The sequence below is a fragment of the Pristis pectinata genome, chromosome 5 (genome assembly GCF_009764475.1).
Source record: "Pristis pectinata isolate sPriPec2 chromosome 5, sPriPec2.1.pri, whole genome shotgun sequence".
NCBI lineage: Eukaryota > Metazoa > Chordata > Chondrichthyes > Rhinopristiformes > Pristidae > Pristis > Pristis pectinata.
The window spans coordinates 65,949,812-66,021,900 of NC_067409.1; the positions used below are offsets into that span (position 1 = coordinate 65,949,812).

A 72,089-nucleotide genomic window follows, 5' to 3' on the forward strand; every position below is an offset into this window, starting at 1 on the left:
TCCAGTCCTTGTTAGAAGAATGAGCAATAGCTGCCTCATAATACCCACCCAACACCAATTCTAATTTAGTGCTAAGTATCAGCCAAACCAAACAGTTCCCAGCGCTGAATCAGTACAATGCCACGTCGCTAAGTACCTTTGCAGCACAACTATGTCAAACACAGCAAATTTAACCACAGGCAAAGTTCAAAAGCACCAAAGCATTTCCTTGTTGAAATAATTATTCCAACATAATCAAACAGCACAAGGTCTGTGAAAGATCCAAGGCACAAATGTTGGAACACCCAGAAGCAACTGCATTTTTACATTCCTCCACAAACAGCAATTTAGTAAGTTTGGCTGGAAGATATTTCTTTTAAACCATATGATTCTTCTAAGTAAATAAGGCAATTTTTTTCTATAAATATATAATTGGAAACATAATATTCATGTAGTTAAGACAACAAAAGTCATTTTTTACTGCCAATTGGTCAGCAAACTTGTGGTGGACAGCACACTCAGTGAATGCCAGCAGACCCACAGTGGCCCACAAAAACTATCTCTGTGGAGCAATGTTCTATGGATCCCAGAAATTTTGGAACATTGCCTGCACAAGCTCCTCTCCTCTCACCTACATAAGCCCTCCAGAATGTTCCAGCCATTTGATTATGGACTTAAAGCAGATAAGCTGCTCCTGGACATTAGCTCTAGGTGGGCGACAGATTGGCATGATGATAACAAGATGGAGCCATTAAAATATACTGCTGGTCCTGGGCTGGTAACCCAAGCTTTCTTTCTGACTTCCCACTCACGAATTGGGTTTCACAAAATTTCTCAGGAGACATCACACCCGTTAACCACTGGGGTTGGCAGCCATCAAGATCTACAAAACCGACAAATCCTTTCTACTAAAGAGAAAACAACGTTTCATTATTTTCAAGTGATGACCTAGTTCCTTTTGAGGAAATGACCCTGATGGAAAATGAATGAGGCATTACTTTTTATATAAATCTTCAAAAAACATAAATAAATAACATTTATATTTTTACAGCTAGGAAGGGTTTATTTCACTGTTGGTTATATTTATAAAAAGGGTAAGTTGTTTAATTATTACTTGGATTTTTCAATGTAAATAACTTTTATAGTTTCACAGTCTGAGAGAACGATTATCCAAGGTGACATTTATGGGCTGCCCAAGGAATCCTGCTTGACTTGCTTTCATTAAATGGAGGAACTAGAAAATAAGGCATCCATAAACAGTACCTTCTCAAGTCCAACAGAAAAATCTTACACACAATAAAACGTTCTGGGGAAGCAATCAGAGCTGGCAGATTTCATGCAACTTTAATCCAGTATCCGACAAAACAACTAATCTGCAAAATGGCAAATGAGCACAAGAATAGGTGCTGTAAAATGGACAATTGTGAGTTTACACCCCTTTTTGCACTTGGGTTGATTAGGAGGATTGTAAAACAGGCTGCCAATTCTCTGTAACCTGCTTTACACTCCCATACCAATAACAATTACAATTTGCATTTGTAGAATCATACAGCACAGAAACAGACCCTTCAGCCTACTATGTCTATGCTGACAAGCATCTAGAGTAATGTCATTTAGTAGCACTCGATCCATAGCCCTCTATGCCTTGGCGATCCAAATATCCATTCATATACTTCTTAAATGTGTAGGGAGTACCTGCCTCCACCTTCCCCTCAGGCCCTCACCATCCCTTCTGGGTGAAAAAAATTCCTCCTCAGATCCCACATAAACCTCGTATTGCTCTACTGTGTCTCTAAGGTAGTATTGGAATTGGAACTGGAATTGGAATTGGTTTATTATTGTCACGTGTACCGAGGTACAGTGGAAAGCTTGTCTTGCATACTGTTTATACAGATCAATTCATTACACAGAGCATTGAGGTAGTACAAGGTAGAACAATACAGAATGCACAGTAAAGTGTCACAGCAACAGAGAAAGTGCAGTGCAGGTTGACAGAAAGGTGCAAGGTCATAAAGAGGTAGATTTTGAGGTTGGGAGTCCATCTTATCATACTAGGGGACCAATTAATAGTCTTATAACAGTGGGATAGTACCCACAATCTAGCTCAGAAAGCCCAAAAAGATGTCAATTTTAAGAAAGCTATTTCTGGATTCCAGTATGGAACTCAATGCACAGTACTGAAAAACAAAAATAAAATGCAGATAGTAAAAATCTGAAATAACAACATAAAATGTTGGAAATAATTGGGAGGTTGAGAAACATTTCTGGCAAAGGAAATCTGTGTTTCAGGTTGATGGTCTTTCTTCAGAATGAGGAAGTGTTAGAAGTCAAATGTGTTTTAAGTTGCAGAGAAGGAGAAGGGGTGAATGAACAAAGAACGTGAATGGGATTGGATGGAGACCAAGAGAGATTGTGATACAAATTGTGATGATGCTGGCTGAAGTAAGCTGCTGAAGGCTCTTTAGTAGCAAATGATCTATCTGAAGGAGAGGGAAATAGAAAGAGATGAATAAGGACAGTCCAGAAAATGCTAGAACTGTGAGATTTAAAAAAACCTGCAGTTGCTAGAAGTCTGAAATTAAAAAAGAATCCCAGAGAACCTGATTTTCCCAGTTCTCATGAAAGGTCATCAACCTGCAATGTTTAACTCCTTTTCTCTCTATCAATAATGCCTGACGAGTAATTCAAGTATGTTCCATTTTTATTACAATGCAGAGCATGGTTGGTGAATATTTCTTATTATGCCATAAATAAGCCTTGAATTTTTATTTTATTTTTATTTTTGGTTCAGTGCAGAGTTTATTATCATTCGCAAAATTGAGTATTTTCAGATATTAGAAATATTTTGGGAAAATGCATCAATTTTCAAGTTACATAATACTTTGCAATGAGCTTTTCAACAAATAATACCTGTGGGTTCAAAGTCATTCATTTTCACTAATCTGAGTTTATTCCCCTGAGTTACCCAGTCACATTCTGTTATATATCTTCAAGTATTTGATAGTAGTCTGTGCTCAATTTCTGTATTTGGAGAGCAAAATACAACATTAACATCCTAAAATATATTAGCTAGAGATTTATAGATTTTAAAAAAATAAAAACTTTTTTTGTCACTCTTTCCAGGGTGGTTTTGTAGCATGCTGCGATCAGATGTCAGACCCAAATTTCATATTGAACTAAATCACCATCAATTTTAATTTGCAAAATTCTCTGGACTCTGGGCAGGTCCCAGCAGATTGGAGGACAGTGAATGTCACACTACTGTTTAAAAAAGGATGCAGGCAAAAGGCAGGTAACCATAAGCCAGTTAGCTTAACATCTGTAGTTGGGAAGATGTATGAAACTATCATTAAGGAAGAAATAATGAGACATCTGGATAGAAATGGTTCCATCAGGCAGACATAGCATGGATTCAGGAAGGGCAGGTCCTGTTTGACAAACTTACTAGAGTTCTGTGAGGATATAATGAGTGCAGTAGATAGAGGGGAACAAGTGGATGTTGTATATTTGGATTTCCAGAAGGCGTTCCATAAGGTGCCGCATCAAAGACTTATCTATGAGGTAAAGATGCATGGAGCTGGGGGTAATATGTTAGCATGGATAGAAGATTGGTTAACCAATAGAAAACATAAATGGGTGTTGGGATAATGAATGAGAGTTGAGATAAATGTGGGTGTTTCTCTGGCTGGCAATCAGTGGTAAGCGGAGTGTTGCAGGGGTCATTGCTGAGCCCGCAACTGTTCATGATATACAATAACGATTTGGAAGAGGGGACTGAGTGTAGCTGATGACACTAAATTGAGTAGAGTGCAAATTATGCAGAGGATGCGGAGAGTCTGCACAGAGATATAGATAGGTTAAGTGAGTGGGCAAGGGTTTGGCAGATATGGTACAATGTTGGTAAATTCAAAGTCATCCACTTTGGAAGGAAAAAAATAAAATCAGATTATTATTTAAATGGTGAAAGATTGCACCATGCTGTTGTGCAGAGGGACTTGGGAGTGCTCATGCATGAATCACAAAAGGTTGCTTTGCAGGTGCAACAAGTTATCAAGAAGGCAAATGGAATGTTGGCCTTCATTGCTCGAAGGATTGAACTTAAGAGCAGGAAGGCTATGCTGCAAATGTACAGAGTACTGGTGAGGCTGCACCTGGAGTACTATGTGCAGTTCTGGTCTCCTTACTTGAGAAAAGATATACTGGGTTTGGAGGCAGTGCAGAGGAGGGTGTTAGCCTATGGGGAGCGATTGAGTCGCCTGGGACTATACTTGCTGGAATTCAGAAGAATGAGAGGGGATCTTATAGAAACATATAAAATTATGAAAGGGATTGCTAAGATAGAAGCAGAAAGGTTGTTTCCATTGGTATTTGAGAAGAGAACTAGGCGACATGGCCTCAAGGTTTGGGGGAGTAGATTTAGGACAGAGATAAGGAGGAACTTCTTTTCCCAGAGAGTAGTGAATCTGTGGAATTCTCTGCCCAGGGAAGCAGTAGAGGCTACCTCATTAAACATAAGACACAGTTACATGGATGTTTGCATAGTAGGGGAATTAAGGGTTATGGAGAAAAGGCAGGTAGGTGGAGCTGAGACCACGGTCAGATCTTATTGAACGGGCCAGATGGCCTACTCCTGCTCCTATTTCTTATGTTATTATGCTCTTAACATAAAATTCTATAAAATTGTGATCATTGTTTCCTAAGGCCTCTTAACTACTAAATCAGCAATTACACATACTGTGCCTAATATAGCCTGTTGTTTTTTTTCCCCTTTCATATAGTTTAACATCTCATCCAAAGGATGTTACCCACATAAGCACCTCACTCTGTTTGATTTGCACTGGCGTATCAACCTGGTTTTTGCACTCAAATCCTTGTATTGGAACTTTACCCGACAACCTGTAACCTTGGTGGCAAGAGTTCTAAACTGAGAGATGGCTGACATATCAGGGCTTATGCCAAACAAATAATAAAACCCAAAATAAAACCCTTTTACAGGATCAGCCCTGGAGACGTTGGAGTAGCAGGTCCCTCTCAGGTATGGTGAGTGTCTGAAAGGCTTGTGTGTTACTGCAGGCTTTTCTTTTACAGAATCGGCCCGGGAGACGTTGGAGCAGTGGGTCCCTCTCAGGTACGGTGAGAGTGTTTGAAAGGCTTGTGTGTTTCCTGGGCTTTTCTTTTACAGAATTGGCCCGGGAGACGTTGGAGCAGCGGGTCCTTCTCAGGTACGGTTAGAGTACTTAAAAAGCTCGTGTGTTTCGTGTGTTTTCACGGGCTTTTTTTCTCTAGCAGAATTTAGAAGGGCCAATAAAAAGGAGGTATTGTCAAGCGGAGTGGCCATTTTGGAGCGGCCATTGTCGGAGTGGACAGAGTCAGGGTGACTGACTTTGGCACAACAGGCTACGGCATCAAGAGGTGGGGGCCATCTGCAACAACACTGGAGAGTAGCTGGTAAGTGAGGGTAAGGTTTACTGTTATTGTTATAACTTTTTAGTAGACTACAGCTAGGTAGGAAAAAAAAATTCAGATGGAGGGCAGCAATGTGCTGCAGCTGCATGATGTGGGAGCTAGTGGACCCTGCTGTGGTGCACGGTGACCACATCTGCAGTAAGTGCTTGAGGCTGGAGGAATTTCGGCTCAAAATTGATGAGCTGGAGTCACAGCTTCAGACACTGTGAAGCATCAGGGAAGGAGAGAGTTAAGTAGATGCTGTGCATCGGGAGGCAGTCACCCCCCTTAAGAGCAGGTACTTCTAGGGTCCAGGAGGCAGATAGATGGGTGACTGTCTGGGGATAGAGAGAGAAAGGGAACAGGCGGACAGTGCAGAGGACCCCGGGGGCTATTCCCCTCAAAAACAGGTCTTCAGCTTTGGATGCTGTTGAGGGGGATGACCTACAGGGATCAAGCGGCAGTAGCCAGGTCTCTGGCACTGGGACTGGTCCTGCTGCTCAGAAGGGAAGGGAGGAGAAGAGGAGGGCAATAGGGACTCGATGATCAGGGGAACAGACCGGAGGTTCTGTCGGCATGAGTGAGAATCTCGGATGGTTTGTTGCCTCCCAAGTGCCAGGGTCCAGGATGTCTCTGATTGGGTCCACAGCTTTCTTGAGCGGGAGGGAAAGCAGCCAGAAGTCATGGTACATGTTGGTGCCAACGACATAGGTAGAAAGAGGGATGAGGTCCTGAAAAGTGAGTTTAGGGAGTTAGGCAGAAGACTGAAGAACAGGACCACAAAGGTAGTAAACTCTGGATTACTACCTGTGCCACACGACAGTGAGTATAGGAGTAGAATGAGGTAGAGGATAAATGTGTGGCTGAGGGATTGGAGCAGGGGGCAGGAATTCAGATTTCTGGATCATTGGGACCTCTTTTGGAACAGATGTACCTGTACAAAAAGGACGGGTTGCACTTGAATCCCAGGGGGACCTATATCCTGGTGGGGAGATTTGCTAAGGCTACTGAGGAGAATTTAAACTAGAATTGTTGGGGGGTGGGAACCGAACTGAAGGGACTGGGGAAGAGGTGGTTGGTTCTCAAATAGAGAAAGCTTATAGACAGTGCAAGAGGGAGGATAGGCAGGTGATAAAGAAGGGATGCTTCAGACCGATGGTTTGAGATGTGTCTATTTTAACGCAAGGAGTATTGTGAACAAAGTGGATGAGCTTAGAGCTTAGATCAGTACTTGGAGCTATGATGTGGTGGCCATTACAGAGACTTGGATGGCTCAGGGACTGGAATGGTTACTTCAAGTGCTGGGTTTTAGATGTTTCAGAAAGGACAGGGAGGGAGGCAGAAGAGGTGGGGGCATGGCGCTGTTGATCAGAGATAGTGTCATGGCTGCAGAAAAGTTGGACGTCATGGAGGGACTGTCTACGGAGTCTCTGTGGGTGGAGGTTAGGAACAGGAAGGAGTCAATAACTTTTCTGGGTGTTTTTTATAGGCCGCCCAATAGTAACAGGGATATCGAGGAGCAGATAGGGAAACAGATCCTGGAAAGGTGTGATAATAACAGAGTTGTCCTGATGGGAGATTTTAATTTTCCAAGTATCGATTGGCATCTCCTAGAGCAAGGGGTTTAGATGGGGTGGAGTTTGTTAGTTATGTTCAGGGAGGTTTTTTGACACAATATGTAGATAAGCCTACAAGGGGAGAGACTGTACTTGATTTGGTATTGTAAAATGAATCTGGTCAGGTGTTAGATCTCTCAGTGGGAGAGCATTTTGGAGATAGTGATCATAATTCTATCTCCTTTACAATAGCATTAGAGAGAGACAGGAATAGACAAGTTAGAAAAGTGTTTAATTGTCAGGGGAATTATGAGGCTCTCAGGCAGGAAATTGGAAACTTAAATTAGGAACAGACTTTCTCAAGGAAAAGTACGGAAGAAATGTAGCAAATATTCAGGGGATACTTGTGCGGAGTTCTGCGTAGATATGTTCCAATGAGACAGAGTTATGGTAGGGTACAGGAACCGTGGTGTACAAAGGCTGTAATAAATCTAGTCAAGAAGAAAAGAAAAGCTTACAAAAGGTTCAGAGAGCTAGGTAATGTTAGAGATCTGGAAGATTATAAGGCTAACAGGAAGCAGCTTAAGAAGGAAATTAGGAGAGCCAGAAAGGGCCATGAGAAGGCCTTGGTGGGCAGGATTAAGGAAAACCCCAAGGCATTCTACAGGTATGTGAAGAGCAAGAGGATGAGACATGAAAGAATAGGACCCATCAAGTGTAACAGTGGGAAAGTGTATGTGGATCAGGAGGAAATGGCAGAGGTACTTAATGAATACTTTAACTTCAGTATTCACTATGGAAAAGGATCTTGGTGATTGTAGCAGACTGAAAAGCTTGAGCATGTAGATATTTAAAAAAAGGATGTGCTGGAGCTTTTGGAAATCATTAAATTGGATAAGTCGCCGGGACCAGATGGGATGTACCCCAGGCTACTGTGGGAGGCAAGGGAGGAAATTGCTGAGCTTCTGGCAATGATATTGGCATCATCAATGGGTACAGGAGGGGTTCCGGAGGATTGGAGGGTTGCAGATGTTTTTCCTTTATTCAAGAAAGGGAGTAGAGATAGCCCAGGAAATTATAGACCAGTGAGTTTTAATTCAGTGGTTGGTAAGTTGATGGAGAAGATCCTGAGAGGCAGGATTTATGAACATTTGGAGTGGTATAATATGATTAGAAATAGTCAGCATGGCTTTGCCAAGGGCAGGTCCTGCCTTACGAGCCTGATTGAATTTTTTGAGGATGCGACTAAACACATTGATGAAGGAAGAGCAGTAGATGTAGTGTATATGGATTTCAGCAAGGCATTTGATAAGGTACCCCATGCAAGGCTTATTGAGAAAGTAAGGAGGCATGGCATCCAAGGGGACATTGCTTTGTGGATCCAGAAATGGCTTGCCCACAGAAGGCAAAGAGTTGTTGTTGACGGGTTGTATTCTGCATGGAGGTCAGTGACCAGTGGTGTACCTCAGGGATCTGTTCTGGGACCCTTACTCTTTGTGATTTTTATAAATGACCTGGATGAGGAAGTGGAGGATGGGTTAGTAAGTTTGTGGCTGACACAAAGGTTGGAGGTGTTGTGGATAGTGTGGAGGGCTGTCAGAGGTTACAGAGGGACATAGATAGGATGCAAAGGTGGGCTGAGATGTGGCAGATGCAGTTCAACCCAGATAAGTGTGAAGTGGTTCATTTTGGTAGGTCAAATATGATGGCAGAATATTGTATTAATGGTAAGACTCTTGGCAGTGTGGAGGATCAGAGGGATCTTGGGGTCTGAGTCCACAGGACAGTCAAAGCAACTGCACAGGTTGAATCTTTGGTGAAGAAGGCATACGGTGTATTGTCCTTCATCAATTGTGAAATTGAATTTAGGAGCCGAGAGGTAATGTTGCAGCTATATAGGACCCTGGTCTGACCCCACTTGGAGTACTGTGCTCAGTTCTGGTCACCTCACTACAGGAAGGATGTGGAAGCCATAGAAAGGGTGCAGAAGAGATTTACAAGAATATTGCCTGGATTGGGGAGCATGCCTTATGAAAACAGGTTGAGTGAACTCGGCCTTTTCTCGTTAGAGCGATGGAGGATGAGAGGTGACCTAATAGAGGTGTATAAGATGATAAGAGGCATTGATCATGTGGATAGTCAAAGGCTTTTTCCCAGGGCTGAAATGGTTGCCACAAGAGGACACAGGTTTAAGGTGCTGGGGAGTAGATACAGAGGAGATGTCAGTAGTAAGTTTTTTACTCAGAGAGCGGTGAGTGCATGGAATGTGCTGCCGGCAACGGTGGTGGAGGCGGATAGGATAGGGTCTTTTCAGAGACTTTTGGAAAGGTACATGGAGCTTAGAAAAGTAGAGGGCTATGGGTAAGCCTAGTAATTTCTAAGGTAGGGACATGTTTGGCACAACTTTGTGGGCCGAAGGGCCTGTATTGTGCTGTAGGTTTTCTATGTTTCTATGTTTCTAAAACCATCTACCTTTCTACCAACAGAAATCTACCTTCCCTTGTTGGTAAAGCCCCACCTTAATCCAGCTTCCTGAGCCAGGATCCTATTGTGATAATTTATGACCTTTTGAATTTAGTAAGCTGTTTTCCACAGAGAGAACTATTTGGCCAATAAATTGGCTGTTCCTGAATGTAGGCATAATGCTTTCTAAACTAACTTGATTTCTTTTCCATTTCTGAAAGAGTGATCCATGAAATATGATTTTAGTCGTTCTTTTCTATCCATTTCCAGCAGCATAATTCAGACTGTCAAATTCCCAAAGGCTGAATAGATCAATTCTGTTGTTAAGCTATTTAATTTGTGTGAATTTATTCAATATTCAGTTGGATTCTTTGGTCCATTGTGTCATGAAACAGGTTTATTTTTCAGGGTGCATTCTTCTATGGACCATTAACAAGATTTCCTTTTTCATGGAATGGTTACAGCACAGAAGAAGGTCATTCAACCCATCATCTCTGCAACAGCTCTCTACCAGAGCAATTATCTAGTTGCACCCAATGCCCTTTCAAAGCCTTGCAAATTTTCCTCCACCATATGTTTATTCAGTTCCCTGTTGCAGGCCACAATGAAACCTGCCTCCACCACATCTGAAGACAGTACATTCCAAATTTTAACCACATGCTGCATAAAAAGTATTTTTCTTTGTGTCACTCTTCATTGTCTTGCCCTTTTTTTAAAACCTATGACCTCTAGTCCACATCCCATCCACCAAAGGGAACAACCTCCCACTGTCCAGGCACCTCACCATTTTATGCATTTCTACCAAATCTCCTCTCAGCCTTCAGTTCTGCAAAGAAAACAGTCCCAGCCTCTCTAATCTATGCTTGTCCTAATATCAGGTCCTCTATAATCAATTCTATTGCCAGCAGATGATCATGTCAATCACCCAGCTTTATCAAATACCACTCACCTGTGTTTTCATTATCAGTTTTCATAAGCCTATCAAAACCCACTTATTAAAACCTTCTTATGTATGAGAAAAGTAGAGAGAGAGAAGAAAACATGTTTGCTTTTTAATAGACAGTATGAAGAAAGGATTAAGGTAATATAAAACAAAATAAAAGGAAAAAACTAAAATTAGGAGGGAGAAAGAGAAAAAAATCAATAACAGGAGAATTTTAATTAAATTTTAATTAATGGTGCTCATGTATTTTTTGTGGTTTATGTGTATTATTGAAATAATAAATCAAATTTTGGCATCTAAATTATTTTTATGGCTATAATGGATTTATTTCAGTGCCACACATGTTTCAGCTGAAATATATTGAACCAGACAGTTCATGAGACAGGAATTTACTGAACTTGATGGTAAATCATGCGTTCATGATTAGTTGATAAATATCTATATTTATTTCACATTTATTACTCAGATAACCAGCTGATTACTTGCAAGATAACTCCATACATTATTTTTTAACTTTTGTTTCTATAGAAGAAGCTAACTTCAAAAAAGTTTTTCTTATCAAGAGATGCCAGTGCACCCATTAGGCCTGATCCATGGGTGCAATAGGCTGGTGTTGCATATTTTCTTAACTGAAGGACAGGCTTGGGAGATGTTGGCCAAAAGGCCGATAAGGCCTTTAGTTGTGGAGATGGAACAATGTTACAGAACATTTTAGGAGAGGGGATTAGGATCAAGAAGACAGACAGTTAGTTGATGTTTGGAGTAAGGGGTTCAACACATTAACCTGCATAACTAATAGTTTGATTATTGTGGACAACACATATTTAAATTTCCAACAGGCATTGCCATCAGAAAGAGTTCTGTGTCAGCAACATAGACTTGTTAAATTGATCCTGGAAATTACAGTGGGCTCATTCACATGGACAACACCATATAAGGATTAGGAGCAGGCATTGCCTACTCAACCTCTTGAGTCTGCTCCACCATTTAATGAGATCATGGTTGATCTGATTGTAACCTCAACTCTGCATTCCTGTGTATCCATAGTACCTTTTACCAACGAGCTTCAAACGCCTGGAACGTTTTACTGCCATTTCTTGTAGAGTCTTGCAGACAACCATTTAGGGACAATAGATAGTTTAGATGTACATCCGCATAGGGACTTGATAGCTGAGTAATTGGGGAGGGGATTGGGATTGGTATTGGTTTATTATTGTCACTTGTACCGAGGTACAGTAAAAAACTTGTCTTGCATACTGTTCATACAGATCAATTCATTACATAGTGCAGATACATTGAGTTAGTACAGAGTGCATTGAGGTAGTACAGGGTAAAGTGAATACAGAGTAAAGTGTCACAGCTACAGGAAATGCATTGCAGGTAGACAATAAGGTGCAAGGTCATAACAAGGTAGATTGTAAGGTCAAGAGTTCATCTCATCGTATAAGGGAACCGTTCAATAGTCTTATCACAGTGGGATAAAAGCTGTCCTTGAGCCTGGTAGTATGCGCCTTCAGGCTCCTGTATCTTCTGCCTGATGGGAGAGGAGAGGAGAGAGAATGATCCGGTTGGGTGGGGTCTTTGATTATGCTGGCTGCTTTATCGAGGCAGTGAGAGTCCACGGAGGGGAGGCTAGTTTATGTGATGCGCTGGGCTGTGTCCGCAACTCTCTGCAATTTCTTGCAGTCCTGGACAGAGCAGTTGCTGTACCAAGCTGTGATACATCCATATAAGATGCCTTCTATGATGCATCAATAAAAGTTGGTGAGTGTCAAAGGGGTCATGCCAAATATCAAGCTTATCAAGGATCCAACTAACTCTGTCTTAAAAACATTCAAAAACTCTGCTTCAAATTCTCTGTTGAGGAAGAAAGCTGCAAGGACTCACAACCCTCTGTGGAAAACGATCCTTTACCCCTTCTCTGTCTTAAATAGGCGACCTCTTAGTTTTGAACACTGACCTCTTTTTCTACATTCTTCCAAAAGAGAAAATATCCTCCCCGCATCCACTCTGTCAAGGCCCACAAGATCCTTGATGTTTCCATCGTCCCCTCTCACTCTACTAAACTCCAGCAGATACAAGCCTAGCTTGTCCAACTCATCCTCATGAGACAACCTAACAATTCCATGTATCAGTCCAGTAAATAATCTCCAAAGCTGCTTTAAAGACACTTACATCCTTTCATAAATACAGAAATCAATACCCGATGCAGTAATATAGATGCAGTCTTATCAATTCCCTGTTTGACTGAAGAATAACCTCCCTGCTTTTTTATTCACTTTCCATTACAATAAACAATAACATTCTGTTAGCTTCTCTAAATACTTGCTCTACCTGCATACCTACTGTAATATAAAGGACATCCAGATCTCTACATCTCAGAACTCTACAGTTTCTCATCTTTTCCAGAATACGCTTCTGTTTTACTTTTCCTGCCAAAATGGACAATTTCATAGTTTCCTACATGGTACTCCATTCACCAAACCTTTGGGTGCTCACTTAACCCATCAGTGTCCTCTTGTAACCCCTTCACCGTTTATTTTCTTACCTATATTTGTATCAGCAGCAAATTTAGTATAACACAATATGTCAGTTCCTACATTCAAGCCACTTATATACATTCATACTGCAACCCTCGTTCTTCTGGCTTCTTCCCAGAGTAATCAAAGTGGGTACAGAGCAGAGGCATAGCCCTCAACCTTCAGTTAGGGTGTTTAGAACAGCACCTGTGAGCATCTCTGCACAGAGCATAAGGTGGAATTCTGGAACACTGTCCTCCAGAAAACAGTTCAAGTTTTTGTCAATCAACAACTTCAAACCTGAGAGAGATATTTTTTGTTAGACACTTTTATTAAGGAATAATGAACCAAATAATGTAAATAGAGTTAAGATACAGGTCAGTCACAATGCAATTGAGTGCCCGAACAGGCTCTAGTGGCTGGCTGGCCGCTTTCGGTTCTATGTTCCAAATAGTTTCCTGTTAAAAGTGCAGCTAAGCTTATCTTTCCCACCATTTTTATGTGGGTTCTTCATGTACCTGTCAATCCTCCTAGATTCATGCTCACTAATACAACCACCTTAATATTTCTCGTCTCAATTTATTGTTCCAACAGCACGCTCCAGCGCCGGCCCACCCCCACCTCCCCCGCCCATAAACTTCCCACTCTTGCTTACATGGAACATAGAACAGTACAGCACAGGAACAGGCCCTTTGTGCTTCTTGCTGTCCAGCTGGCCGTGCATCTGGCCTTACCGCTAGTGTTAGCAGAACAGTCCCCTATGAGCCCCGCACCAGAATAAATTTGGCAAGTTAGGTTTAAGGAATTTGATCTCAGGGTCAAATTTGGGTTTGACATTGGAGTAGAATTCTATTGAAGTTCAAAAGAATTCATTAGGACTGACTTTATGTTATTAAATTGCAGTTTATTTTAGAGAGAGACTCTACTAGGAATTTCCTTAGTCTGTTGCTGGGATCAATAAATTACATATTATATGTTAATAGGGAGACATCTTTTCCTGGACAAATGTTTGTGAAAGGGACGTACATAAACTTGACATATTTTTGAAAAGAATAATGCATTGATTCTACATTATGGTGTGGTATTGAACAAGTATTTGCAGTACTTTAAAGGTTGTGGGTGTGGAAGAAGTTGTTGGAAGAGTGGAATTAAAAGTTATATAATCAAGTTACAGATGTGAGGACTTCCAAATGCCAAACCCAACTTACAGCTAACCAAAAGGGTTAAGCCCCAGTCTTTGTTCTGTATTTCTCAGGATTTATTAAGTACCGGTATCTGTTTCAGATCAAGACTTTATTGCAGTGATATGCCAACAGCATTCATATATGAGGTTGTACATGAGCCTCTGTTATAGCAGATTTATGTCAGCAGCTCCCACACCATAACAGTCATTTTGTGAGTGAGTACTCAGCCATCTGAGAGAGCTCTTCAATAAAAATGTTGAACTGTCTACAATCACTCTGGTGGCGAGTTTCCATCTGGTGGAATAAAAGTGCAAAGTAATTTCACATAGAATATTTTTCCAGCATTAGTACTTGGATTTATTGAGCAATTAAGAACGGTCATTTACTTGGTTATTGTCAATCAACACGTTATGCTGGTTAGGATTCCTGCTCATTTGTTGGAGTCATTCTGCACTCTAAGCTAAATAAACACAGCTCCATCAGTCTGGACTGCTAATAGAAAGGACAATTTTGAAGGTTTTTAGTCATATTGACTGCACCCAGACAAGGTAAACTGTGCACAGGCTGCAGTTTGCAGTGAATCTTATTTGATGTCAGACAACTGGATAACTGGATAAGGTCAGGTGCATTGTCTTGGACAGCTGGAAGTAAATCTTTAAGCAGTGAAGTCTTGAGGGATTTGTATAGCCTTTCTCAATAAAATCATCTTCAGAATTTATTTTTCTAAACTCTTACTGGAAAAAAACCTCTAGAGATGCAGAAAATTTAAAATGATATACAAAATGCTCAACAGATGCTGTGAGTAGAGCAGCATCTGACATAGAAAAAAAGCTTACAGATCCATAGTGCCAAACATACCATATTAGTGGAAGCACATTGAATTCTATCACTAAAAATCAGTTCAATTGAAGTCAATGAAATGAATTTCAGAGACTGTTTAAAATATTGCTGTCTCTATACAGCACGTTTAGACCAATTGACTGAGGATGAATTTCCATGAATACAAAGAAACATTTGTCCAAAGTGTTTTTCAAGTGTTTAGTTCTTTTAATGTCCACTAGCTGTTAGCCTTCTGATCTGCTTCTGGCCACAGCATTTCCCTATTCTCTCATGACTATCCCTTATAGCCTCTTCAATGAGTATGATCTCAGCTTCCACTGGTGAAATCCCATTGTGGCAAATTGAGAAGTTAAATTCAAGTAATTGCAAAGAAAACCAAGGAATAAAAAAACTAGAATTAATAATGATGACCATGAAGCAAATAAATTGTCCTTGCAAACTGATCTGGGTCACCAAAATGCCAAACTTACTGGTCTTGCCTGTATGTGACTTCAGATTCAAATGTGGTTGATTCTTAAATGCCTCCTCAAATCGGACGTAATTAAGCCTTGCCAGGGACATTCATATCCCATGAATGAATTTAAAAATATTGTCCAGGCTTCTGGATTGCAGTCCGGTAACCTGATTACTCTGCTACTGTACCAAGAATAGTAAACTTTTTAATCAGCCAGTCTAGGACCACTTGATCCCCTGGTAATACAGGAAGTTTGCATGTGAAAAATCTGTAAACTAGAAAATTTGTTGCTCTTTAAGTACAATTCCCAGTAACCTTGTACTATCTTCTAGTGTTTGCTGTGTTAAGGTTAACTTATATTGGCCCAATCTGCAATTTAAATGATACCGTTAGCTGAACAAAAGGCCTCTGTTTCTTCCAAACAGGGCACGAGAAAACAGACATTCAGCAAAAGTAATTGAAAATGAGACAGTAAAGTTTTTTTTAAAAATAAAAGAGTTGGATAAGTATCTAGTTGGAAATAGGAATTTTGGCAAAGGGATATGTATAGACTGAGATGATCACAATAGCCTCTGTGTTAAAGAGGGGAGCCACTTGCTCAGTAGGAGAGGGAAAATAATCATTAGGTGAATTGTTCTCATCCTCTTCCAACCTTACTATGAATGACAGAATGAAAGACATACAAAGAAATAATATACAGTTGTGCATTTATATAGCAACTTTTCATAGCCTCAAGATGACCTCAGATTTTAAGATTAAAGTATGGGACATTCATGAGCATTAGGTATGTTGTACAAATGGATAACAGAATAATTTTACCAGATGAATGTGCGCTGTGCTCATTCTGTGGTCAAGTGCATTGCAATAGTTATTGCAACAGCTCATTGCCACTGAACAAATGTATCATTTATCCAGTTGTGTGTGTATAGAGCAGGGGTGGCATTCAGGATGGTGGAAGAATGACAGCAACTTTGCTCTGCACCTTTAAGACAGAAAATTGTATTATAAATGTCTTTCATAGGATAGAAAACAATCATGTGCCAGTCAGGGAACGAGAAGTGACTGAATGCTAATAGTGGCTCATGAGAAGTATTCAAAGAAGACTGAAGAATGTTTGTGGGACTGGAGCCAAGGTGGCTGAAGATTCTGCCACCAGTTCCATGGGACTCTGAAAAGGCCAATGTCAGAGTGTCAGAATGCAAGAATAAAGGAGACTGCAGAGATAGAGAAGGGCAAGGCCACAAAGAAGGTTGAAGAGGAGGATTTTAAATTCTAGTGCAAGGTTAGTGCAAGACATAGCACTGAAGTTTATGGCAGCAGCTGAAAATGGCACCTTTTGTTTTCCAGATGTTTGGTTGTAAGGTGATTTATTTCATCTTTGAGTTGATGTCGGACAGGCAACCTGACAGAACCTTGACTGTTACAAGTTATAGGAGATGGTGAAGGAGGAGGAGTTGCAACATGCTCATGGGAGTTGATCCTGTGCTTTAAGAACATGCCACAAGTCCCAACATAAAAGATGAGAATTGTAGGTGTTTGAGAGCTGCAGATATGTAGAAGTGTCAGAGCAGCGTAGGAAGAGAAAATGAATATTTCACAGGGCTGGATTAGTTCAATGAAATATGTAGTTCTTATTTGTAAACAGCCATCTCAAGTGGAACATATTGATGTATCAAAAACAGTCCACTGTCAATGATTCCACAGTTCTTCACATATTATGATTCTGATCCAAACTAGTCACTCTAAATGAGATATGAAACAAAGGAGTGCTGCTTCTTCAATTGTATTGAATTTCTGGGTCAAACGTGAGTGACTCATGAAAGAGCAATGAGGAAGTCCTTGCAGCTTTATAGCTCCTTTCATAACCTCAGGATGTCTCAGAGTATTCTACAGCTCCTGTGATATAGTCATTGCTGCAATGAAGGTAGCGTTATCATGCAGCAGCCAGGATCCATATAGCAAACAAACAGCAAAATGATAATGACCACACAATCTGAAAGATGAAAGATGGTATATACAACAGTGCAGTATTCTTCAGTATGTACAGAAAGATATGGCAAAATTTGTAAATCAAATTTATGGAAGAAGCTGGAACCCACAAACTTCTTACTCAGAGATGAGTATGCTACCAACTGAGTCATATATGATGTTATAAAGTCTATTCCCTGCAATAAAAACTCAAAAGAGTGAATTGTATGTACAGATATGCTCCAAGCATGACTCAGGCACCCTTTCTAAGGCCAGATGATGTTCAGAAGGATCTACCTTACTTGAAGCCTATTAGTCATAGAGTCATAAAGCACTGACTCAGTTGGTCCATGCTGACCAAGATTCCCATCTAAGCTAGTTCCATTTGCCTGCATTTGGCCCATATCCCTCTAAACTTATTGCTTTAATTCAGTGAGGAACCATTCAAATATCGTAATTGAAGCCCTTTGCTTTAGTTCAGTGAGGAACCATTCATATAGCCCATTTCACAAGAGGAAGATCTAGTGTAAATTTTCTATGTTCGCACATATGGCAAAGGATCTTCTCCCTCCAAGGACTCTGTCTATACTTCTCACTGCCTCAGTAAAGCAGCCAGCATAATCAAAGACCCCACCCACTCTGGACATTGTCTCTTCTCCCCGCTCCCATCAGGCAGAAGATACAAAAGCCTGAAAGCATGTACCACTAGGCTCAAAGACAGCTTCTATCCCACTGTTATAGACTATTAAATGGTTCCCTAGTACAATAAAATGGAATCTTGACCTCACAATCTACCTCGTTATGACCTTGCACCTTATTGTCTACCTGCACTGAATTTTCTCTGCAGCTGTGACACTTTATTCTGCATTCTGTATTGTTTTACCTTGTACTACCTCAATGCTCTGTGTACTGAATTGATCTGTATGAACAGTATGCAAGACAAGTTTTTCACTGTATCTCAGTATAAATGACAATAATGAACCAATTCCACCATTTCCAATTCCACATTATGAGCACATATCAGAAAATCTGCAGGCTGAGGATATTCTCTCCATTGCGTTCAACAGGCAGTATGGGATGGATGTGCATTTTCCCAAGGCACTCTCTTTCAACTTTGCCATTTGTGAGCACTCAGAAACCCAGACCTCAGAACTTGAAAGATGATAAACCACATGCATCAAATTTCAAACTTAAACTTCTCACTGCAGTATTAGCTGTAAAGTGGTGGTGATGGTGGGGGGAGGGGTGGGGGAATACATCCTTGTTGCCTCCAGTGCCTATCTGGCAAGTTATTCAAAACATTTTTCATTCTCAGATTGCAAATCTTTAGGTCCTACTTGCCTGATGCACTTTAAAGTAATAACCTGGGGGTATACATTATTACTAATAATGTTTTATGAACCTTGAAGTACATTAACCATCCCCTTTCTGAGTGAAGGACTTTCTAGTCTCCATTTATAGCTCATCCCTTTTATGATTGGAATTATTTTAATATATTTCTCTGTATCCTTTTTCAGACATTAATACTGAACATGGTATCCAAGGGGAATTTGTTCACCTGGTGCACTGTCTGTTAGACTCTATTCAATACAATCACATTAAATTCTTGTTTTCACCATTTTAAAATAATTATTAATCGATTTATTTTAAACAGGTTAGCAACTGTATTAAAATTATGAAGATGGAAGTTTAATACAAATATTTAACCAATGTGCTAAAATTAATACACAGAGAAAATTAAACCCTTGTGTGTAGTATAGCTCATGCATAGTAAACCTGTAATATAACTGTTGTGTAATATAACTGTTGTATAACCTGTAATATAACTATATGAGGGCAGATTTTCAAGAAATGACCCATATGCATGGTCTCAGCTATTGAGTGCATATATCAATGAATCTTAAACATGCGCCTCAGAATTTTCTATCCACATTGAACAGGGAGTATGCCAATGACCTCTTGGTGTGCAAAGGTTGATTTTAAAAACCACCCCCAGCCCCCCACCTCCCTCCATATCCTCAGTTTGCAAATATAAAATACAGATGGAATACAGCAGAATTTCCCTGCTCCATTTCTGTTAAGATCTAGGGACTGCAATTTTCCAAACTCTCTGAACTCTCCAAAGTTCCAATAATGTCACTGAAGCTTTACCATGGTTTTATCTTAGACCTCTGTAGTTGTCACTTTCCTCTCAGGTCAAAGCTGTGGAGATTCAGATAGATATATGTGTGTGTGTGTGTGTGTGTGTGTGTGTGTGTGTGTCTGTGTGTGTGTGTGTGTGTGTGTGTGTGTGTGTGTGTGCATTTTTTTTAAATCAGGTCCCTTGGAGATATGACGAGGTTACCCCATATGTTTTCCCTCACCCCACATGTTCCCCCTGGCCCCATATGATTCCTCTCTCAAACCTTTCAATGCACTTTCAAGCCACTGATCATACCTTGGAGCTGTCCCAAGTTGACTCAGTCTCTTAGAAATTCCCAAAAGATAAAAAAAAGTCTTGTGCAATTCAAAGTGGAGTTAGCACAGAATATTGTACAGTCACAGAATGGTTACAGCACAGAAAAAGGCCTTTTGATGCATCATCTGTATGAGCAATCCTGCATGTCCCCGCCCCCACCCTCCCTCTATCATCCTTTCCCTTTAGATACTTATCCACTTCCCCCTTGAACATCACAATTGAATCTGCCTCCACTACTAATCTGACAAAGCATTGTAGACCCTATCCACTTACTATTTTCTGCCATTTACTTACATTCTATGTCCATTAGTCCTTGACCTGTTCCACAAAAGGGAATAGTTTCTCTCTATCTCCTCAGTCTATACTCTTCATGATATAAAATATCTCTAATAGATGCCCTCACAACCTCCTTTGTTTCAAGAAGAAAGAGACCAGCTTCTCCAGTCTATTCCTCATCCCTGACATCAATTTAGTAAATCTCTTCTGCAGTCTTGCCAAAGCCATCTCATCTTTCTTAAAGTGTAGTGGCCAGAACTTGAGGCAATATGCAATTTGTGGCCAACCCATGTCTTAAAATGGTTTATCGTGACTTCGTCAGGCTTCCACTGGATGCCTCTGCTTATAAAGCCCAGGTTTCCATATGCTTTACTCGCTACTTTCTCAACTTTCAAGAAGCTATGCACTTATTACTCAGATCTCTCTGTTCTTGTACCCCTTTTAGAATTGTGCCACTTGTTTATATTGTGTCTTCTCATTCTCCTGGTCAAAATATAACACTTCACATTGCTCTATAACGAATTTTATCTGTCATCTCTCGGCCCATTCCACCAGCCTGTCTATATCCTCCTTGAAGTTTATTACTCTCTTCCTCACAGTTAACAATTTACCTCAAGGAAGACAATAATACATTTCAAGGTGGTTATAGACACCTCAAAGGTTTGCATCATCTGCAAAATTGGAAATTATGCCCCATATACCCAAGTCAAAATCATTAATATATACGACGAAAAGCAATTGTTCTGATACTGGCCCCTGAGGAACTCCACTCTGCATTTTCCTACAGTCCGGAAAACTGTCTTTTACAGTGGAGCAGCACAGTGGCACACTAGTAGAACTGCTGCCTCACATCTCCAGAAACATGAGTTCACACCAAGGTCCTGGCTGGGTTACTTGAAATTGGAAAATTCGATATTCATACCGTTGTGTTGCAGACTACCCAGGTGGAAAATGAGGTGTTGTTCTTCTAGTTTGCTTTTGGCTTCATCCTGGCAGTGAAGAAGGCTGACGATAGACGAAAGAGGAGTTGAAATGGCATGCAGACAAGAGGTCAGGATGGCCACTGTTTTCAGAGTGCAGGTGTTCCACAAAACAGTTGCCTAATATACACTTGGTCTCACTGATGTATCGGAGGCCACATCAAGAACATTGAATGCAGTAGACAAGGTTGGAGGATATGCACCGGTGCTATTGGTGTGGAGGTTGCACATTCTCCTGTGACCACCTGAGTTTCCTCCACATCCCAAGAATGAGTGGGTTAGTCGGTAAACTGGCCACAGTTAAGTGCCCTTAGTGTGTAGGTGAGTGGTAGAATCTTGGGAGAGTTGTTGGTATATGGGGAGAATAAAATGGGATTAGTGTAAATGTATGCTTGATGGTTGGTGCAGAACCATTGTGAGCCAAACCATGCCGTGTAACTTGATGCCCCTATGGCTATTCCTTTACTTAGCCAATTTTTTATCCATGTGCTACAACCCTTTTTATTTCATGGTCTTTTAGTCTTGACTACAAGCCCTTTAACAAATGCCCTTTGAAAGGTCATGGATATCGATAATATCAACTCCATTTACCTTGCTAACACTCTCTGTTACTTTATCAAAAAACTCTAACAAGCTAGGTGAAGGCAATTCCTAGAGACCTTCTTAAACTCGCAATCTTTCCAGGTTGTTCCAACTGATTGCTGACACATCTCACGGTTTACTTTTCATTGCTACATTTGAGAAATTACCCAAGCTCTATATTCAGGCAGAGATGACTTAATCTACTTTTCCTTTAGCCCACAGAAACAGAGAGAGAAAGGGTAAGGATATTTGCCAGCATTACAGAATTCTCCAAAGTGCAGAAATTCACAGACAGCACCCGTGCATTAGTAACCTTTATAAATATATTAGCAATCCATTTGCCAGGAACACTGGAGTCCTAGATGGTCTCCATAGTTCTTTTGAACAAATAACATGTCTTGTTTGAATGTTGTTCTTCACCAACCTCTGCAGGTCCCTGGGAGTACACTTCTGCATTCCATTATTGCAACAGCCATTCTGGTAGCAGCAACACTTAACAGTAGTTGGAAGAGTGCAGTTAAAATATGTATATTTTCCTTGAAGGACTGGCTGCCAAATCACAGCAGTGAAGCTAAATGCTGGCAGCTGCAGGATACTGTGATAGTTCAATATGTACTGAAACTGACACAGTGTGATATTATACAGGGAAATCTAACAATGCTGTTCTAATAACCTCATAATTGAAGATCTCCAGCTTTATGAGACTTTTGAAAACAGCATTAGGGTGACTCACAATGCTGTTTCAACACCTTTACAAAGCAGTAAAACAACTTCTAGATGAGTATCCCCAGTAAATTACATATATTATCAGAGTACTCCCACCTGCACTCTGAGTCCAGAATACCCTCGTGTCTGCCGCTTTTATTTGGCTTTTTATCTCCAAAAGGGAAATGGGCCCCTCCTGGCTGCGTTTAAAAGCCTAATTTTCAGGCAACACACCAGCTATCACTTAAGGTTTCCAGATGTTTGATATTTCTATGCTTATTTAAGCCTCTGCATAATCTGCGATCAATAATACAAAAAGTGTTAAAAGGTACAATAATTTTGTCATCCAGTCTAACCTGATCCAATTTTGATTGTCAGCTGCCTCGACAAATCACCAGCCCTCCTGGGTGCCATGACCCTGCACAATGGAATGTCAGTTCTACCTTCTCATCATCTAGCATTGACCATTCATGCAGAGGCTGGGCTGGATGTGCATCTATGGTTATTCACAGTTTCAGTCACAGGCCTTGACTCCACATGTCAGCTTGTGTGTTCTACACTCCTCTAATAGATGGGGAGGGAATTAATAATAATAGACAAGGTGGTTCTTTAACTGGCGACTGACAGCCAACCATACAGAATACTCTATTGTGGATAAGTGATTGATATTTAAATACATTACATCATTTAACTCTAAATATTCAATGCAGTAAGTGGTACACCTCATCAAACCTGAACAAGAAAGCAAGGACACAAGATTAATCGATATAATTAATATTTTCTGGAAAATAAACAGTTAAACAATTTGTGACAGTGAGTGGTATCAAGTAGTATAGCAGGACTGTGACGATGCAGCCATGGATAAACATTATGTCATAGTCACATATATATAAAAATATAGACTTCAGTGGTCATATTGTTAAATATTTGAAATATATGTTCTTTTAATTACAATAATTTTAAGATTCCAATATGTTAATTTTATATTTCAAATCTTAAAAACTAGTGAGGCTCCCAAACGTATCGGAAGGAGGGAAAGGGATCTCCTACATGTTGCTTCCAAATCTTGATTATGAAGCAAAAATTTTGTCTTTAATTATTTTTGTTGAATGTTTCACATATTTCCTTATGTTTCAATTATACTTAACCAGTTAAACTATACACTTAAAGTATAATGACATTAATTAATGCTGAACATACAATATAAGTCTTATTTTTAACATGGAAACTGCACTGGTGTGTGGAACCAAATGTGCTGAGGTGAGTACAAATTGATGTTGATGTTGTTGGCTGCTTTTAGCTTTGGTGACCAGGGACAAGTTCCTCCTCCCTTCTCTTGGCTGTAAAAGTTTCCAATGTGTTCCTTGATTTGTCATGAGGTAATTCTGAAATTAACTTCCGTGAGTGGACTGAAATGATAACTTCACTTTTATTTTAAGTGGTGGTGATCCATGTTGGATTTGTTTATGAACTATACCTGGGAGATTCCTGGACTTGAGTGAGTTGTTAATGGCATTATAGAAATGGAGAGAGTTGTTATTGTAGTTGGTTATGGCTATATGCAGGAGGACTACATTTTCCTCCTATATCTTTTAGGTTTCTTCAATTTAACCCATTTTAGTCTCCAGACACTCACTTTCCACTGACTTCCCAGGCAGCTTTAGCTAGGAATCCTACAAGCAGCATGAGGCCTGATGGCTAAACTCACCCCAAAACTCAAACTTGCTGCTCACAAACATTCTGGCCCTTTCCTGGATGGTGTTGTGCCCAGCTGTAAAGATCAACTGCACAAACAAGCTGCCCTTGCAGCACCTACAGAAAATCAACTCCCTCTATTCTACATCACAGCACACCCAAACGTTCTATTAATGGTTTGAATTGCCTAGTCCCAGTATGGTATCATAAGTGATGGGTCTCTTAAAAATTAAAAGCAAGTGACAGAAGTTAAAACTGTATTGATCATCTTGTAAAAAGAACTGAGTGGCAATTCAGCAACACAACATATTTGTTCTCCGTTGTGTGCCAGATTGACATAATGCAAGTTGATGTCCATTAATCTGTATATAGCCAATGCTGGATTTCAGTGAACATTACCAGTCATCCCACAGACAGCAGGAATGAAAAATGAATGGAAATTTTCTGCATGCAGCTATCATTTTCTGGATTTTAGAACAAAAGGCTGAGAGCAGTCCCTACCATCCCTTCAGAAAGTGATGTGCCAGAGTTTGAATGGAAAAACAAAATATTATAAAAATGAGAGGAAATGAAAATAAGAGAGTGTTCAGCAGATAAATACCGCTGGTACTATGCCAAACATCCATGTTTCCATGCCCCCCATGGTTATTCACTTAGAGACTTTATTGGATTGTTTTCCTATGGTATTTACAAGAGGATGACCCTTAGTGGTGGTCATGCACTTCTTCTCTTCTCAGTCTGAATTTGACCAGTAGAAAAGGGACTGCCGATTTAATGGAGTCCCAAATCAAGGCTTAAGCTGTGGTAACAGCTAGGAGTTGAAATGATGATTCAATCAAGTTGGACTTCTTCCAAAAAAAACAAATCCTCAGCACAGTCTGAAAGGAAATCATGTGCATTTTATGTAAAGTGCCCAAGACTTATAAAAAGGAATTTGCTGAAAGATTTACAGATAATTTAACCATTTGCCCTCCTCAGGATAGTTGATTTTAATTATTCTTAGTGGCCAAAAGGTAATGGAGTGCAAAAAAATCATTTGTTTCAAAATTATTCTTATTCTGTTTAAGTGAATAAATGAACACTTCTGTTGTAATAATTCAATATTATAAATGAAGGGAATTTCCACCTTCAGTGTTCTCAGGGCAGATCTTCACACTGCAGGATAAACATTGGGAATTTAGAGCATAGCCGGAGTGAAAAGGGTTTCAAGTTACAGTAAGCAAAGCTGCACGTAGAATCTATAGTAATTAGAGTGCTAGGACACGGGAACAGGTGCACACTTCTCCTGTCCTGAAGCAGGCCCTTGTACTGCAGGAAGGTGTGTGAGCAGGCACACTGAAAGTAGCGACAAACAATCTGCAGGAGGAACTCAGCAGGTCAAGCAGCATCTGCGGGAGGAAAGGAATTGTCAATGTTTCGGGCCGAGACCCTGCATCAGGATTTGCTCGACCTGCTGAGTTCCTCCAGCAGATTGTTTGTTGCTCCAGATTCCAGCATCTGCAGACTCTTGTGTCGTCAATGAAAGTAGTAGTTTCCTTACCTTGATGGAGATGCTATCAGCTGAATTCACCCAATGATGCCAATGGTAATTTACCATTTTCCTCTGAACCTTTTAGCTGCTACTTCAACGCAGGTGGAAGAAAACTGATTCTCTTGAGCTCACCAAATCAAAAACATAATTAGTATCTCGTCAGCTGCCACTTTTGCTGTTGTAAATGAAATTGGAACCAAAAGCAAATCATGTAAAAATAAACAAAGGACATGAAATGCAAAATTTTTCCTACTTTTTTGTAATCAATCTTGCCTGTTTTGCTGCCATTTTGTTGTCACATTTTTCTGATTTTCATTTTATTTATTAATATTTTGTGCTCTGGACATCATTGGCAAGGCCAGTATTCATTGCCATTAAGAAGGTGGTGGTGAATCACTTCTTGAAGCCTAGATTCCTTTTGGGAAGTTACTCCCAATTCATTGTTGAGAAGGAAGTTCCAGGATTTAGAGTCAGTGACAGTGGAAAAAATGGCAATATATTTCTATGGCAGAATGGTGTGCCACTTGGAAAGGACTTCCCGTGAGCCTGTTGCCTGAGGTCAGATGGTTAGACCATCTCTTGTTAGAGATGGTCATTGTCCAGAACGTTTATGATGTGAATGTTACTTGCTACATATTATCCCATGCCTGAATGTTTTCCAGGTTTTGCTGCTTGCAGATATGGCTGCTTTGTTTGCTAAGGAATTGAACATAGTGCGATCATCAGCCAACATCCTCACTGCTGACCTTATGATGAAAGTGAGGTCTTTGATGAAGCAGCTGAAGGTAGTTAGATCTTGAACACTTCCCCAAGGAACTCCTACAATGATGTCCTGGGGCAGGGAAGTTGATCTCCAATAACCACATCTCATTCCTTTGTATGAGATGTGACTCCAGCCACTGAAGTGTTTTCCCCTTGATGCCCATTGACTTTTGTTTTACTAGGACTCCTTGATGCTGCACTTGGTCAAATGCTGCTTTAATGTCAAGTGCAATTACTCTCACCTTACCTCTGAATCTCAGCTCTCTGGTCCATATTTGGACCAAGGCTGTAATAAGGTCTGGAGTTGAGTGGTCCCGGTGAAATCCAAGCTGGTCATTGGTAAACAGAATGCTGGGGAGTAAGTGCTGCTTCATAGCACTGTCATCAACATCTTCCAGCACTTTATGATGATTGAACGTATATTGATTGGGTGGTAATTAGTCATGTTAGATTTGTCCTGCTTTTATGATGTTGTGTTCCATATCTCCCCCAGTTGCCAAGATCTGTTCTAGTTTTGCTTTTGTGTACAATCTTAGTTCTATATTGTCCTTTACCTAATTAATTGGCAATTTCTTCCTGCCAATAAAGTTCTTGCCCTCTTAATTTACAAACAGGTTAAGTAACGCAGTAAATTTTTGTACCACAGTGTGGTCTTTTTTTTAAATGCCTCCCACTGATCTTCTATCATTTTACCCATTAACAGATCTGCCCAGTTTACTGTTGATAACCTCTGCCACATTGCATTGAAGTTAGACTTGTCTAAATCTGGAACTTTAGTAGATAATTTTCACATTTCTACTTCTTGAGCACTACACTCCACTGAAACATACTATGAACATTGTATTAATAGATTATTCAACCAGTAATAAATTTGACACATTATAAATGAAGTTAATTAAGTTGAGACCCAGGAACATCATTGACTTATTCATTAATGATATAGGGAAAGAGGCTAAGGAAGAGAGTTGAAAAAGTTTGAAGCAGGGTATTCAAACTACCCTACATAATGCAAGTACGATCTTTGCAGGTTATAGCATACAGAACATAGAAGAGGGCAGCACAGGAACAGGCTCTTCAGCTGATGATGTCTGCAATGACTGTGATGTCAACCTAAACTAATCCCATCTGTCTACACACGGTTCATATCCCTCTATTCCCTGCCTGTTCAAAAGGTTGCCAAAGCAATACTTTTTACCTAGGTTCAAAAGGTTGCCAAAGCAATGCTTTTTACCTAGGTTCAAAAGGTTGCCAAAGCAATGCTTTTTACTTTTAACAGCAAGAAGAGATTATTTAGTATGAAATCAAAATCATTCACAAAGGGAATAGTGGTACAGAGTGAAGGGAGAGCTTAGGAGGGAAAGCAAAAGTATGGGTGCCATCTAGTTAGAGAGAAAAGGAGATGTAGGCTGGGGACACAGAACTCATTAAAGAGTGGATGAAGAAAAGTCACAAATATAAGTCTGAAGGAACTGGACAAGGAAGGTAATGCAAAGGGTAATTTTAGCCTCTATAAATCTGGTAAACTAAATCACTTTTACAGATTTTATACCTGACCCCATCACATCGACTTCTAGATTTAATGGGAGTGAAAAGTCAACCAAACTGCAACAAAGATTCATGTGTCTATTTAAATGTTAAAGTGAGGCTGAAAATCTCATACTTGTTTTACAGATTTAATTTTGCCACAGAGTATCCCATGCCTTAGGATCCCAGCAGCTTAAGGGAGATGAAGGGAGATTTGGGCTAAAGGTAACTGCCTCTATGACACTGCTTGTGCGCCAGGCAGAGCAGGAGTGGTTTCCCCAACCCCTAACCACCAAGCTTTTCATCATCCACAATCAATCAAACCTTGCTCATCCGAACAACCAGCACTCTCCACCCTCCACTCTGGAGGAACCGAGATCAGAACATGCATTCCTCTGTCTTCCTGCACTGCCCCCACCCCCCACCCCACCCACCAACTCACCTGGAATCTGACCTATTACCTCAATGATGGGGATCAGACTACTCTGAAACCTGGGATTGGAATCCATAAGATCAGAACCAATCTGCATCCATGAAAACAATTGTAAGTTCTTTACCTGCTCTTGTGGGTCTTGTCTGCTCCTGAAGCTTCCCTCGCTGGCAGTTCAAACAGACTAATCCTGTCAAAAATCAGAAGACCAATACTAGCATATGAGATGAGCCCCAGGTCAGAAAACCTAGCTCGGTCACCATTGGGCAAAGATAAACCGGGAATCAATTAATTTGCTGATTAAGCTGAATGTTAAAGATCCTATGGCACCTTTTGATGAAGAGCAGGCAAGTCACCTCATGTCACCCAGCATTTCCACCTTGACCAACTGCACTGAAACAAGACTAAGTGCTCGGCACTTCCTCTCAGTCTCTATGCAAGGCCCTTGTTCTTCATAACTTGGCTGTCTCAGTTATGAAGTCCACTTAACACAATTCACAGTAAACAATCATGCATAAATAATCATTAGATCTTCATTAGAAACATCCTTAGGTGATCTGTATTCCGGTGTGCCTCTTTTCCCTTTGTTTCCTAAGGTATAGGATAAATGGATTCTGTCTCTAAATCTGTTGTTGTGTGCACATTATCGTTGATGGGTTTCCAGCTTCTTTATGTAAACTTCTGAAGTGTCTGACAGTGGTGTGTGATGTTCTCTGTTACTACTTGAACAGCAGGCACAGTGCTCGAATGGTGGTTGAGGGAACTTTCGGGACTACTGAGGACATGGTGGCAAGTGCTGTTCAAACGACTGCAGATCAAACATGTGTCATTCATCATGTGGCGGCCACATGCTGTGAACTTCACATCTGTCAGCAACAATGCGATAATTTAAACCCAGTGAGACAGGAAACTGAAGGTGCCTATCCAGAGCCCCTTCGGATGCCTGAATGTGATCAAAGTGAGCAACTGACTGGCATTAGCATGAGAATAATCCGCCAAGATTCCTTTATTTAATAAGTGGCCTTGTTATCTTTGAGATCAGAGGCCTAAATAGTCTTCGATATTGTGAAATTGTTTCCCCAGTGTATAATCACTGCAAAATGTCTTCTCCCCCTCTATGAATATTCCTAATTAATATGTTGGAGGATTTAGGCAACATTGCATGGGGATCATCCTACCATCAAGGAGGACGTACAGGAGCCTGAAGACCCAAACTCATTGATTCAGGAACAGCTTCTGCTCCTCCGCCATCAGATTTCTGAATGGTCCATGAACACTACCTCACTATTCCTTTATTTTTGTAATTTATGATTTTTATATCTTTGCACTGTAGTGCTGCTGCAAAACAACAAATTTCACATCATATGTCAGTGATAATAAATCTGATTCTAATTCTGATTTTGATTCTGAGGAGATCTAGGCCTTCCTAAAGATAGCCAACCACCATTGTATAAACCTAAAAAGTCAATCCTCCATCTATCAAAGGAATTCTGTGTCACTCTTATGCTATGGGATATGTACAAAACCCACTTGCCCAGGCATCGTGGGCAACCCCTTTCTGGTAACCTCCAAAGAATAACAATGCACTCTGCCTACCCAAGCCAACTTGCACCACCTTTGGAGAAGCCTCTGCTTTAACAAACACTCTTTCTGTGTTAACCTCGCCAGATGGATTATGCAATTGTTTCCCAATGAGTGACATTTAAATGTGCTGAACCCCGGGCTATGCAATAGGGAATGCACCAGCCAGTTGGACAGGAGAATGGCCATACTCACTCCAGGCAATCTTGTGATTTGAAGCTTCGGACCAACATCTGATTGTATGCAAACAGCACAGCAGTCTCATTATACTGAAGTTGTCTGGCACATCAGCCTTTGTACTGATGTGACCTGACACCAAAATTAAATAAGGACCTTGTCTTGGCACAAAAGCATTGTTCCTTAAACAAAATTGTACAGTATTAATGAAGAGTTTGATGTTTATTTGGGCAACAGCAATAAAAGCACTTTACTTTCCTGATTAAGGAAACAAAAAATTATAATATACACAGCTGTCCAGCTAGAAAAAATAAACTACTTATATATGAACAAAAAGTCACAGGCTCCATGCGTGGAAAGAATATAATTATTGAGACTATTCAAATGCTTCCAAAATAAGTTGAGTTGTCCTTTCTAGCTGATAGTTCTCACTGGTTTATTGATGTCTGATAGAGAGGGATCTGATACTCTTACTTGGCCTGATCTACAAATTACTATAGTTTCACCCTAATAATGCCCTCCTGACACCCAGGTCTGGGCAATAAATGCATCCTTGTCAATGTTGTCCACATCACTAGAGAAATGCAGGAAGTAAACAGGACACCAGTTCAGGGGAAGGCGTTTGATGGAACTGTTCACCTTCCCTGGCTCAGTCAGTTTTGTTTGCATTGGTAAAAGGTAAATAGGTCAACAGCAAAATCTGTAATGAGGTTTAGAACTTGAATACTTACCAACATGTGAGCTCGGTGGGGAGATCCAACACAAAAGCACAGGTCATGCCTGAAAGATCTTCCACTGGCAGCTGTCACTCTGGGGTCTATTTGGACGGCTGATCAGTAGATAACACTGGTTCTATCCCAATAGTGAAGAATCTGCTTCAGTTTTAAATTATTTAACCCTGGTAGGCAACATTTAGGGCAGTTTATCAGACTGAGCCCCGAAGATCAGGCCTGGCTGACTGCCAGCAAAGTCAGTTACCCCAGGTCCTGACACCAGCAGCCAGGATTGCTTTTGTGGACTTCAACAGAGCACTGCTGTTTCTCTTGGGCCACAAAGATAATTAGAGATTTATCTTGGATTAAGCAGGAAACCTCTTGTACCATGGAAGCACAAAACCCTCTGAGTTCCTCCAGCAGATTGTCTGCTGCAACCTCTGTCCCATGCTTGATGGTACAACACTGCACAGCCGTTGACCAGATCCGGTCGAAAATGGCCATTTGACTTCTATTTAGAACATCAAAACAATCCAATTTACATCTTAAAATAGGCCTGTTGTGCTTTGGACAACTGATGGTTGGCTCATTTAAAAAAGGAACCAACTGCAGTGCCAGTGTTAATGAGGCAGTAAGGGTATTGACCCCATGTTGATGCCATTACATCCTGTTAACACCAGCTGAAGGAAGTCATTATTGATCTAAACAAATGGAAAGAATTTTCCCCAGATAATGAATAGCATACCTTGCAGTGGCAGCAGTATTGTATTAAAACACCCCGACAATTGTGGACATTGATGATATTCACCAATATCTTTACGTAATGTGATAAATTTGTCACAACTGTTAATGTTTTTCCCAAGATATAGGTCTTAAATATGTAATTCTGACCTTCTGTAATTATATCTACTCAGTGGGTTGCATTGGCAATACACTCTGATATTGCATACACCAATTTTGCAATGAACTGTTTTGATTTTTCTGCACAATAATGGATTTTACCCATAATCCTGACATTTTTTAGTTATGCTTACTGCAGACAGTTTTTTCCAGCAGACTTGCCACACTTTTAATATGTTGAATGTGCCTTGGGGCTAATAGTCTCTAACTAGTGATTTATAGAATAACAGACCACGTGCTTCTGAAGCAAAATGCAACAAATGAGGGAAACCCGAAATAAAATCAAAAGATGCTAAAAATACTCATAAGGTCAGGGAGCATCTGTGGAGAGAGATGCAGCTTTACCTGCTGAATATGTCTGTTTTTTAATGTTTATTACTTTTGTATACTCCTGACTTCCTCTACAGGTGAGAATCAATGCACCGACAGGATTTTTATCTGTGGTAAGAAAGAATTTATACACTAAACAATGAATTAAATCAGGAAATTTTACAGAAAAGCTAATTGAGTCACCAGAAGAAATAACAACTGATGTGGAATCTGGTTGGTCCTAGGAACAGCATTGTGCACCTTGTTGACTGGGACTTCAGGGACCCAGTCCACATTCGATAAGCCTTAATTTCAGAGCTTCATTTATTAATAAAAACCTTGCATCTCCAAATTGTAATTTTTTAAATCTATTGAACATCTGTTTGTTTGAAATCTGTAAAATAACTATTGCCTTCAAAGGATCTGCAGTTTGATCCACAGTTTGTTTAGCTTCATTTGCTTAAGACTTTGTGTCAATCAATGGCTTCCACAGGCATACTGTATGTTTTTGATAATACATGCGACTAGAAATCCAGTCCCAAAACACTGATTACTTTCAGTGTTGTGCAATCTATTCTTCTTTCTCCCAGAGTGAAATGGCACTTTCAGCAATGAGTTACCCTTGCACCCCAATTTCTGCATCAGAGAAAATGGAATAATGGAATAAAGTCATTCCCAGAGCAACTTTCCTTTTGGAAAATTGCAGAGGTCTTGGGCTACATTGCACCAGGAATGTGCCTTGTTGGGCACATTCAAGACAACCTTATATTCTCAACACTGTGAGACTGTGACACTTGCCAGGTAAATGAATGATTTGTGTTCATCCTTTGTCCCTCTCCTCTGACCTTGCACCCTATGATCCCTACACCACCATTATTCAAACATAATTGCCACGCCTCCCTTTTTTCTTTGTTACTTATTTCCCTCCTTCCTTGCCTCCCGCCCCCCCCCAACCACCACCCCACAATCTCCTCTTCTCCTCTCTGCCAACCTCCTAGCTACAGAATATGCATCCTCTGGAATGAGTACAGGGTAGCATATTTGCCAGGTTGAACATGTGCACTGTCTGGTCACTGTGCACTCTGCTGCTATCCCTACTGGGGTGCACATGAATTTCTGGAAATAATTATTTTTATTGGGACATTCCCACCCAACTTAGAATGCAGTGCACCTCATCGCACCCTCACAGTCTCATCCCAGCAGCAAAGTTTACAGAACTCCAACTTAAGTTCCACATTAAATGATACAGCTGGGAGTTTTCTTGGAGCAATTTCTCTCTGTCAGCTTTACTTTGCGACCAATCATGGTTTCCACCAGATTTTCAGTGAAGTCACACAACAGAAACTCCAAGCAACTTCCCAGCAAGGAACATCTCATATTTTTGTTTTAAACAGGTGTATCTTCAGTTGCAGATAATATTACCACAGTTATATTGCTAATTCCTGACTGCTATAATTTCTCAATGGTGATTTGCTAAATTCATCTCTAAAGCACGTGTTGCTCAGTTCTGTTTATCCAAGGTTATGACATTTAATCTGTCCAAAGGTTTCTGTTTATATCTACGAATGTCAAATTCATTTTGTACCCCCATAAGGATAGCAGCACTTCAAGTGTACCCCACTTTCACGTAGCTATCTGGGATAGCCAATAAATGTTAGCTAGGTCTGTGATGACCTTTTTTAAAGGAATATTCCTAGATATATGGTTTAAATGTACCACAATCTTACCACCATACTGTCAGAACAAAAAATCTACACTTTCTCAACAGGAGAAACAAGAATTAACTCAGTTCTTAAGTTCAGTCCCTTTTTCAGTGTAAATATTTCCCAATATGAGTGGCTTCATCCACAACCACAATATTTATTCAGATAATCATTGTTTTGGAAAATTTACAAATCTACAACAACAATATAATTTATTGCATCTGAGCTGCTTGGAGCAGGTGGTAAGTTGCCTCAGACAGTTCCAGGGTAATTGCGATCCATTTCTCACTTCCCTCTTGTTGGAAAAATTAAAGCTAGTGGGATTAAAGAGAGAGTGTCACCATGGTTACAAAATCAACAGAGTATCAGAAAACAATGAGTGAACAGTTGTTCTCAGATGAGATGGAAGCACAGAATGGTCCTTCCCTGGCTTTTCTTGATATGTGATCTTGGGTATGCAGGGCAAATTTCAAAGCTTGTAGTTGACAGTAAATAATGAGAAGGATAGTAACAGTGAGCTGTAACAATGGGGGATACTCTGTCTGAAAGGGTAGCAGAAGTAGATTCAATTGCAACATTCAAAAAGAATTGGGTAAATTGCAGCATGACAGGGAGTTGGACAAATTGGTTAGCTATACCAAAGAATCAGTAGACTGAATTGATTCTCTGCGCTGAATTATTCTATAATTCTAGTGCCACAGAGTCATACAGCATGGAAACAGGCCATTCAGTCCACCATATCCACTTTGATCAGTGGACATCCATCCATATTAATCCTATTAATTCTATCATTACCGGCTGTTAATGTGAGAGGCATTTGGTGAGTGCATCAAATTATATCCCCTTAAATTATGATAAATGTAACCTTCTGTTCTTCTGTAGTAATAGCAAAGAGAACTGTACACTTCTTCTCTATCCACCTGTGTCACCAATTTCAGGGAATTATGTACTTGTACCCCTAAGTCTTTCTGTTCAACAACACTCCCCAGGGTCCTGCCATTCAGTCGAACATGACCAGTGGTTTAGCTACAGACATTTGCCAATATGGTCAAGAATAAATAATTTTTATTGGAAGACATTGACACTAAACACAAGGGACTAAACTTAATCCGAAAGCCCACAGCCTTAAAGAGCTAGATGATAAAACTTGATTGATTTTTTTAAGTTGTCATAAAATCATAAACGTACACATATTTATAAGATCTATTGTGATTGTACAAATGAACTCTCTGCACAAGTAAGTGTTGGTTCACCTCCATGGTGTATCCTCAGATTAATTCATCAGCTCTAAAGAATAGCACATAGCTTATAAGGCCATAATTCAATAGAGCTTTGGGTACTGTCCTAGTTTGTGAGGTCTTAGCTTAAATAGCTTAGGAACATTTGCAGAGATTTGACTGTTGTTTCATACAATATAAACTAACTGCACAGTCAACTGTAGTTCACAAACACAAGCCAATATAATTCATATGATTCCATTGCAAACATTCTGTCCCATGATAGATAGGGCAGAAAACATCTTTGATTTGGAACCGTCTCAACACCTCCCCCCACTCCTCTCTGGGCTGGTTATCCCTCTGCACTGCAGATATCTAAACTAACATTAACAAACAAACTGAGTTTAAGTGCAAATGCAATCCTTACAATAAAAGTTATAATAAAAATAACAAGCAAAATGCTGCTGTTTCACATATTACAGAGCTGCATGTTCAATGAATGGGTAAATGTGAGTATCCCAGACCTTCTTGATGATATGCAATCTTCAATATGCAGTAACTTTTGGCACAGGATGGTTGGGGGATGGAGGGGCAAGGATGGGTGTAGTTTGAACTAAAGGAATGGATAGATTAATGGTGGCTGAAAAGTGAAAATGTTTAAAATCTGAAATGCCCATTCATTCCCTGCTCTAATGGATGTGGAAGGAGAATAGGTGACCAATACATTCTCAGTAGCTGAGTTTCTGGCTGAAATCTGTTAAGAAGGCCGAGGGATTATCTTTGATGGTATTTCTATTTTTAACTGTGCTTGTGCAGATTTTCCAGGCCTTGGCAAATCAGTTAGGAAAAAGGAAACAAGAAAGGTCTTTTCTTTTCCTGCTAACTCTAAAAATCATTTTAACATTAATCCGGCTCTCCCTCTCGCCCCATCTTCAAGACTTCCCATGTCATTCCAATTCTATCCAACACCTATTGTGATCATTGCCCTGCAGTCATTGACACCAACTCTCCAACACCCCATTTCTGATTCCTCCCTCCATTTCCCTAAACCCCAACAATGTTTCCAAAATTCCCCCTGATCATTGATCTTCCCTGATCCCAACATCCTCTGATAATTCCATTTCTGTTCTTGATCTCCAATCTCCCATAACCTCCCAATCAAATATAATTCAATCAACTGAGAACTGCCCACCTCTCTATTCCCAACGAGTAGTTGACTCGCTGCCCCGGTAAAGCAGCCAATATAATCAAAGACCCCACTCACCCCAGACATTCTCTCTTCTCCCCCATCCCATTGGGCAGAAGATACAAAAGCCTGAAAGCACGTACCACCAGACTCAAGGACAGCTTCCATCCCGCTGCTGTAAGACCATTGAATGGTTCCCTAGTACAATAAGGTGGACTCTCGACCTCAGAATCTACATCATTATGGCCTTGCACCCTATTGCCTGCCTGCACTGCACTTTCTCTGTAACATTTTATTCTGCATTCTGCTATTGTTTTTCCTTGTACTACCTCAGTGCACTATTGTAATGAAATGATCTGTATGGACAGTATGCAAGACAAGTTTTTCACTGTACCTTGGTGCAAGTGATAATAATAAATTTATCTGCTTTTGGCTGTAAAGCACATCATATATAATATTGGCTGGTACTGCTTTAACAATATCATGCAATCACGTGTGTTCTTGCAAATTTGTTTAGTGTGGAATAAAAGCAGAAAATACTGAAAAAACTCAGCAGGTCAGGCAGCATCTGTGGAAGGAGATACAGTTAATGTTTCAGGACCAAGATCTTCATCAGGACCAGATCTGAAGGCTTCTGTTTCAGAAACATTAACGAGAGGAACCCCCAATCAGTCTTGAATTCACAGACGTTCAGTCATCAAGTTCAGAAATTTGTAGAGACAGGTTCATTACTCCTCCTTTTCCTGACTCCACATAATGTTAAAGATAAATTAAATGACCTGTTCAGTGGTAGTCACTGTCTAGGCTGCAACCAAGCCATGAAAATCTGAACATAACACGACCAACACAGGTCCAGTTTTGGCAGTTCAGTTCAGACAAGGACTCCTAAAACAACTATTAGCTGCTGTTTTGTTGCTTGAAAACAGCTTGATGTGTTTTTGTGGCCTGACTGTAAAATGGGTGTAAGGAATCCATTTTCTATTCCTTTGCAAAAAACCATTCAAACCAATTAAGGAAATCTTCAATGACAGAAATAAAAACATTGTTCCAATTTCTCCACCTCTACAGGTTTCATCACCAACAAATTTGGGGATCATCATCGATCCAAATCTTCATTTGACCAATCAGTTGACTATTCCAGCACATTTTCTTTCTGAACCATTGCTCCACCATGTGGCAAAAGTTAGAAGTTATTTTAATTATAGGTTCCCATGGATGAATTGTTACCTAACTGTTTGCACATCTATGTGTGAGCATTCACATCTGTGCAGCTGAGACTGATCTCCAGTTGCCTTAGTCCCTCTTGCCATTGGATCAAGACCTTCTCTGCAATAGCTGGTGCATTAACAGTTACCCTGTGTTAAATGAAGTCACACTCTGGCTACTTCCATTTCAATATATGAAGCTCAGGACCTGGAATGTCAGTACCCTCACAGACAATACCAACAGAGACAGAGCTGGACACTACTCCAGTAGATAGCTTTGGAACTGAAATGCTTTAATGTTGACATCGCTGCACTGAGTGAAACATGTCAGGCAGATGGCCAGTTTAACGAACAAGGAGGTGGGTACACTTTCTTCTGGAGGGACAAACAGGAAGAGAAACATCAACCTTACGCAGTGAGCTTCACCATGAAGGAGGAGCTAATCCAGCATCTCACTTTACATAATTAGTGAATGCTTTATGACTCTTTGGCTCACCCTAACACTGAAACTCAGTACATACATCCGAAACCTGTAAGGTTCAGATGACGCCAAGGAGAACTTCTACTCTGACCTCAAAATCCTGGTCCACCTCCCAAAGGGAGACAAACTGATCCTCCTGCCAGGATGGAAAGAAACACAACCCTTAAGCAAGGTGCGAATGGTGAAGGAGTGGGGAAGGCCAACACCAACAGACTTCTTCTCTTGATAAAATACTTGGAGTGTGTCCTCACTATATCCAACACACTGTTTCATCAGAGGGACAAGCCCACAATGTCATGGGAACACATCCAGTCCAAGCACTGGAACCTGTTAGACCATATCATCATCCGAGCAAGAGCCATGACACACCAATGACTGCTGAACTGACCACCACCTAATTCACTCTTTTTCTCCATGAATCTGGCCCTGACTCATTTGTGATGATGGAAGCATTGCCTCAAGATCAATGTCAAATCTCTTAAGAACCCCACAGACAGTGCCTCACAGAAAACCCAAGAACAGAAGAACTGATGCTGGGCAGAAAGAGTGCAGGAGGCTCAATGAAATCACCAACAGCCATGATGTACATGGTTTCTTCAGCACTCTGAATGTTATCTGCGGTCCAAATACCTAAGGCTCCATACCAAATGGGTAGGGGATCATGATGTGCAATTAGCCTCTATCAGTTCATCTGATGCTGACTTTGCGCTGCCTCCTTATTTACCCATTTACTGTGTACAGCTGGAGCAGACTGTGATATTCAGTGGCTGCCTGTTTCAGCAGGAAACCCAATTTTGTAAAGTCAGACTGCACATCTGAAAGTGGGGGCACTTTGTGACTTTAGCAGTTGTTGGGAAGGTGTTCTGGAACACAGTCTCACCTGGCAAATACAGAAGAAAGATACAACATGGGACAATCCAGACTTTAGTAAATGAAAATTGAAGTAGAAGCTCTAAATAAATGCAGAAACATATGGTGTAAGAAAAATGTTAGTACTCGACAAGTTTTGCAGATAAATGTACAGTCAAGTATTACAGCAAAATAATGATTAATTTGTTAAATTAATATTGCAATTTTAGTGCAATCAGAACTTAAACTGAACTTTATTGGTCAGTTAAAGGAGCTAAAGGTGCTGGCTGCTCTGGAGACCTTGGTGGAGAAAGTGTGAAGTAGGGGGTGGGGGTAATAAGGAGATATATCGTATGCAGTCAGGAAGAGGACATCAATCCTTAATGCCAGGAACAAAACCATGAAGATCAGTACATAGGGATACAGAAAGTCCATTGACCTCAGAAGAATGGTTCGGATCAGTGAATGCATCAAGTGTCTCATCCTGGCTAATGCGGTCCCATATGTTGCTTAACACTGCACCCCCTTATCATTCATCTACAAACAATCCCTGTTAATCAGGATTTGTACCTAACATCATATCTTTACCCCATCTCAGCCACTTGGCATTACAATCGTTTGACCCACATTTGCCCACAATTCAACTATGACTGGCGTATCATTCACGTTATGCAATATTCATCAAGACACCTACCTCTCTCTTATACAATCGCCATCAGCAGTGGCTAATCAATAGGGGAACAAGTAAACCTCAGGCAATAGACTGTATTTCCCATAATTAGTACAGCAGATACTAAGACCATCACCAGAGCAGAGCTGAAACCATTGAAGAAAACATTCTGTCATGCCTAATCCACAGTTCCTACTACAACTTTCCTCAGATCTTCAGTTTTAAGGCTGCAGATGATACAAATTAATTATCTCTTATTGGCACTCCTTCCCCTTGTCTTAGCATTACAGACATTCAGTTATAATTGCTCCTGACAAGCATTTATGGACCTATAAAACACCTTCCCTAGTGTTTCAAGCTTCACAGAATAAATGGAACAAAATATTGTAAATAAGCTTGGCATCAAAGGACAAATTGCTGAGGTTTGAGGGCAGCACCTACATCCAAAAGTTGGGATTTAATGTATTAGCAGACGTTTCTGTAAATGATAAATCAGTACAATGACAAAAGGCAATACTCTTTTTAAACCACTCAATTAAATCTGTGCTCATGGTTGAAAGCTTTGTATATCATTTCATTAATTTAAGGATCATGGGGTTATGTACTAGAATTAAGACATCTGCCTTGGTAGACTTTGTACTTGTTAATGCAAATCAGCTGTTTTTGGATTTTCTCAGTGTTTTACTGCTCTCTGTGTACATACAGATCAAAGATTACATTTGCTTTTCAATTTTGTTATTTTACAGTGGATTGGAATAAAGGATCTTGTTACTAATATCTGTTTACTGACCCTCCTTAAATTATGGGTATTATATTTGTCTCCTTGCTGTCTGTTGGCACCCTCCTGATTGTCAATTCCTCACATCTTGCCTAATCTCATTAAGTACTATAGAATAATTGCCATAGTCAAATGCAATATTCAACTGAAATAAAACCCAAAAATCCTGGAAATACTCAGTAGGTAAAGCAGTTTCAGTGAAGATTTTCATTAATTTTCAATATTTAACTGATTCAGGTCAGCTATTCTGGACACTTCAAAATAAATCCAAGTGGTGTTAAAAATAACTGGGATTTCGTTAGTCACTGGTGTTGCACATACAGCTCTGCAAAATAATTTGATCCACAGAAAGATTATGTGTGTAGCATAGTGATAATTATAGGTCACAGCAATCATTCTTGCACCGATCACTCCAATACTCCCATTTTTCCACAATTAAAGATTTAGAACATAGAACAGTACAGCACAGGAACAGGCCCTTCGGCCCATGATGTCTGCACCGACCATGGTACCAAATTAAACTAAACATATCTGCTTGCATATGACCCATATTCCTCCATTTCCTGGATGTTCATGTGCCTGCCTAAATGCCTTTTAAACACCACTATCTTATCTGCTTCCACCACCATGACTGGCAGCATATCCTAGTCACCTAGCTCTCTGTGTAAAAAAAAATTTACCCTACACATCTCCTTTAAACTTTCTCCCTCTCACCTTAAAGCTATGTCCTCTAGTACTTAACATTTCCATTTTAGGAAAAAGCTTCTATCTACCATTTCTATGCCTTTCATAATTTTATAAACCGCTCAGCCTCCAACACTCCAGAGAGGACAATCCAAGTTTGTCCAACCTCTCCTTATAGCTAATACTCTCTAGACATTTGATCAAACATGGTGGCTCAACATCACCAAGGTGCACGTCATGATTTTCTTTTACATTCACTGCTTTCTTACAGCACAACAGACCAAAATTACAATTAAACCTTGGGCCTAATAGGAATAGAAAACTAATTGCCTTAGGAATGGAGCAAATCATGCTGATTCACCTGACTTCAATTTCTCTAACTTGGGTTACATTTTGAGCTTTAGAGTTGGCTGTGGTATTGGCTACAGGTGTCAATGGAGTGAGAATAAAAAATGCTTCCTATAACATATTTAGATCCAACGTATTCAATGAGCAGCAAAGCTGCAAGTTCTTTTGTTTCATTTTTGGCTTAAAAACTCAGTACATATGGATGCAATCAACAGTAAATGAGGAAAAGGCCACAATGTACATAACTCAATGATTTCACTGAACATGAAAGAGCATACATGAGCAAATAACAATACAAAATCTCAACCAGGATTTTAAAAGCACTTTAAAAATAGGGAAGAGAAGAAATTCTCATGTAAAGGTGGTTCCCATTAGACAATATCATCTGAGGTGTAATGATGATTTCTTTGTTGATTGCAAAGATGAGCATCATGTGCCAATGTTAAAAAAAGAATCTTCTTGTGAATATTGAGATAGTGGAAGAAAACAGGATAAATATTAATTAAATACTACATTCAATAATGTGCAGTGGGTTCAGAACAACTGGTCAATACTATTGGATAATTTGCCATTAGAAGCCACCTCAGACAACTTTTAAAGAGGAAGCTATAAAGTATGGATGATAAATTACCTGTTTTTACACAGATCATAAATTTAGATACTTAAAATATTTAAATGGTGCAAAGCTACAATTTTTAAGTAAGGACAGTTGCTTTGAGAATTTTATTCTAGTTACAAACTAATATATATTAATTCTTAATATTTGACTTTAAACTTGCAGTCCAAACTAAGTGTTACTTTATTTGTAATTAAAAAAAACTGCAACAAAAATATTACATATGATAATCAATTTGTTTTCGCACAGCATTTTTACCTTGTACAAGTGAACAATATGACAATGAGTGAAAATCAAAATAAATCCAAAATAATGTTGGAAACACTCACTGAGCAGGCAGCCTCTGTGGAAAGAAACAGACTTAAAATTTAAGGTCAAAGAACCATAATCAGAACTGAGGTTCCCTAGATGCCGCCTGACCTGCTGAGTGTTTCCAGCATTTTGTGCTTTTATCATGACAAGAGTGAGTGTCACAAATCTTCTGCATGGAAAAATGCAGATTTATTATATAATTACCAACAGGGCGTAGTTCCAACATTTGTAAGTACATTTGGTCTCACTTGCTTGAAATTATGAAGTCAATGATCTTTCTGATGCAGGATCATTGGTTTAAAGAATTAACTTGTGTGTCTCTCCACAGATGCTGCAGAAATGAATATTTCCAGCATTTTGTTTCATTTCAGATTTCCAGCAGTCACAGCATTTAGCTTTTGTAATAGCAAGCAGATGCAATACATAAATGGTGTATTAGGCCCTTACAAATGTTGACAAACAGGCTAGTAAGACAATCCTGCAACTGCACATCAAACAAGAAGTTCCAAATTATGTTATGTGACAACATAACAAACAGCATTCCATCAAAATTCCCTGCTCTTCAGAACAAAATCACCTTCCTTCCCACATTTTCAAGAAGGTGCTGAAGAATCTCTGCAGCAGTTCAAGTCAGGCATTTTATGGATATTAGTTTTCCTAATCACATTTTCTTCTCTTTTTGTGTTTTGATTCTTGTGCACAATCGGTGGTCTCTGATTCACTCTCAGAAAATTTTCTTTTCTTTCTAATTGGTTTGTTGTAATTATGGTAATCATTGCCATCCCTTTCATGGATTTCTGTGTCTGTATTTGATTCCTCAGTCCTTCGCTTTCTCTTTTTGGATTTACTGTCTAAAATCTCTTCAAGATTTACCATTTCGTGTTTGGTAGGACTCTTTTCTGAACTTGTGCAGTCTACAGCCTGTTCAGCTATCTCTTCACATTCTTCATCCTTCTGTTTTTTCTTTTTCTTCTTCTTCCCAGCTATACCACCATCTTGTTCAACACAGTCCTCTTCCAGCGGTTCTTCAAAATCTGCACCATATGGTGCCTGCACACTAGGATTTAAAGCAATATGTCATTTAAGTATAAACTAAATAGACAAAGACCAACATTTTTTGGTTTTGATCACAAGTCAGTCATATGACAATAAGTAAACTCATCCAAGTTTTTGAAGTCTCATTGCCTGTGTTCCATAACTAGCACTCGATTCACTGCAGCAGATGTTCGATATTCTGAATCTAAGTAATGTCTAAATACTTTCCATCAACAGTAACAATATCCATATGGGTAAACTGGTAACCAAAGAAGGCACCAACAAATTCAATAGAGTAACGAGTTGAATGTACTCTGAATGTTGGATTATGTTTGTTGACATTCGCCTGAGAAAGTGGTGGGGTGGACCTGCTCTTTAAGTTCCAGGCAGCAGTTCACTATTACTTCAAGGGTAGTTAAGCATCAATCACACTCTGAGACTTAAAGAAACCAGCTGAGTATTTTTTAAGTAGAAGTATGGATCTGTTTCAATGATTGATGCTTACTTTTGATTTTTTTTTTAAAAACTGGAATTAAATTTCTCAGATATTTATGGTGGGATTTGAATTTGTGTTCTCCTGATTATCAGCTTTGTACCAAAACCACTACACCACTGAACTCAAGTCACCAGTTCTGCTCAGTCATTAACAATTGTAATCTGTTTGTACTCATTGTAGCTTTATTATTTTGGGTATTATGCTATATTTTCAGTGTTTTTAATAATCACTTAATCTCACAGCAAGCAGAAACATGAATTCAATATAATTAGAACCATAGAACAATATAGCACAACACAGGTCCTTCGGCCCACCACGTTGTGCTGAACTTCAAACCACACCTAAGTATCTAACCCCTTCCTCCCACATATCCCTCTATCTTAAATTCCTGCATTTGCTTATCTAACAATCTCTTGAACTTGACCAACGTATCAGCCTCCACCACCACCCCAGGCAGCACACTCCATGCACCAACCACTCTCTGGGTGAAAAACCTCCATCTGACATCTCTCTTGAACTTCTCCCCCATTACCTTAAAGCCATGCCCTCTTGTATTGAGCACTGGTGCCCTGGGAAAGAGGCACTGGCTGTCCACTCTATTTATTCCTCTTAATATTTTGTATACCTCGATCATGTCTCCCCTCATCCTCCTTCTCTCCAATGAGTAAAGACCTAGCTCCTTTGGTCTCTCCTCGTAGTCCATACTCTCTAATCCAGGCAGCATCCTGGTAAATCTCCTCTGCACCCTTTCCAACGCCTCCACATCCTTCCTATAATGAGGCGACCAGAACTGGACATAGTACTCTAAGTGTGGTCTACCAGAGTTTTGTAAAGCTGCATCATTACTTCACGGCTCTTAAACTCGATCCCACAACTTATGAAAGCTAACATCACATAAGCTTTCTTAACTACCCTATCCACCTGTGTGGCAACTTTCAGTGATCTGTGGATATGAACCCCCAGATCCCTCTGCTCCTCTACACTGCCCAGAATCCTGCCATTTATCTTGTACTCCGCCTCAGAGTTTGTCCTTCTAAAGTGTACCACCTCACACTTCTCCGGATTGAACTCCATCTGCCACTTGTCAGCCCAGCTCTGCATCCTATCAATATCCCTCTGTAAGCTTCGACAGCCCTCCACACTATCCAAAACACCACCGATCTTTGTGTCATCTGCAAACTTGCTAACCCACCCTTCCACCCCCTCATCTAAGTCATTAATAAATATCACAAAAAGTAGAGGTCCCAGAACCGATCCTTGCCAGACACCACTAGTCACACCCCTCCAATCCGAATGCACTCCCTCCACCACAACCCTCTGCTTTCTACAGGCAAGCCAATTCTGAATCCACACCGCCAAGCCTCTCTGGATCCCTTGGCCTCTGACCTTCTGAAGAAGCCTACCGTGCGGAACCTTGTCAAACGCCTTACTAAAATCCATGTCAACCACATCTACTGCACTACCCTCATCAATCTTCCTGGTCACCTCCTCAAAGAACCCTATCAGGCTAGTGAGGCAAGATCTTCCCTTCACAAAGCCATGCTGGCTGTCCCTAATCAGTCCATGAAACTCTAAATGCTCATAGATCTTATCTCTTAGAATCCTTTCTAGCAGTTTACCCACCACAGACATAAGGCTCACTGGTCTGTAATTCCCTGGACTATGCCTACCACCTTTTTTGAATAAGGGGGCAACATTCGCCACCCTCCAATCCTCCGGTACCATTCCCGTGGACAACGAGGACTCAAAGATCCTAGCCAACGGTTCAGCAATCTCCTCCCTTGCCTCACGAAGCAGCCTGAGGAATATTCTGTCAGGCCCCGGGGACATATCTGTCCTAATATTTTCTAACAGCTCCTATTTTCTAACAGCTCCAACACATCCTCTCTCTTGATATCTACATACTCTAGAACATTACCCTTACCAACACTGTCCTCAGCGTCATCAAGACCCCCCTCCTTGGTGAATACTGAAGAGAAGTATTCATTGAGAACCTCACCCACTTCCACAACTTCCAGACACATCTTCCCACCTTTGTCTTTAATCAGACCTACCTTCACTATAGCCATCCTTCTGCCCTTCATGTACGAGTAAAAACCCTTGGGATTCTCCTTAACCCTACTCATCAAAGCCTTTTCATGTCCCCTTCTCACTCTCCTCAGCCCCTTCTTAAGTTCCTTCCTTGCTACTCTATATTCCTCACAAGCCCTGTCTGATCCTTGCTGCTTACACCTTATGTATGCTGCCGTCTTCTTCCTAACTAGTTTTTCCACCTCTCGTCACCCATGGTTCCTTTGCCCTGCCATTCTTTTTCTGCCTCACCGGGACAAATTTATCCCTAACATCCTGTAAGAGATCCCTGAACAACGACCGCATCTCCACAGTACATTTCCCTTTGAAAATGCCATCCCTATTCACACGCGCAAGTTCTAGCCCTATAGCCTCATAATTCACCTTTCCCCAATTAAATATCCTCCCGTCCTCTTTGCTCCTATCCCTGTCCATGACAATGCTAAAGGTTACGGAGCAGTGGTCGCTGTCCCCCAAATGCTCACCCACTGATAGATGTCACCTGACCCGGTTCATTACCTAAAACTAGATCTAATATGGCACCTTCTCTAGTCGGCCTGTCAACATACTGTGACAGGAATCCATCCTGTACACACTTAACAAACTGCGCCCCGTCTAAACTTTTGGCACTAAGCAGGTGCCAATCAATATTTGGGAAGTTGAAGTCTCCCACAATAATAACCCTGTTACTTTTGCATCTTTCTAAAATCTGCCTCCCAATCTGCTCCTCAGTATCCCTACTGCTACCGGGTGTGGGGGGGGGCCTATAGAATACTCCCAGTAGAGTAACTGCTTTCTTGTTCCTAACTTCCACCCATACTGACTCTAGAGAGGATCGTCCTACATTATCCACCCTTTCTGCAGCTGTAATAGTGTCCCTGACCAGTATCGCCACCCCTCCTCCTCTTCTCCCCCCCTCCCTATCCCTTTTAAAACACTGAAAACCAGGAATATTCAATATCCATTCCAGCCCTGATGTCAGCCATGTCTCTGTAATAGCCACAATGTCGTAGTCCCATGTACTTATCCAAGCTCTCAGTTCATCTCCCTTATTCCTGATACTTCTTGCATTTAAGTAAATGCACTTTAGCCCATTCGCCTTACTACTTTTATAGCCTGTACTCTGCTTCTCCTTCCTCAAAGCCTCTCTACCTGTTAGATCTGTCTTTTCCCCATCCCCTTCTTCCTCTGACCTACTCCTCCGGTTCCCACCCCCCTCGCAAACTAGTTTAAACCCTCCCGAACCACCCTAGCAAACCTGGCTGCAAGGATATTGGCCCCCCTCCGCTTCCGGTGTAACCCATCCTCTCTGTACAGGTCCCACCTTCCCCTAAAGAGATCCCAATGATCCAAAAATCTAAAACCCTCCCTCCTGCACCAACTTCTCAGCCATACATTTATTTGCCATCTCCTCCTACTCCTACCTTCACTATCGCGTGGCACTGGCAGCAATCCCGAGATTGCTACCCTTGAATTCTCACACTTATCTGTAAAAACAAACCAACCACTAAATATCTGTGCTCAAGCTAGTCACCAAACATCTGTACAGAATTTAGAGGGAAGGTTAACCTAATTGGTCAATTACTCAGTGGCTATAGACCTCCTTTCTCATTCCCTCTTTCCAATTCCAGTTTCACTACCTGCACTCCAGAACTAGCTGTACCTCAGCCAAGCTGTTCCAATACAGTTAGAACACTGGCATTTACCCGACAATGTGGAAAATTGCCCAGGTACATCCAGTTCATAAAGAAAATAAATTTAATCTGGTTAATTATCATCCAATCAGCCTACTCTCAATCAGCAGCAAAAAGGGATACGAATAATGATGTCTTGGAAAATATACACACTACTAAAGAGGAAGCGCTGGCAGTCTTAAAGTATATTAAGGTATACAAATCCCTGGGGCCTGACCAAAATCCTAGTGCATTGTGGGAAGCTAGGGAAAAAACTGCAGGGCCCCTAGCAGAGACACTTGTATCATTGATAGCTACGGGGGAGGCACTGGAAGACTGGAGGGAGGTTAATGTTGTGCCCTCATTCAAGGAAGGCTGCAAGGACAAGCCAGGGAACTACAGGCCGGTGAGCCCAACATCAGTGGTGGGAAAGTTACTGGAAGGGATTCCGAGGTACAGGAATCTACCAGCATTTGAAAAGGCAAAGAGTGATTAGAGATAGTCAGCAGTTTTTTTTAAAGAAAGAGGTGACCAAGAAGATTGACGTGGGCAGGGCAGTAGACATTTTCTACATGAACTGTAGCGAGGGCCTACATGGTAAACTGGCCTGGAAAAGTGAGTTCACCCAGGATTTAGGGCAAACTAGCCAATTGGGAGAGAAAGTTGGCTTGATGGTAGCAGTCAGAGAGTGGTAGTGGAGGCCCATGACCAGTGGTGTACTGGAGGGATCGGTGCTGAGTCCCCTGTTGTTTGTCAAATATATTAATGATTTGGATGAGAATGTAGGTGGCATGATTGGTGGTGCGGTGGACAGTGAAGAAGGTTGTCGAAGGTTACAACAGGATTGAGGTTAAGTAGGAAATTGCGCCAAGAAAAGGCAGTACTGCATTTTGGGAGGTTAAACCAGGGCAGGACATACACAGTGAATGGCTGGGTCCTGAATGTGTTGTTAAACAAAGACACCTAGGGTTACACGTACATAGTTACTTGAAAGTGAAAATACATCTGGACAAAATGGTGAAGGCGGCATACAGTACACTAGCCTTCATCAGATGGGGCAATGAATACAAGAGTTGGGATATCGTGATACAGCTGTACAAGACTTTGATGCGACTGCAACTGGACTAACGTGTGCAGTTCTGGTCACCATACTTTAGGATGTGGTTAAGCTGGAGAGGGTGCAGGACTCAAAGATGTTGCCGGGACTGGAGGGCTTGAGGAGAGACTGGAAGAAGCTGGGACTTTGTCCCTGGAGCATAGGGGGCTGAGGAGTAACCTGATAGAGGCTTATAAAATCATGAAGGGCATAAATAAGGATGGACACAGTCTTTCTCCTAGGATAGGGGAGTCTAAAGCTAGAGAACAAAGATTTAAGATGAGAGGAGAAAGATTTAAAGGAAACCCAAAGAGCAGGCCCCCCCCCCCCCCCCCCCAATAGAAGATGGTGAGTACATGGAATAAGCTGCCTGAGGAAGTGGTAGACACGGGTACAATTACAACATTGAAGAGACATCTGGATTCATGAATAGGAAAAGTTTAGAGGGATATGGGCGAAATGCAGGCAACTGGTACTAGCTCAAGAGGGCACCTTGGTCAGCATGGACAATTTGGGCTGAAGGGCCTGTTTCCATACTGTACAATTATAACCCTAAAAAGAAAAGCAGGCCAGCTCACAGATTTCATGCAAAGGACTTTCAAACTCTCTGATCAACCCAAATTACAAGGTCCTGATTTGGATTGAAACTCAGTGAAAATTTAAATCAATTGTTGCAGAATTGTCATTTGTCCATTTCATCAGTAAATGTCTCCAGGGAATTACCTTTTATCCAATTGTCCTCGAATGCACAGTACACCAGCAGCATCAGCATCCAGCTGCACAACTTCAAACTCCAGAATATCTCCTACTGTTACTGCAAAGCCTGGCCAGATTCCATTTGCATGATGTGGCTTGGGAATCGAAGCATTAAAACACCCATGCACCAGGCAACCAATATGACTTGGAGCAACTTTATTCACAGTGCCCTGCAGAAGTTCAGTAGACAATTAATCCTTTGCTGCTGTGGATATTAGAAGTATACAGATAACAAGTGCAATACCTTATTTTAAAATTCAAAAGGCTGGTTAATGTGCTGCAAACCCCATTATACAAAGATCAGTGAAAAAGCTTGTGATTTTAAGCAGCTTCTGAAACTTTAAGTTTGACATTGGTTATGAAAACTCATCGTCCAGACTACTCTGCTTATCTGGTGAAAAGTGGTGGTGTCCTGACCACAGAGCAATTTATCACGTTTTCTTGTTATTTTTCTTCAGACTGTTGTAAGACTAGTGCATTCATATCTACAAACTGAATAAAAATTCATTCATGGACAAATTCTAATTTCCACCTGTTACAAAAAAAGAGGAAAGCAAAGAACCTCCCTTGGACCCTACTACAAACTCTGTAACATTACCTCGTTCCCCACCAAATCTCTCGGATTAAACAAGACTGTTCATAATGTTCCCATTATTTTCAACCCCAAGGTGGGCATCCAATGACATAAACCTATTTGTACCGTGATAACAATGCCGACCATAGCCTTACTATAGTCTTTTCTGTAGCTAAAGCCCTTATCCTCATTATCAGCACCTCCAGGATTTCCTGATCATTAATTTTCAAGACAGTCTATTCTTAACATCCACTTTCAAGGCAGTCTTTGTTCAGGACCTACACTTTCATTTGTTCATTTCAAAAATTCTTTTATCAACACTGTATTTAAGTATTTATGCACTTCAACTCCCTGCAGCATTCTCTTCTAAAGCTTTTCTCAATAAAACTGAAACTTACCATCAGCTTCTGTCCAATTTTGGGCCTGAAGATAACAAAGTCTGCTTCAATGTTGAGATGTATATATCCTTGGTCATCATAGATGTCACCTAACGCACCAATTAATCTGACCTTGTCATATGCAACTGGGACACCCTGCAGACTAAAAGAAAGTGCTGGAGATTATAAAATTATTCCAATAGTATTTGTTAGTAAGAGCTTAAGATACAACAGCAATGAATTGTATATTTAAAAACTGTATTTCAATCTGCACAAACAGCACCTTTTCGTACAAAAAGCTTATTAAAATGGAAACTGCTAGAAGCATTTTTCACGTCCATTATAATAAATCATAAAAGATGAAGTGAAGATGTAGCATACATGGAGTTTAAAAACATAAACCATTTCTCCCGACGATACAGAATGTTCAACCAGGCCTGAACTTGAAAGCATGACTCCACAAATGGCAAATCCCAGTCTCAGTTTATATTTGCCCTCAGCTTACCCAATAGGAGTTTCACCAGTTTTGGCTGGGACATCAAACACATCTTCTGGGACAAAGGAACAGCACTGATGGGATCTGTGGAAGTAACCACAGGTCATGATGTTGTCTCCAATGCGACTTCCCACCTACCCACCCCCAATAAAGACATGTTTTTCTCCCAAGAGGGCAGTACTGATTCCCAGACAGGAGCAGCACATGCTCCCTTCACGGGATGAGAAAGAGCCACTGCAGATTCTGTAAAACCTATAAATTGGCTTTATTCAGCAGTAACAACATTCCCCCTCAAGCAGGAGTATATGTGTACCCCTAATGCTTTCTGCTATGAGCAGTTAACTCAATACAGAATGGGAAACAACCATATGGTACTGTGTACAGTGGTATCTTCATTCACTAAGCCAGATCTAATCAATAGTTAATGGAAACTGTGATAATAAAATGTCAATTTAAATGCAATCAATTCAAGGTTCAAAAAAGATCAGAAAATGCACAAGTGCATGTGACTCTGACCAAAGATAATGGTCCTGCCTTTTAATTAACACCGTGTACCAATTATAGCACACACTGCATATCATTTGGGCATTTTTTGTCGATATTTTTTCACCTGCAATTATCCATGGAGTGTCTACACCTGACTAAATGAAAATGAGTCACTTATTATTCGGTGGAAAATCAACAGCCGATTTCCAAAATTACGGAGAAATTAACTTCCATTTATATTGTGTGTTTCATGATCTCAAAATGCCCGAGAATGCCTTTATCAGTGTTTTTAAACTGGAGTCAATCTGGTAAAGCAGAGAATGCAACAGCTGACTTATGCAGAAGATGTCACAAACAATAATTTGATAACCTCTCCGAACATTGTTTGACGGCTGCTGACACCCAACACCACACCCCAATCCTAAAGCCAAAACCAAACGGAGAACACACAGCACCCTGTGACCAAACATCCAACTCCAAAACAAGGCCCCACACTCCAATACCTAGACTCCAACATGCCAACTTCAAATCCCAAATCCTCACACCAGCACCTGGCCCTGTGCTCAACCATCTAACACCACAGAGAACAGCCCTGACAATATAACTACACTGCAACCCTTTATAAAGGTGGTGTACCTAGGTGTTGCCAACTATTCCTGTTCCCTGGCCTTACCCCATTCATACCACCAATAAACTTTTCAATCTACACCCCAGGTTCAATTCCCCACCTGACCAACAACTCCCTATTTTACCTCCCCACACCTACTACCTTCATCACCTTATCCTCATCCACTCCTTACTCCAGTTCACATTCACCCCATCCCAATTCATTCTTTTGGAGATTCACCAGGACATTGTCTAGATTGGAGGATTTTAGATACAGGGAGAGATTGGATAAACTGGGTTTATACTTCCTTGGAGTGAAAGAGGCTGAGGGGTGACCTGACAGAAGCATCCAAGATAATGAAAGGCATAGATAGATAGGGTAGACAGTCAGAGAGTGAGAGAAGATTTGGTATGTCACCAAAGACTCTTGTAAATTTCTGCAGATGTACGGTGGAGAGCATTCTGACTGGTTGCATCACCGCCTGGTATGGAGGCTCCAATGTGCAGGATCGAAAGAGGCTGCAGAGGGTTGTAGACTCAGCCAGCTCCATCACGGGCACAACCCTCCCCACCATCAAGGTCATCTTCAAGAAGCAGTGCCTCAAGAAGGCAGCATCCATCATTAAGGACCCTCACCATCCAGGACATGCCCTCTTCGCCTTACTACCATCAGGGAGGAGGTGCAGGAGCATGAAGACCCACACTCAATGTTTTAGGAACAGCTTCTTCCCATTTGCCATCAGATTTCTGAACAGTCCATGAATCTATGAACACTTACCTCGTTATTCCTCTTTTGCATTATTTTATTTGTTTTTTGGTAACTTAAGAGTAATTTTTAATGTCTTGCACTGTACTGCTGCCACAAAACAACAAATTTCACAACAGATGTGGTAATAAACCTGATTCTGGTAGGGGTGTCAAAAACAAAAGGGCATAGTTTTAAGGTAAGAAATGTTAAAGGAAATCTTTAGGGCAGGCTTTTTTTCCCTCCCATGGAGAGAGTGATTGAGATCAGGAGTTTGCTGCCTGAGGAAGAGGCAGAATCAGATACAATCACTTTGTTTAAGAGGCATTTAGACTGATACTTGAATAGGCAAGGCACTGAAAGATATGGTCCTATTGCAAGCAAATGGGATTAGTCCAGATAGCCAAAAAGGTCAGCACGGATATGATAGGCAAAAGAGCCCATTTCTGGGCTGTACAACTCTTTCCAGTCCCTTAACTCTTCCCCTATCACTCCTTCTACACCTTCTTCATCCTCTACTCTCCCCAATCCTACTTCACTCCCCCCCTCCCCTCCCCCCACCACCAACAACCCCTTCCACCCCCTCCCTCCCTCCCCCACCCCCTCCACACCCCCTCCCCTCACTCCTCCCCCACCCCCATACTCCTCCCCACCCTCCATACCCCACCCCCACACCCCACCCTTCCCCTCCCCCCATACCCCACCCCTTCCCCACCCCCACCTCTCTGAGAAGCGGAGCAGCTCGGTCTTGAGTTGCCTCTCGATGCCGCTCCGCTTGCGGTTCAGGTAAAGCGGGCAAAGGGCGAGGTGCCGCCGGCAGGTGTCCAGCACCAGGCAGGAGTGCGGGCTCTGGATGAGGGAACAGGCCTCACTGAAGGAGAGCGGAGCTCCCGGTGCCAGGGGCGGAGAAGAGGCCACAGCCGAGGTCGCCATGCGGTGGGACCTGCCGTAAATCCGCACAGGCAGCGTGTTGTCGCAAATTCTCCGCAACGGCTTCCGGGTCCGCCTCCGCCGGCAGGCGGCGCTGCAGTGATACCGGGCAGTGCCGGCAGGTGGCGCTGCGGTGATACCGGGCAGTGCCGGCAGGTGGCGCAGCGGTGATACCGAGCAGTGCCGGCAGGTGGCGCTGGCGCTGCCGAAAAGAGAAACAATTTCATGCAGGGATTCAGGAGCAGTCTCTCAGTGAAGGGATCCCATTTAGGGGCCGAAATAAGGAGAACTGTTTTCTCTCAAAGGGTAGTAAATCTTTAGAATTCTTTATCTCATTAGGCTGTGGAGGCTCAGCCATTGATTGCATTCAAAACAGAAGTTTTTTTATACAAAATAAACTTTATTGATAATAAAAGACAAACTATATACAATTACAAAACAGAAGTTGATAGATTTCTGAATATTCCAGGAATCGTAAGATTGTAAGAATTAGGAGCATCCGACCTTTCCAACCTGTTACAAATTCATCAAGGTCATGGTAACCTTTTACCTCATTACCATCTTCTCGCACTATCCCCAAAACACTTGATTTCCCTAATATCCAGATAGCTATGGATGTCTGTTTTGAATGAACCCAACAACTTAGCTCCCATAGTCTTGGAAAGATTCACTACCTTTGCATGAAGAGATTAGAGTCATAGAGTCATACAACATGGAACCAGGCCCTTTGGCCCAACTCACCCATGCAGACAGTGTTGCCCAGTGAGTTAGTCCCATCTGCCCACGTTTGGCCCATAACCCTCTAAACCTCTTCTATCCATGTACTTATCTAGATGGCTTTTAAATGTTGCTAATGTGCCACTATTTCTGGCAGCTCATTCCAAATATGCACCACCCTTTGCATGAAGAAACTTCTCCTGATGTCCCTTTTAAATCTCTTGCCTCTGATCTTAAATCTATGCCCCTTGTTTTTAGCACCCCCTCCCTGCGAAAAAGCCCACGTGCTTTCACCCTGTCTATACCCCCTCATGATCTTGTGTATTTCCATCAGGTCACCCCTCAATCTCCTATGTTCTAGGGAATAAGGTCCAAGTCTACGTAACCTCTCCTTGTAACTCAGGCCCCCAAATCCAGGCAACAACCTGCTAAATCTTTTCTGTACTCTTTCCAGTTTAATAACATCTTTCCTATAACAGGGTGACCAAAACTGTACACAATACTCCAACTGTGGTCTCACCAACGTCTTATATAACTTCATCGTAATTTCTCAACTGCAATACTCAATGCCCTGACTCATGAAGGCCAGCATGCCAAATGCCTTCTTCACCACCCTATCTACCTGTGACGCCACTTTCAGCGAATTATGCACTTGCACTCCAAGGTCCCTCTATTCCATAACATTCCCCAAGGCCCTACCATTCACTGTATAAGTCCTATGTTGGTTTGATCTCCCAAAATGCAATTCCTCACATTTGTTTGGATTGAAAGCCATTTGCCAATCCTCAGCCCACATACCCAGCTGATCAAGATCCCCCTCTAATTTTTCATAACCTTCTACGCAATCTACTACACCACCTACTTTGGTATCATCCACTAATTTACTTACCATACCTTTTACACTCACGTCAAAATCATTTATATAAATTACAAACAACAAAGGTCCCAGCACCGACCCCTGTGGCACACCACTAGATCCAGTTTGAGAAACAACACTCGACCATCACCCTATCACTTCCTATCAATGAGCCAATGATGAATCCAATCTGCTATCTCCCCCTGGATCCCATGCAATCTAACCTTCCAGACTAGCCTGCTATGAGGGACCTTGTCAAAGACTTTGCTAAAGTCCACTACCCACTACCCTACCCTCATCTACCCTCCTGGTTACATCCTCAAAGAACTCCAGGAGGTTTGTCAGACATGACCTCCCACACACAAAGCCATGGTGACTATCCTGAATCAGGCCCTGTCTCTCCACCTGTTGGTAGATCCTGTCCCTCAGAATCCCCTCCAGGAATTTACCCACCACTGATGTCAGACTCACTGGCCTGTAGTTTTCTGGCTTGTTTTTACTACCCCTTTTAAACAATGGTACCACATTAGCCACTCTCCAGTCCTCCAGAACCTCACCTGTGGTCAGAGATGAAGCAGAGATCCCTGCAAAGGCCTCCACAATTTCTTCTCTAGTTTCCCACAAGGTCCGAGAATGCACCAGGTCAGGCCGTGGGGATCATCCACCTTAATGCACTTTGAGGCCTCCAATACTTCCTCCCTGCTAATTCATATGTGGTTCAAGACAACAAAAATCATTTCCCACATTTCCTTAGCTTCCATTATTTTCTCCACAGTAAAAACTGAAGAGAAATATTCATTAAAAACCTCACCCATTTCCTCTAGTTCCACACATGGACAGCCATGCTGATCTTTAAGGGGAGCTATTCTCTCCCTAGCCTCCCTTTTACTCTTAATATATCCATAGAATCTCTTGGGATTTTGCCTCACCTTGCTTGCCAGATCCTTCTCGTATCCTCTTTTAGCCCTCCTTTAACTTCTCTTTTAAGTGCACACCTACTCTTCTTGTAGTCATCAAGAGATTTATTAGTTCCCAATTGCTTATGCGCAGTGCATGCCTCCCTCTTTTTCTTAACCAGAGCATCAAAATCTTTCGTTAACCAGGGCTCCTGAAACTCGCCAGCCTTACCCTTCACCCTAACAGGAACATGCAGGCCCTGAACTCTTGGCATCACACTTTTAAAGGCCTCTCACCTGGCAGATGCTCCTTTTCCCTGCTAACAATCTCGCCCAACCAACGTCTTCAAGATCCTGCCTAATGGCTCCAAAGTTTGCTCTGCCCCAATTCAGGACCTTAACCTGTGAACTGGTCATATCCTTCTCCATAACTATTTTAAAACTAATAGAATTATGATCACTGGACCCAAGGTGCTCACCAACAGACACTTCTGCCACTTGACCTACCTCATTTCCCAGGAGGGGGTCCAGTGTTGCACCCTCTCTAGTAGGTCCCTTTATATCTTAATCAAGGAAGCTTTCCTGGACACATTTCACAAATTCCACTCTGTACAAGCCTTTCACACTATGGTTAGCCCAGTCAATATAATGGAAGTTAAAATCTCCCACTAACACTACCCTATTATGTTTACAACTTGCTGCAATCTCTTTACATATCTGCTCCTCTAATTCCCGCTGACTATTGAAGGGGCTATAATGCAGTCCCATCAGAGTGACCATCCCCTTTCTATTTCTAAGTTCTACCCATATGGCCTCACTGAATGATCCTGTTGTGACTGTGACAATGTCACTGGAAAAACTGGAGAAACTGGAAGATATGAAAGTCTTTATTCATCGCAGTATTCAGGCACGGTAGTGTAGCGGTTAGCGTAACACTTTACAGCACCAGCGACCTGGGTTCAATTCCGGCCGCTGTCTGTGAGGAGTTTGTATGTTCTCCCCATGTCTGCATGGGTTTCCTCCGGGTGCTCCGGTTTCCTCCCATTCCAAAAAAAGACGTACAGGTTAGGAAGTTCTGGGCATGCTAAGTTGGCATCGGAAGCGTGGCGACACTCGCGGGCTGCCCCCAGAACACTAAGCAAAAGATGCATTTCACTGTGTGTTTCAATGCACATGTGACTAATAAAGATACCCTTTTTATTCCAAAATAAACTTTATACATAATAAAAGACAAACTATATACAATTATAAAACAGTGCAAACCTTTACATCCTTGTACAGATCATTCATTAGTGTTACCTTTTTATATAAAAAACAGCACCGATGCCACACGATGCCCCTGGGGGCTACCCAGTCCCCTAATTACAATATCTAGGGGCTTTCTCGCTTGACCTTGCCCCTCCCTCTCCAGTGGCAGAAGAACCCTAAACTGTAGTCCTTCTCTACCGAGCCTTTGCGTTGGCTGCACCCAGCTTCAGTGCATCCCTCAGCACGTACTCCTGCAGCCTGGAGTGTGCCAGCCGGCAGCATTCCCCTACGGACATCTCGCAGTGCTGGAAGACCAACAGGTTTCAGGCAGACCAAAGGGCGTCTTTCACCAAGTTGATGACCTTCCAGCAGCAGTTGATGTCTGTCTCTGTGTCTGTCCTCGGGAACAGCCCGTAGATCAGAGAACCCTCTGTTACGCAGCTGCTGGGGATGAACCGTGACAAGGACCCTTGCGTCTTTCGCCACACCCTCCTTGTAAACCCACAGCCTGCAAAGAGGTGGGCAACCATCTCGTCCCCAGCGCAGTCCTCTTGGGGGCAGAGCACGCTGCGAGTGAGGTTCCGACCATGCAGGAAGGACCTGACTGGGAGGGCCCCTCTCACCGCCAGCCAAGCGAGGTCTTGGTGCTTGTCGGTGAGTTCTGGCGATGAGGCATTCTGCCAGATGGTCTGGACAGTCTGCTCAGGGAACCACCCCACAGTATCCGTGCTGACCACTGCCTGATGGACTTGTGGTCAAAGGTGTTGGTCTGGAAGAACTTCTCCAGGAAGGACAGGTAGTGCGGCAGCGTCCAGCCGACTGGGACGTTGTGTGGCCACGGGGCCAGGCCTATCCTTCGCAACAGCAGGGACAGGTAGAACCTTGGTACATAGTGACACTTGGTGCCCACGTACTTGGGTTCCACGCACAGCCTGATGCAGCCACAGATGAAGGTGGTCATCAAGATGAGGGCGACATTGGGGACACCTTTACCCCCATTGTCCAGAGACTTGTGCATGGTGACCGGTCGGACCCACTTCATCTTGGATCCCCAGATGAACCGGAAGATGGCATAGGTGATTTCCAAGTCAGAGGAGCAAGGAACAGGCCACACCTGCGCCAAGTACAGCAGCCCTGAGAGCACCTCACACCTGATGACCCAAGTTCTTCCCAGTTATCGATAGGGAGCGCCATTCCCACAGTCCCAGTTTCTGCTTCACCTAATAAAGATACCTTACCTTACAAGCAGATATTCTCTTGGAGACCCTCGCAGCAGAGTCTCCCAAACTCAAAGTACATCAAGATTTTATACTCTTAAGGACAATGGTAACAGTAGGTGATTCAATACAATTTCAATAACTACAACAGCATCATTTACTTCATTATTTTGTGTCTGAAGTACATATCTACAATAGGAGCACACTGTAACTGATAAGACATCACTGAAGGTTCAAACACTTTTATTGAGACAAACTAATTCATATGGATGGTCTAAAAGCTGCTGAGGACAGAGAACTAGACATCCCAAGGTTTATATTGTGAGGGCTGACTGTCTGTGTACACAAATATCCCAGTTATTGATATACCTGTGACCACATTTGATAAGCTAAGTGACAAAATTTAGTCTGGTCTGGCAGCACTCTTTGATCTCTGGAAGAAGGGTACAAAATAATTTAGTTGTAGGTGCCTTGTTTGATGTAGGACAATTAACATAGCCCATTGTCTTAGCCTGGCTGATGACCATATTTTGAGCAGCCAGAGCTGTGGGCCAGCACCCTGTGCTCTTCAGACACCTTCTACTTTCAACACTGATTACTGCTTTCAATTTACATTTAAACAGGTTTTTTGAAGACTGGCTTGTTCTTGTTTGTATTAATACCTGCTACCCCTATTCTGTAACCCCTAAAAGATGGTCCGTGTCTGATAATCCCCTAACAATCCCCCAAGAATATCCTCTCTAAGGACTGTTGTTATATCCTCTTTCATCAAGAAGGCAACTCCCCCTCCTCCCTTACCTGCACCTCTGTCACAGCTGTAACATCTGTATTCTGGAACATTGAGCTGCCAGTCCTGCCCTTCCCTCAGCCATATTTCAGTTATGGCTATGATATCCCATTTCCCGGAGCCAATCCACACCCTGAGTTCCTCTGCCTTGCCTGTCAAGCCTCTTGCATTGAAATAAATGCAGTTTAAACCAATGGTCTTTCCTCTCCTTTTACTGTGCTCCTGTCTATCCTGATGACTAAATTTGCTCTCATTGACTACAGTATTATCCCTGGATTTCTCATCAGCCACTCTACTGTGCAGGGCCCCACACCCCCCTGCCACTCTAGTTTAAACCCTCCTGCGTAGTACTAGCAAATCTCCCAGCCAGGATATTGGTTTCCCTCCAGTTCTATATTAGGCCTGTCTCTTGTACAGGTCACCCGTGCCCCGGAAGTGATCCCAATGACCCAAGAACTTGAATCCTTGCCCCCTGCACCAGCTCCTCAGCCACACGTTCAACTGAGCTATCTTTCTATTTCTACCCTCACTAGCACATGGCACTGGGAGTAATCCAGAGATTTCTCCTCAACTCAGTCCTAAATGGCCTATCTGTTATTCTGAGGGTATAAACCCTGCTTCCAGACTTCTCAGCCAAAAGACCATCCTCTCTGCATCCAACCCATTGAGCCCTGTTGGAATTTTGTAAGTTTCAATGAGATTTCCTCTCTCTCTTCTGAAATCTGGAGAGCACAGGCCTAGTCTGCACAATCTAATCTCATATGGCAAACACCCTGCCCCACCCTCCCACCAACCCTCTCCCCCCGCCATCCTTGGAACTGGTCTGGTGAATCTTCACTGCATATCCTCCAAGACACGTATACCTTTTTTTAGGTAAGGAGACCAAAACTACACAGAATACTCCAGATGCAGTCTCAACATGGCCCTATATAATCTTTTCTCCTATATGCATCCTGTACACAAATAAGGACCAACATACTATTTGCTTTGCTTATCACTTGCCACAACTGCATGTTTGCTTTCAGTGACTTGGGTACAAAAACTCCAAGATCACTTTTATTACCCAATATTTCACCGTTTAAAAATTCTCTGGTGTACCAAGGTAGATGACGTCACATTTTTCTACATTAAGTTGCATCTGCCATGCTCTTGCCACACATTCAGTTTGCCCATATCCCTTGAACCTTTTTACAGTCTTCTCACAATCAGCTGATGTGGAAATGTGATATTTTGTCTCCACAGCTAAATCATTTGATATAAGCTATGAATAGCTGGGGCTCAATCACTGATCCATGCGGTACCCCCACTAATCAAATTCAAAGTCAAGTTTATTGGCATCTGCACAAGTATGTGTGCACAGGTGCAGTGAAAAACTTACTTACAGCAGCATCACAGTCACATAGCATCATATAAGCAGCATTCACAAGAAAAACATAAATTAAACATAAATTATAAACAATTTTTAAAAGAAAGAACGCAATTAGAACAAAAATAAACAAAATGCATTTTAATGCAAAGTGATCAAAGTGGTCATAGTGTTGCTAAACTGTAGTGGTTAGCATTTTGCTGGTTGGTTTAAGAACCAAATGGTTAAAGGGAAGTAGCTGTTCTTGAACCCGGTGGTGTGGGACTTCAGGCTTCTGTAACTCCTGGCTGACGATAGCTGAGAAAAGATGGCATGGTCCAGATGGTGGGGAGCTCTATCCATGGCACTATATTACCTATGTGTGATCTAACCTTCTACACAGGACCTTATCAAAAGTCTTCTGAAAATCCAAAAACATCACATCTGCTTGTGAATCCAGGGATACAGAAATAGGGCAGGAAAATGCTGCTGAGATGGAAGATCAGGCATGATCTTATTGAATGTTGGAGCAGGCTTGATGGACCAAATGGCTTGCTCCTGTTATTTGTTCTTATGTTCTCAGTTAGTTTTCATTTTCCGTCCTTTTCAAAAGCAGAATGTCAAATATCATTTATTTTACTTATATAGTTTATTACCTGGCTCTCAACAATGTGCATTCATTTCATTTTGGAGGGCAATGTGTATTTTTATTAGACAATGGCTCAACTGTAGTTACAGATTAATTAGTGCATGTAGGTTTTAACTGTCCCTGAAAGGTTGCTAATTGAAAATTGACTTAACTACTGACTTACCAAATAAAACATAGAAGCATAGAAAATAGGGACAAAAGTAGGCCATTCAGCCCTTTGAGTCTGCTCTGCCATTCAATATGATCATGGCTGATTATTGATTCAATATCATATTCTCACTCTCTCCCCATATTCACTTTTGTGTTGAGAAATGTATCTGTCTCCTTATTAAAAACATTCAGCAACTTGGCCCCTGCAGCCCTTTGTGGTGGCAAATTCCACAGGTCACCCACCCTCTGAGTGAAGAACTGTCCTCATCACATTCTGTTACCCTGTAGCCCTGGTTCTAGAAACCCCAGCCAGGGGAAACATCCACCATGCATCCTTATTTGTCTAACCCAATGAGAATTTTGTAAGTTTCAATTAGATCCGGTTTCGTTCTTTTTAACTCTTCTTAACAACACTCGTTGAATTAATCTCTCCTCATAAGGCAATCCCACCATCCCAGCAATCGGTATGGCAAACCGTCACCACACTCTCCCTATGGCAAGTGTATTCTTTCTTAGATAAAGAAATCAAAGCTACACACAATACTCAAATTGTGATCTCACTGAGGCTCCGCATAATTGTAGCAAGACACTCTTGCTCCTATACTCAAATCCTCTTGCTATGAAGGATAACATACTTCTTAACTGCTTACTGTATATCTGTTACATTAATATTTCACAACCTAACATCACTTAATATTACACCACCTTTCTCTTTCTCCTACCGAAGTGGAAAACTTCACATTTGCCCATGTTGTACTTTGTCAGCTGTCACTTTGCTTATTTGTTCAATCTATTTAAATCACCTCGAAGCCACTCTGCATCGTCCTCACAATTCCTAATTCCACCCAAGTTTAGTATCATCAACAAACTTTGAAATGTGACATTGGGTTCCCTCATCCAAGCACAAGAGTGTAGCAGTTAGCATAACGCTATTACAGCGCCAGCAACCCGAGTTCAATTCCGGCCGCTGTCTGTAAGGAGTTTGTACGTTCTCCCCATGTCTGCGTGGGTTTCCTCTGGGTGCTCTGGTTTCCTCCGGCATTCCAAAGACGTACAGGTTAGGAGTTGTGGGCATGCTATGTTGGCGCTGGAAGCGTGGCGACACTTGCAGGTTGCCCCCAGAACACTCCACGCAAAAGATGCATTTCACTGTGTGTTTCGATGTACATGTGAATAATAAAGACATCTTATCTTATCTTATGCCAGCAATATCCCAATATTCCTGCCTGCCGCCACCACCCAACCAAAAAAAAATTCCTACTCTGTTTCATATCAGTCAAGCAATGTTAAATTCATGCTTATATCTTTCCCCCAATATTTAATTTCAAACTGTATCCTCTTGAGTGGGACTTTGTCATAGAATTTCTGAAAACCCAAGTGCCCTATTACTATTGGTTCTCCCTTATCCATTCTTTCATTCACAACCTCAAAAAGTTCCAGTAGGGTTAGAGTCATAGAGTCATACAGCACAGGAACAAGCTCTTCAGCCTAGCATGTCCAAGCTGACTGTCAAGTACCCATCTCTCCAGCACTAATCCCAGTGCTCATCGAGATAAATGTTGTGAGATCTCTGCCTCTACCAACTCCTCAGGCAGGCACTTCAGGTTTCTCTTCATCCTCTGGGTGAAAAATTTCTTCCTCAGATCCCCTCTAAACCTTTTATCCCCTGCCCTAAGCCTATGTCTTCTAGCTTTAGACACCTCTGCCATGAGCAAAACCTTCTTACTATTTACTGTTCAAAATATACCCCTTATAATGTTGTCTGCCTCTATCAGGTCCTCCTTTAGCCTTTTCTTCCTCATGGAAAACAAACCCAGCTCGCCCAGTCTCTCCCCATAACTGAAACGTTCCATCCCTGGCAACATCCTTGTGGATCTCCTCTGCACCCTCTTCTGTGTAGTCATGTCCTTCCTCTAGTGTGGTGACCAGAATTGCACACAATGCTCCAGCTGTGGCCTAACAAATATTTTATGAAGCTGTACCATAAACCCCACTACTGCCCTCCCCCCTTATATTCTATGCCATGGCTAATGAAGGCAGGTATCCTGTATGCCTTCTTCACCACCTTATCTATCTGCATCCACCTTCAGGGATCCTTGGACGTGTACACCCATGTTCCTCTGTTCCTCAATACCCCCGAAGGTCCAACCCTTCATTATGTACATCCCACATAATTGGTCCTCCCAAAGTCCATGATTTCATATTTATCAGGATTAAATTCCCTCTTGCCATTGTTCTGCCCATGTTCCCAATTGAGTAATATCAGCCTGGAGCCCAAGACTATCCTCCTCACTATCAGCAACAACACCAATTTCTGTGTCATTTGCAAAGTTACTAATTATACCTCCTGAGTTTTTAACATTCTGTATAATTCACATCTTATTTCTGGCTCTCACAGAAGATTTTGCAGTAACATACAGCAGAGATTCATGCCATGACCTCAACATTGTGATGAACACTTGCCTCATGGTGGTTTGGTTCTACTCATGGAACAGACCTTGAGCTGTGTGGACAATCACGAGGCAGATGAAGCTGGCTACTTCCTCTTCTGTACTTTTCCTCATTTCCATAGCAGTCCTGGAGGGTTTTTTTTCTGGCTGACTTCCCACAAGTCCAAGCAGCAAAACTGCAGCAGTTGTAACCTCTGTGGGCAGCTGTCATTGGGAACCACAAAGGTCACACTTTAACACAGCAGTCAATGTCAAAAGTACTCCCGTGAATTATTTTGAACGTAAATGTTTCTATTTTGCAATGTTTGGGTTTTTCAACTGGCCATTGGTGTCAAATGCTAAACAAAAAGTATGGTATAAGGGGAGAAAAGATGAAATATGAAGGTAAGTTAGCCAATAACATAAAAGAGGATACCAGAAGTTTTTTCAGATATATAGAGAGTAAAACAGAGGCAAGAGTGGACATCGGGTCATTGGAAAATGACACTGGAGAGGTGGTAATGGGAACAAAGAAATAGCGGATGAACTGAATAAGAATTTTGCATCAGTCTTCACTGTGGAAGACACCAGCAACATGCCAGAAGTTCAAGAGAGTCAGGGGGTAGAAGTGTGTAGTCGCTATTACTAAGGAGAAAGGTCTGAAGCTGAAAGGTCTGAAGGTGGATAAGTCACCTGGACCAGATGGACTACATCCCAGGGTTCTGAAAGAGGTAGCTGAAGAGATTGTGGAGACATTAGTAGTGATCTTTCAAGGATCACTGGAGTCAGGAATGTTTCCTGAGAACCATTGCAATTGTAACTCCGCTCTTTAAGAAGGGAGGGAGGCAAAAGACAAGAAATTATAGAGCAGTTAGCCTGACTTCAGTGGTTGGTGAGATGTTGACTCTAACTATTAAAGATGAGGTTTGGGGGTACTTGGAAGCTTTTGGGGTACTTGGGGTACATGATGAAATAGGCCAAAGTCAGCATGGTTTCCTTAAGGGGAAACCTTGCCTGACAAATCTGTTAGAATTATTTGAGGAAGTAACAGGCAGGATAGACAAAGGAGAGTTAGTGGATGTTGTTTACTTGGATTTTCAGAAGGCCTTTGACAAGGTAGCACACATGAGGCTGCTAAACAAGATAGGAGCCCATGGTATTACAGGAAAGGTACTGACATGGATAGAAGATTGGCTGACTGGCCAAAGGCAAAGAGTGGGAATAAAGGGGGCCTTTTCTGGTTGGCTGCCAGTGACTAGTGGTGTTCCACAGGAGTCGGTGTTGGGTCCACTACTTTTCACGTTATATGTTAATGATCAGGATGATGGAATTGGTGGCTTCGTGGCCAAGTTTGCGGATGATACAAAGATAGGTGGATGGGCAGGTAGTGTAGAGGAAGCAAGGAGTCTGCAGAAGCACTTGGACAGATTGGGAGAATAGGCAAAGAATTGGCAGATAGGATACAGTGTACTAAAGTGTATGGTCATGCACTTTGGTAGAAGGAATAAAGGCACAGACTATTCTCTAAATAGGGAGCAAATTCAGAAATCAGAGGTGGAAAGGGGCTTAGGAGTCCTGGTACAGGATTCCCTAAAGGTTAACTTGCAGGTTGAGTCAGTAGTAAGGAAAGCAAATGCAAGGGTTGCATTCATTTCGAGAGGCCTAGAATATTAAAGCAAGGATGTAATGCTCAGGCTTTATAAGGCATTGGTCAGACCACATTTGGAGTATTGTGAGCAGTTTTGGGCCCCATATCTAAGGAAGGATGTGCTGGCATTGGAGAGGTTCCAGAAGAGGTTTACAACAATGATCCCGGGAATGAAAGGGTTAACACACGAGGAGTGTTTGATGGCTCTGGGTCTGTACTCACAGGAATTGAGGAGGATGAGGGGGATCTCATTGAAACCTACCAAATATTGAAAGGCTTGGATAGAGTGGACGTGGAGAGAATGTTTCCAGTAGTGGGAGAGTCTAGGACCAGAGAGCACAACCTCAGAATAGAAGGACATCCCTTTAGAACAGAGATGAGGAGGAATTTCTTTAGCCAGAGGGTGGTGAATCTGTGGAATTCATTGCCACAGATGGCTGTGGAGGCCAAGTCATTAGGTGTATTTAAAGTGGAGGTTGGTATGTTCTTGATTAGGAAGGGCATCAAAGGTTACGAGGGGAAGGCAGGAGAATGGGATTGAGAAGGAAAAACAAATCAACCATGACTGAATGGCGAAGCAGACTCAATGGGCAGAATGGCCTAATTCTGCTCCTATGTCTTATGATCTTATGGTATACTCAATAAGACTGAACTCCAATTTATAATGAGTTGCCTACCCCACATAAAGTTTTTTTTATTTTTATCATTTTATTCTGATTCACTCCATGCAATATCAAGAAATGTCTAAGAGCACGAAGACCTGATAACATCTATTGTAGTACTGCAGAACCAGTTGCACGTCTAATCGGGCTGTTCCACTTCAGTTACAACACTGGCATCTACTGAACAACAGGGAAAATGCCCAGATATGTCCTGTCAACAAAAGCAGGACAAATCCAATCCAGCCAATTACCATCCAATCAGTCAACTCTCAGCCATCAGCAAAGTGATGGAAACTGTCATTGGCAGTGCTATCACTGATGCCCAGTTTGGGTTTCGCCAGGACCCCTCAGCTCCAGACCTCATTGCAGCCTTGGTCCTAAAATGGACCAAAGAGATGAATTCCAGGGGTGAGGTGAGAGTGATGGTCTTTGACATCCAGGCAGCATTTGATTGTGTGTGGCATCAAAGTACCCTCGTCAACTGAAGTCAATGGACATCATGGGGAAGAACTTCTGAGGGCTTGTGGCATTCATCGCACAAAGGAATTAGGTTGTGGTTGTTGGAGATCAATCATGCAGCAATTCCCCAGAGCAGTGTACTAAACTAAACCATCTTCCGCTGCTTCATCAATCACTTTCTTTCTGTCATTATGTCAGAAGCAGAGATGTTGGCTAATGATTGCACAATGTTCAATTTCATTTGCATCTCCTCAGCAAAAGAAGTAGCCCATGCCTGCATGCAGCAGGATTTAGGCAGCATTCAGCCATGGGCTGATAAACAGCAAATAATATTACGCCATGAAAGTACAAGGCAATTACCGTCTTGAACAAAGGAGGATCGAACCAACTAGCCTTGACATTCAATGGCGTTACCATCATTGAGTCCCCTGCAACCAATATCTTGGGATCATAACTGACCAGAAGCTTAACTGGATCACCCACATAAATACTAGGGGTACAAGAGCAGATCAGAAGCTAGAAATTCTGTAGTGAGCCATGGCCTTTCCAAAATGTAATCCAAAAGTCAGCAGTGAGATGGAATACTTCCCAATTACCTGGAGAGTGCAGCTCCAATGACTCTCATGCAGCCTGACACCATTCAGGACAGAGAAGCCTGTTTGATTGGCACCTCAACAACCACCCTCTACAACTAGCAGTGGCTTCAATGTTTACCATCTGCAAAATGCACTGCAGGTACTCACCCAGGATCTTCCAACAGTACCTCCTAAACCTGCCATCAAGAAGGCAAAAAACTAGCAAAAACATGGGAATTTGGAAATGTATTTCTGGTCATTTATTGTTGCTTCCTCCAAATCCTAGAACTTCCTGGCCATCAATTCTCCAGGGCAGTTTCACCAAAGAGGCTGCAGCAGTTCAAGAAAGCAGCACACCACAACCTTCTCAAGGGCAATTAGGGATGGGCAATAAATGCTGGCCTTCCCAGGAACACCCAGAACCTGAAAATGAATTTAACAAATCCATTTGGAGGGTTAGAGATAATTTAAAGAAAGTGAAGAACCATACAGTCTACACCTGCTTCAATTTCCAAAAGTATTTAAATTGAACAATTGAGAAGTTCTTAACTCAACTTAGCATTGGTTTGAAAATTAAATGACATCTTCCAATTACTAATGAAATGCCAAACAAAGACAATAAGTACTGGTATTATCAATAACAGTAATTACGTTATAGGTCAGAATTATTCAAAAGCTAACCTGGCAGACCTCCCACTCTTCACTCTTTAATTCATCCAAAACTCTGCTGACCATATTATATTCTGGACCTATTCCTGGTTTGTGATCATCACTATTCTTGCTGAGCTTCCTTGACTGTATTCAATCTCGCTGTAATCTCACAACTGGCATTATCCTCCAGCTATCTAAGACCCCATGTTCAGGAAATCCCAACATTAATGCCACTGTTTCTTCAACTCCTCTTTTAAGGCTTACATCCCTCCATAAGTATTTAGTTTAGACTGCATTACACATCCATACCTCCCTCCCGTCTGTCTGTGTGTGTATTATTGTCTCCATAAAATGCTATGGAATGTTTTCCCATTTTAAACCTACTATATAAATACAAGTTGATCATTTACTTAAACTTTTAACTTTAAAAAAATTAAGCAACTATAATGCAAAATTGAAATAAAATTGTGATTTTCAGTAACAGTCCTGGGAAGCTGAACTCCATGGTCTCAGGCAAATGTGGGTGTTTACCTTCAATCTGTTTGAATTTGAAGTCTTATTGATTGTTACTTGTAACATATCCCTTTGAATGAAGGGACTGCACATAATAACAAGTCTGTTCACCTCCTGTATAGAGTTAATTGGGTATTTCCACCCCTTCCCCCCCCCACCTGCCCCCCCCCCCCCCCCCCCCCCCCCCACTGTCATGCCTGGAGTAAATGTTCTAAATTGAGAGAAGGTCAGCTTTAATAGAGTGAGAAGTGATTTAGCAAAAGTGGTTTGGAAACAGCTACTTGAAAGTAAATCACTCTCAGAGCAATGAAAGGAGCTTCAAGGGGTTCAGCATAGACATGTTCCCACAAAGAAAAAGAGTGGATTGCCAAACCTAGAGCACCCTGGGTATTGAGGGTAAGATAAGACAAAAATAGGAAGTGTATGTGAAACACTGAGAGCTTAATACAACAGAAAAGCTGGAAGTGTAGGGATGAAGTTAAAAGGGAAATTAGTAAAACAAAGAGAGAGAATGAGAATGCACTGGCAAGTAAAATCAAAGAAATACTGAGATATTCAGATATTTATTTATTAGTCACACATACATCGAACCAGACAGTGAAATGCATTACTGAGAATGTGCTGGGGGCAGCCCGCAAGTGTCGCCACTCTTCCGGCGCCAACATAGCATGCCCACAACTTCCTAACCTGTACGTCTTTGGAATGTGGGAGGAAACTGGAGCACCTGGAGGAAACCCACGCAGACACACGGGGAGAACGTACAAACTCCTTACAGACAGCAGCGGGAATTGAATCCCAGTTGCTGGCACTGTAATAGCGTTACGGTAACTGCTACACTATCCTGAAGATAACTTATGTATATAAAGGCATATAACGGGCATGAGAAAAGTAACCAATGTAAAGAAGCAGAAAATGTGAATACTTTGTGGCTGTCTTCACAAAAGAGGAGTAGGATGCAGATAAAATTAAGGAAAATGGTGTGAAATATTAGATAGTGTAAACATGGTAAAAGAAGAAATATTAAGGAGTTCCAGGACATCCGACATGTCCTTTTTTTTAAGAAAACAGGTTTCCTCTCGACTGCAATCAATGCAGCCCTCACCCACATCCCTTCCATTTCCTGCATGTCTGCCCTCACCCCATCACCCCCTCCCCGACATAACAAGGACAGTGTTCCTTGTCCTCACCTACCACCCCATGAGCCTCCATATCCAGCATATCATTCTCCATAATTTTTGTCATCTCCAATGGGATCCAACTACCAGACACATTTGCCCCTCCCTTCCCCTCCCTGCTTTCTGCAGGGATTGCTCTCTCTGCCACTCCCTTGTCCACTCATCCCTCCCCACCATTCCCCCTCCAGGCACTTATTCCTGCACCATGCTCAGTGTTACACCTGCCCCTACATCTCCTCCCTCACCACCATTCAGGGCCCTAAACAGTCCTTCCAGGTGAATCCATCACAGTCATTTATTGCATCCGGTGCTCCCAGTGCAGTCTCCTCTACATCAGTGAGACCTGACGCAGATTGGGGATTGCTTGGCCGAGCAAATTTCTCTGTCTGCCGGAACAGCCAGGATTTCCCATGCCCAGCCATTTTAATTCCACTTTCCATTCCCACACTGACATGTCCGTCCACGGCCTCCTCAACAGCTAAGTTGAGGCTGAACGCAGATTAGAGGAACAACACCTGATATTCCGTCTTGGTAGTCTCCAACCTGATGGAATCAACATTGATTTCTGTAACTTCCAGTAACCACTTCCCCCAATCTGCCCCCCCTTCTTCGGTTTTCATTAACCCCTTTTCTCACCCCTCCCCAACCCTCACAACCTGCCCCTCACCCACACCTTCCTCCCTCTGGTTTCCCACCTCTTTCCCTTTTTTTCCTGGTCTACTGTCTTCTCCTATCAAATTCCATCTTGTTCAACCCTTTGCCTCTTCCACCTATCACCTCCCAGCTGCTCACCTCATTCCCATTTCCCTCCTCTCCCCCACCTACCTACCTTCTCCCCTCACCTGGATTTACCTATCACCCGCTAGCTTTGCTCCTTCCCCTCCCCCCACCCTTTTTATTCTGGCTTCTGCCCTCTTTCTTTCCTGTCCTGATGAATGGTCTCAGCTCGAAAGACCAATTGTTCATTTCCATCCATAGATGATGCCTGACCTACTGAGTTCCTCCAGCATTTTTATGTGTGTTGCTCCATATTCCAGCATCTGCAGAATCTCTTATGTCTCCACATTAAGGAGTTTAGCATTTTCAAAAGTGGTTAAAACAACTGAACCAGATGAATCATATTCAAGATTATTAAAAGAAGCAAAAGAGGAATTTGAAGGGTCCTTGATCATCATTTTTCAGTCTTCATTGTCTCCCAAAGATGTGCTGTAGGTTAATGGGCCACTGTAAATTACTGCCAGTGTAGCTGGGTGACAGAAGAATTAGGGTGAATCAGTGGGCATGTGAGTGAGAATAGGTCACATGGAAGTAAGAGGGGGAATGGGACTGATGGGATGTGGGATTTCTCTGCTGTGAGCCAGCATTGGCTCAATGGACCAAATGGCTTCCTCTGTTCCAGTAAGCAGGTTTCATTGTTTTACACAAGCCAAAGAATGGCAAATTACTGTCCTCCGTTCTGGAGGACAGTATAGACCTTCATTTAGAAAGATGCAGATTATTCAAAGCTGTGCTATTTTAAGGGAGGTTCTTGTCTGATTAATTATTGAATTTTTTGAGGAGAGAATAAGAGGTTGGTATCTTTGAAATGTTCTGCATGGATTTTAACAAAGCTTTTGAAATGTTTCCAAATGGTAGTCTGGTTAAAAAAGTCAAAACCATGGGATTTAAGGGAGAGTGGCAAATTAGATCCAAAATGTAAGGTAGTGTGGAAATGTGAAACAAGGCCAGGGAGTATAGAGTGACATGGAGTTATAGATGGATCTTGGAGTGCGTGCCCATAGACCCTTAAGTGTAGCAGGATAAGAACATAAGAGCACTGGAACAGGAGTAGGCCACTCAGCCTCAAACCTCCCCTGCCATTCAATATCATGTCCCAGGCCTCATCTCCTCGCATAGCCTTTAATTCTGTGACCTTTCAAAATTTTTACCTACTTCCTTTTTAAATGCCCCCAATGATCAAGCCTTCACAATGTTGAGAATTCCAGAGAAGTAACCACCCTCTGTGAGAAGTTCCTAAGCACCTCAGTTTAAAAAGAATGCTCCCTAACCTTGTAATTATGTCCCCTCATTCAAAAATTTCCCATTAGTGGAAACATCTTGGCAGCTACCCTGTCATGTCCCCTAAAGATCTTATAGGTTTCAATAGGATCATTCCTCATTCTTCTAAATTCCAAAGAATATAGATCTAATTTCAAGTTGGTTAAAAATTGTATGAATGCTTTCATTTATTAGTTGAAGCATTGAATATAAAATCAAGGAGGTTATGCCAGAACTGCTTGAATATTGCATACAATTCTGGACATTACATTGCAGGAAAGATGTGATTACAATGGGGAGTGTGCAGAGGAGACTTATGAGGATACTGCCAAGTGTGGAAAATAACAGTCACAAGTAAAGCTTGGATAAGTTGTGGTTGTTTTCTTTGGAACAGAGAAGGCTGAGAGAAATCTTGATTGAGGTTTATAAAACCATGAGGGATCTAGATAAAGTAAATAGAAAGAAGTCATTTTCCTTGGTAGAGGGGTCAAAGACCAAGTGGCATAGGTTTAAAGCAATAGGTAGAAGGATTAGAGGAGATATGAGGAAAAGCTTTCTTATTCAGAGGGTGGTCGAAGTCTGGAACTCATTGCCAGCAAGAGTGATAGAGGCAGAAACCATGGCCACATTTAAAAACTACCTGGATATGCACTTGGAGAGTTGACACGTGCTGAAAGGTGGGATTGAGATGGGTGGGACTTTGTTGACCATC

General features: G+C 41.7%; 1 protein-coding gene across 2 annotated transcripts; it reads right to left on the bottom strand.

Annotated features, from left to right (window-relative positions):
• Positions 1-40,738: 40,738 nt before the first annotated feature.
• Positions 40,739-53,377, bottom strand: polr1f (RNA polymerase I subunit F). Of its 2 annotated transcripts, XM_052016399.1 has the most exons (5): positions 53,155-53,377; positions 50,606-50,680; positions 50,122-50,263; positions 49,117-49,319; positions 40,739-43,080 (listed from the first exon to the last, which is right to left on the bottom strand). In XM_052016399.1, exons 1-5 carry the CDS (start codon positions 53,364-53,366, stop codon positions 42,681-42,683), a joined length of 1,032 nt encoding a protein of 343 aa, XP_051872359.1. In that variant the 5' UTR covers positions 53,367-53,377; the 3' UTR covers positions 40,739-42,680. The 2 variants fall into 2 exon arrangements, with proteins under 2 accessions (XP_051872359.1, XP_051872360.1); XM_052016400.1 differs by lacking the exon at positions 50,606-50,680.
• Positions 53,378-72,089: the final 18,712 nt, after the last annotated feature.

Bases quoted from the DNA above. Each gene is read 5' to 3' on its own strand.
- polr1f (XM_052016399.1), bottom strand. From the start codon at position 53,366: ATGGCGACCTCGGCTGTGGCCTCTTCTCCGCCCCTGGCACCGGGAGCT. The intron at 50,681-53,154 runs GTGGGGGTGGGG...TTACTTCCACAG, and splicing joins CTGCTCCGCTTCTCAGAGAG to ATCCCATCAGTGCTGTTCCT. The intron at 43,081-49,116 runs GTAATTCCCTGG...TTTAAATCCTAG, and splicing joins CGAGGACAATTGGATAAAAG to TGTGCAGGCACCATATGGTG.